The sequence below is a fragment of the Procambarus clarkii genome, chromosome 2 (genome assembly GCF_040958095.1).
Source record: "Procambarus clarkii isolate CNS0578487 chromosome 2, FALCON_Pclarkii_2.0, whole genome shotgun sequence".
NCBI lineage: Eukaryota > Metazoa > Arthropoda > Malacostraca > Decapoda > Cambaridae > Procambarus > Procambarus clarkii.
The window spans coordinates 42,884,891-42,956,979 of NC_091151.1; the positions used below are offsets into that span (position 1 = coordinate 42,884,891).

A 72,089-nucleotide genomic window follows, 5' to 3' on the forward strand; every position below is an offset into this window, starting at 1 on the left:
TCTTGTTGTTAAGAAAAGACATTACAGTAGCTCCGTGTTTTTCTGATTTCCAATATCCATCGTCACCTGCTTTAAATTTGCAGCCGCACTCCAATGGTTTGCAGAACAATAACAAGAACAAAATCTAATCTATACAGCTCCCTTAACCCCTAAAGTAACCGATGGCGCTTGGTTAGTGGGATCATGCAGAATTGATGTTATAATTCCTCAAAATCGTGTAATGAGATAGCACTGAGTGATTTGGCCTGCTAAATCGCACGAATTGAATTAAAACAAGTTCTCAAAGAGTGCTTGACAAGTCGAGGTACGTATGACATGAACCTTTATCAGCTCTCGTAAGCTTGGCATGCTGTTGTGTACATGACATCAACATAGGACCTGTATATATGACATCAACAGAGGACCTGTATACATGACATCAACAGAGGACTTGTATACATCAGGTCCTCTGTCAAACGTCATCCTGGGATACTTCCCTCTAGGAGGCATGGCTACTGAACCTACCAGCTATCTGCCTACTCATAGCATTCGTAATTATCACAGATTAGAATCTTGATAAGGGGAAACAAAGCAAAATTATAATCTTTGATAGAAGCAAAACAGAACGCCCTCTATAAATGTTGATAGAGGCCAATTGAATTACAAACTATCAATGTTATTGGATAGAAGGCAAAAATAACAGTTTATCACTGTTATATTAAAGCCACTGTGAAGGCTGACTATCACTGTTGCTTTATTGCAGCCCATAGAAACATTATTTATCACCTTTGTTGCTTTTAATTACCAGATCATTTTATTTGGATAACAACAAATTCATGCTTTCATTCGGGTTTATAAATGTCATATTCATAATTTACGGATTAGGTCCAGTAATTATACTAATGTTACATGGTACACCCATTACGTGTTTATTGTGTTCGCTGACATGATAATCAGTGCATGCAATCTATTGCAGTACTAATGAAATTAGCAGGAGGGAATGACATGCGTATGAATTTTTATATGGAGCTCTAGCCGGAGGTTTGTTGTTGTTGTTGTAGGGTTAGGGGTAGCTACAACACCGGGCTGAGCTTTGTTGCTGTTGTAGGGATAGGGGTAGCTACAACACAGAGTCGACCTTTGTTGTTCCTGTAGGGTTAGGGGTAGCTACAGCACCAGGCCGCCCTTTAAAGTGGAATGACTCGTGTGTTGGTATAGCAACATGCCCTCTCAACTAATAGGTTGCGATTTTCACGTTATCTTAAAAAAAATGCATTTATAAATGCAACGTAGTAAGAGCAATAGTAGCTAACAAATATGTACGTTTTCTATGCATCGGACTCGATAGGTTAGGGAGTGGGGGTGGCATGCGTTTGTGGGCAGGCTGAAACGCTGAATACTCTTTAATGAGGCAAATCAAAAGCACAGACACAGTAAGGAACCTCATACATCAAGACAAATATATAATTTATATATATATATATATATATATATATATATATATATATATATATATATATATATATATATATATATATATATATATAATTTATTATCAGTTTGTCGTATGCATTGCGTTAAACGATTTATTTCCCACTTTTAACCCGTTCTACCAGAGGGGCGGTTCTATGATTAACTGCTTAATTAAACGATTAGAAAGTAATTAGAGCCCATAATTGAATGTAATCAGGCGAAGTATTTTCGATTTTCACTTTTTATGTAGAGAGAGCGTTAAAAGAAAGCCGCGAATATTTTTTTAAATACAAAGTAATTTTCTGCGGAACAGGTAATGTATTGAAGGTCAGACAAAAATAAATTATTGAAAAATATATATTACATACATAAAATTATACATTCATTCGTACATAAACATGCGTGCGTGTTTGTATTACTGAAAATTGTTGTCCTAGAACAACAATTCATAAAAAGTATTTTTTCTATATTTTCTTATACTCTTTCACTGGTGAAGAAAGTTGACAATTATTTCTACAAATCTTAATTTGCAATTTAATTGGGCCTCATAAGTGTTATTGAAGGACACACGTTACGCTGATGTACTCCTCAGCATCTTCGGAGACAAAGAGGAGGTCGAAGATAAATACAGTAGAGGGTTCTGGGTAATCTTGGCCTCATTGGTCGCCTTAGACAGCAGGTCTAAATTGACGGTTCTGCCTCTGACTTTTAGATTCTGAGATGATCCGTGATGCGAGCCGGCTATTGATACTTGGTCAACTTGCTTGATAGCAAGTACTTGCGCTATGTCTTATTTCTTATTGTCGCCTAATCTGACGAGTATTTGTGTTGCTGATCAGAATATCGCTGGTGCTGGTGGTTTGACTGAGAGTAGCAATTATATGATCTCTGAGGGATCACAATTTTTTTTTAATGAAGCTGATTTCAGTTCGTTATTACTCACCGTTCTATAATAAAACACATCTTTCCTCTTGTTGTGGTTTGATAAATACATTCTTATTTACTAATATTTATGAAAAATATGAATAAATATTAGCTATTATATAGTAAAATATAGTTACTAACAAGCAACTATTATTATTATTATTAGTATTATTATTATTATTATTATTATTATTATTATTATTATTATTTACTAAGTATCAAATTGAAAATGCCAAAGTCGCAGGTTCACGCCCACCTCACAGCCCAAGTGGGTTTTCTCTCATTGACATACATCAAGTTAGTGTGATTTCTGTGTGATTATTATTAGTAAAATTTTATTCCCCAGTACAACCATGTCACGATGAAAACAAATTGACAGTCGCCATAAATGCACACAAGTTGCAACTGCAGGGAGGAGGGGGGGGGGGAGTTTGCTGTGTTGCAGCTTCATTGATTACAGCTCGTGTCTGGCTCAGCCGCAAAGTTGGCTGTCCAACTTTGTCTGTGAACAACTTCCATGTCTGTGATCAACTTTTCCCTAACTCAAACTACCTCTGACATTACACGTGTTCCTGGCATTAATCACGAGGGCTTAGAAGGTCAGTTGGAAAAGCTTGCTTCTTTCGGTTCATTCCTGATCGTTCTTTCAAGCATTTTGAGACATGATTTTTTTTTACATGATTTAATTCGAAGATTTAGTAAATATGTATATGCATTTAAGAGCTAGTGTTTAATCTATCGAAGCTATTTATCTCTCAATATTCCTACTTTGAGAGGGACTACACTATTATTGATATGCAGTAGGCATCTACCAGTCTCAGGAGACTATGCAGGTGCGCTCTGGCTGTCGGTCTGGAGTGGCCTCTCCAGGGCGCAGAGCCAGGGTAGGTTGATATGGAGGAGAAGCTGTTACCCATGCAGCGTTACGAAGTGCATTACATATCAAACACAATCAGCTATCGACAGCCAGCTAGCACTTCACTTTGAGAGGAACATCCAACTACACTTTAAAAACTTAATGACTAACTCATCGGTGGGTTATCGTTAGGTTAGTGAATTACTCCCTAATCTGCTACTAGTTTGGACCTCTTTATACATGCAAACTGTCGTTAGCCAGTTCGATACTGTGTTCGTTGGATGGTTGTGCTCCTTATACCCTTTCGTTAGTAACTCTTCCAATCATCAGTCGTTTCCTATATCCCTTGTTTATTACATTAGTCTACTAGTTATAACTATCGAGTGTCCTATCCCCCCCTCATTTATTTAACTTATCATCATTTCCCCCATTTGAATGTTCCGAATGGCGTTTCTCAACCCATTTGCATGTATCCCATATCATCCCATAATCTCATTCGCAGGCGATAAGTCACAATAACGTGGCTAAAGTAAGTTGATCAGACCACACACTAGAAGGTGAAGGGGACGACGACGTTTCGGTCCGTCCTGGACCACAATCGACTTGAGAATAGTCCAGGACGGACCGAAACGTCGTCGTCCCTTCACCTTCTAGTGTGTGGTCTGGTCAACTAATCCCATTCATTTGTATCCCATTTATCATTCCTTAACCCATTAATACGAAATTCGTATTACTCCTTAACCCATTAGAGTGTATCCCATATCACCCCTTTGCCTATTTTATTTTATTTTTTCTAAAATTGTCCTATTACTCGCTGTCTTAATCACCAAGTTATCTGTTAATTGGTGTTCAATACCGTCCCTCCAATTGTTCATTCTTTGCTGTAATTGATTGTTTGTTGTTCATTTTTTACGTTCTGAGTCTCTGGTTTGTTTTGTTATGTTCTTCTCTGTACTAGATGGTTAGTACATCCAATTTTGATGTCTGAGTTTCCAACGGCCAAAATATGATGTACTGTGAATCATGGATGGGCTCTCCCGTTTTCTGTGGGTCTTAGGTTAGGTTCGGGTATTTTAGTTCATCATTTGTGTGACGTTGTCAACGCTCGAGAAGACGGACTGTTAGCTGTAGTCTGTCAGTCAAATCTTCAGTTCTTCCAGCAAATTCGTTCGCCCATCAATCGTCTTCGAAATTCGTCAATCCAATTATCAATTTCTCGGCATTTTGCAATTTGTTGGAAAGTTCACTAATCCCCGTACTAATCAGCTCGTTCATCCATCCGTCAACTGTCACGTTGGTCTAACAATCAACCCATTCATCAATCAATTTGCCCGTCTATTAGTCCGGCCTGTCCATCCATCAACTCATCTCGTCAATCACCGCTTGCCGCTCCCGTCACAGTTTGAGCGAGGCTCCACCAGTTGACATTTCCTGCTTGGATAATTTGTGATGCAAATTCCCTGGGAATAATCGATGACCGGCTTACACGCATCAGCGGGCCTCGCCGCGTGACTAAAAAACACGAGGTAATGAAATTATAACCAGAGTCTAGGCAAAACGACGCCAGCTGTTCTGCTTATAACAACAGTTTAAGAAATCCAACAAAGCACATACGTTATGCATCAAATATTTATTTCAGGGTTGTGGGGGTGATGGTGGAATGAGGGTGGGGGAAGAGAGAGATGGGGTTAGTTACTGATGGGTGAGATATTTAAAGATACTGAAAGAGTTCCTCTTCTCGGTAGCATTGTGAGGTGGTCCTCAAGCCAAGGTTTTGTTGTAGAGGACATCATATAGTCAGCTGTCAAGGGGGGCCTGACAGCTGAGTGGACAGCGCTCGGGGTTCGTAGTCCTAAGATTCCGAGTTCGATCCCCAGTGGAGGGAGAAACAAATGGGCAGAGTTTCTTTCCCCTGTTCACCTTGCAGAAAATAGGTACCTGGGAGTTAGACAGCTGCTACGGGCTGCTTCCTGGGGATGTGTTTTGAGGTTCTAAACGTGTGTTGGACATGTATATGAGTGGGATTGGGTGGTTATTGAAAGGAGCTGCCTCGTATGGGCCAATAGGCCTTCTGCAGTTACCTTTATTCTTATGTTCTTCTTATGTAACAGAAAGGAGGCCTGGTCGAGGACCGGGCCGCGGGAACGCAAAGCCCTGAAATCATCTCAAGATAATCTTCTGGAGATCGTAAGTTGTTTCGTAAATGTAGACCAGGCCGCTATGATTGACATAAGAGGTACAGGGCTCGTAAGTACACACGAAATGAGCTCTTAATTTATTAATTCCTCCGATAGCTATTTTAGTGCAAGGAATAATTGCGTCAATACTTGTAGCGTGTCTGAATACGAGACACGAACGGCCGAATATCAGACACGAACGGTCGAATACGAGACACGAACTGTCGAATATAATACATGAACTGTCGAATACGAGACACGAACGGTCGAATACGATACATGAACGGTCGAATACGAGACACGAACGGTCGAATACGATACACGAACGGTCAAATACGATACACGAACGGTCGAATACGATACACGAACGGTCGAATATAATACATGAACGGTCGAATACAAGACATGAACGGTAGAATTCAAGACATGAACGGTCGAATACGATACCACAGATGGATCAGTAGACCAGCAGGGGCAAGAAACCAGAGCTGCAGATAAAGCAGGAAACTCTGTAAATAGTTGGAGGCTCTCAAATGGGTGTTCGACTTTACAAACAGAGATGCTAGCCATTCAAAAGGCTTTGGAACATGCTCTTGCTGAACACCGACAACATGTTATCATCCATACAGATTCGAGAACCGCCATTGAAACCTTGCAACGAGAACACATATGTGATAACATCCATCTGATCACAAATGTCATATCATTCATGCAAATACTCAAACGACAAGGCCGACGGGTACTTATCAACTGGGTGCCAAGTCATGTGGGAATAATAGGAAATGACATTGCAGACGAAGCTGCAAAACTTGCTACTAAGAGGAGAAATGTAGACATTTACATACCACAGAGTCTATCACAGATTAAGAAAGTAATTAGAAACAGAGCAATGCAAAAGATGTACAGTGACCACAACACAGCAGTTGTAACATCAGGATCTGCGGGTTGGTACAAGAATTCAACCAACTATGAACAACTTAGTTTGATGAAAGGGAACAGTAGAGCAACAGAAGTGCATTTACATCGCATCAGGCTTGGATACCCATGTGCATGGGAAATAGGCTTACAGGTTCCGGAAGATGAGAGGAAATGTCAGCACTGTGGAGAAATGCCCGACAGACCACTGGAACATTATCTAACACAGTGCACAGTTACAAACCCATTAAGATTTCAACTTAGATTCAACAGAGCAGAAGAAGTTGTTAAACACATATGGCAAAATCTTACTGAAGCGGCCATACGAGTCATAAATACTCATACTCCGCCCAAGTAAAACAGAAACAAGCAACACTTAGTGGGCCAGCCAGAGGCTTAGGGCCCGCGCAGGAATATCCCTGCAAAAAAAAAATAAAAAAATAATACGAAACACGAACGGTCGAATACAAGACACGAACGATCGAATACAAGACACGAACGGTCGAATACAAGACACGAACGGTCGAATACAAGACACGGACGGTCGAATACGAAATTTCTAACGGCAGAATAAAAGACGGAACCGACGAAAACGAGCTATTATCGACGGGATACGAGATACTAACGAACAAGTACGAGACACGAAAGGACGAATACGATATACTAACGACCGAATACAAGGCACGAATGGTCGAATACGATACACTAACGACCGAATACAAGGCACGAACGGACGAATACGATACATAAACAGTGTAATACGTCTTTTCAAACAATTTGAACTCAAACATACCAAAAAATATATATTTCTGGAAACCACAAAAATTATATAGTTTTTCTTTTCCAATATTACGAGTTTCTCAGCTCAGCATGAGGGCGTCGATGGTCGGTTCTCCAGTCTTGCTAGAGTTAGCAAGGAATATACACTGAGAGGTGTACCCAGCTTCTCTCTGTGTATATACACCGAGAGATGTATTTTGCTTTCCTGTGTGTATATACACTGAGAGGTGTATTTTGTTTATCTATGTGTATATACACTGAGAGATGTACCCTGCTTTTCGGTGAATATACACTGAGAGGTGTACCCTGCTTCTTGGTGTATATACACTGAGAGGTGAATCTTGCTTCTCAGTGTGTATATACACTGAGAGGTGTACCCTGCTTCTCGGTGTATATATACACTAAGAGGTGTATCTTGCTTCTCAGTGTGTATATACACTGAGAGGTGTACCCTGCCTCTCGGTGTATATATACACTAAGAGGTGTATCTTGCTTCTCAGTGTGTATATACACTGAGAGGTGTACCCTGCTTCTGGGTGTATATACACCCACTGTTTACTGCAGTCGGGGACTATGCCCAGAGCTGTAATATACTTGCTGGTTGGTCAGAAAGCACTTGTGGTAGCCTTAATAACCTCCAGAGGTTTGGGTCTTAATCCCAACACCATCCTGAAGGCAGGATTGAGAAGAGAGACCTCTCTGCTTTACGTTCCTTGTCTTATATACCTGTAGTTCTTGGCACAAATAAGAATGGATCTGCTCAAATGCATGAATAAAAATGTCATGTTTAGTTATTTACCTGTTCTTTCGGCATCCATGTTAAAAACAGCCAAAAATAAACAATAATTAAAATGTTCTTTCAATTTTTCTATTTAGTACCACTCCAGCTGTACCACACCAGCTGTATCACTCCAGCTGTACCACACCAGCTGTACCACACCAGCTGTATCACTCCAGCTGTACCACGCCAGCTGTATCACTCCAGCTGTACCACACCAGCTGTATCACTGCAGCTGTACCACACCAGCTGTATCACTCCAGCTGTACCACACCAGCTGTATCACTGCAGCTGTACCACACCAGCTGTATCACTGCAGCTGTACCACACCAGCTGTATCACTCCAGCTGTACCACACCAGCTGTATCACTCCAGCTGTACCACACCAGCTGTATCACTGCAGCTGTACCACACCAGCTGTATCACTCCAGCTGTACCACACCAGCTGTACCACTCCAGCTGTACCACTCTCAGCTGTACCACTCCAGCTGTACCACTCCAGCTGTACCACTCTCAGCAGTACCACACCAGCTGTACCACTCCAGCAGTACCACTCCAGCTGTACCACTCCAGCTGTACCACTCCAGCTGTACCACTCTCAGCTGTACCACTCCAGCTGTACAACTCCAGCTGTACCACTCTCAGCAGTACCACACCAGCTGTACCACTCCAGCAGTACCACTCCAGCTGTACCACTCTCAGCTGTACCACTCCAGCTGTACAACTCCAGCTGTACCACTCTCAGCAGTACCACACCAGCTGTACCACTCCAGCAGTACCACTCCAGCTGTACCACTCCAGCTGTACCACTCCAGCTGTACCACTCCAGCTGTACCACTCTCAGCTGTACCACTCCAGCTGTACAACTCCAGCTGTACCACTCTCAGCAGTACCACACCAGCTGTACCACTCCAGCAGTACCACTCCAGCTGTACCACACCAGCAGTACCACTCCAGCTGTACCACACCCAGCTGTACCACTCCAGCTGTACCACTCCAGCTGTACCACACCAGCTGTACCACACCAGTTAGCGTTGAGAAATCACCCACTCTCAGCAAGAGTCCTACACAGGGCTGCATATACACAGAGAGGCGTTGCCTGCTTCTCGGGGAACATACACTGAAAATTGAATTGTTGCTAGTTTATTGTGCACCCCATACTCATCCTGTATGGAGAGTTCACGCCAGGTATCAGCTGAGAAAGTCACCACCATACACTCCAAGGACGAGCTAGGTCAGGCATCAGAAGGATGCAGATGTTAATCTTCTTGTTTGAGAAGCTGTTCACTTGAGACAGTTAATAAGCAAGTCCCAGCTGTGTCTGGGTACAAGTGACAGGATGAACAACCCAGCGGGTTTTCTTCCTTTTGGGGATTGTTGTACATGCTGGTATGGCGGTGTGTCCACTCACAAGATGAGTAGCGCTGCCCAATAAACTCGCCCCTCGGGGCCAGATTTAAATTTAAGGATGACATAGACTGAAGGACATGACATAGAAGGATAAGGTCAGTCATCCTAGGAGCGGGGGTCAGACCAGACATTGAAATCATGTATGTAACATCTTACAAATTTCATTTCGTGACTAGCGACGCCTCGACTAACACATACTTCCGAGATGGGGCTAGAGACATCATTCTGTGCTGATGAGGGGAAACGAGGATGCCAGTGAGAGGAAATGTAATTAGTCGAGGTAGTGCAGCATCCATCATCTCTCTCTCTCTCCGGCATGAAGCATCATCCCCCAGTCTTATCTCCCCCGTCTCTCTAATCTCCCATCACGTAAACACAACACAGTGAGAACACTCATGCACAACAACAACACCTCCCCCCTACTACTACTACACAGCAACACCCCCCCCCCCCATTGCAGAATGACATCACCCCCATCCAAACAACGACTTTATTAGTACTAACACGACAACACTCCCAAACAAGACGACGCCCAAACAACACCCCCCCCCCCTTCTCACACGCTACACAGCACCACCCCGGAATAAAGCCTAAACCACAACCCCCGTCAACCACCCCACTACAGCACCCCCATTCCCCCCACCCCACAACAGAGGCTTTAGGTTCGCTTCTCACTACATTACCTCCCCCCTTTCCCCCCCCCCCCTCAAACTGGCCCACCGCCTCGCCTAAAACCTACAACCCCCCTCATCCACACTCCCCCATCACTCATCTCAACCCCCGTAAACCTACACACATATCTCTTACACCATCCCCCCCCCCTCACTTCTCTCAATCCCTCATAATTTCACACTCGTATCGACACGTGTTGCAACTATCACTGCTAATCTGTCGTTAATGTGAAGGGCCAATGAGTTGCAATGAAGGTGGAACTCATCTGCAGAATACCATGGACGCTTAATGTTCACTCACACATGGGCATCCAATCGCGTATATCATGAATGTTCGTGTGTTTGGTGTTCACAACATTTCTTATAGCATCCTAACCCAGTCTACTCAGGCGCCATACTGATTGGCTTCAGCACACCAATTATGGAACAGAAAGGAATTGTTGAGAAAGCAATTATGACGAGAAAGCCAGTCAGATTGTGCAGCACATGCACTGGACGTGAGGGAAAGGGAGCTGGGATATTAGGACTGAGTGAGTGAATGGTATCCAATCACTTGGTTCATTCAATATATACTTTAATCTAGAGTCTCGCGTCATCTTGTTATTACTACTCAGGTCGTCCAGTGTTCTTCTGTGTTCATCACCAGCCTGTGACTTCATCACTCTGTTGACACAATATCACCCATCTACTCGCCCATCCTACAGCAAGTGAAGTTGAAACTAAATGCATTCCTATGCTCCTATAATATTCCTATGATCTTCAATCTCTCAGTTTAAATACTCTCTCACTATTAGTACCTTTGTTCGTTCTATTGGAGTGTATTGGATTACTAAACACCAAACTGTTACAGTACATGCACGGCCTGCTCATGCTTAATGCTGGCAACTAATGCTGTAACCACCCTATTCAGCCTCAAAATTAAACCTTAACATTACATATCTTGTCACAGAGCACTGTCGTCATTCAGTAATTCCACCCTATGATCTGATATTGCCTTCAGAAATCAGTATGACTGCCGGACCACATAATTACTGAGTATGGTGCCCAATTGCTGCCACGTAACACCTAAGTACACTTAGTTCTCAGAATCGTTAATGCTTTCATGTAAGTGGGAATAAAACTGATAAATTCAGACTCCGGTATAAGGTATACCGGTATAAGCTGACGAGGCGTTTGACATGCCATCTTCAATCTGGTGCCCCTAGGAATCACATGAGACAAGCCCATGACATTACTCTAACAAGAGAAATGTTGAACAAGAATACTTGCATAATAGACAAAACCCAAGATTCAAGAAGATTACAAATTCTTGAGGCAATTCACATAAGAATAGAGCGACCTACCATGAACACCCAAATCACGGAACTTTTTACTCTACCCACCATGAGAGTAAGGACAAGACAAGAACATATCGATGCCAACACAGAAGACAATGTCCAACATAACAGGCCAATTACACTGGATTAATCTTTGTGTTTAGATAGGAGATGCCTCGTATGGGCCAATAAGCCTTCTGCAGCCCCTATGTTTATCCCTTATGTATCCCCCCATGTTTTCACCTTCATTGTATTATCACCTGACCTAATGCGGGTATAAAATCAACTAGTATTGTAAGATCTGTTCACTTGAGAATGAACCATGGAGGTTCGAAACGTCGTGCAAATTATACAAATAAGTGTAATACACTCTATAGTAAATCACTTCTTTTCTTCACCTTAAAAGTTCAAAAATGAGTTTTGGAGAACTCCTATTTCAATTAAGCCCTGATGCTAAGAAAATAGTTAGAGGGATAGAAGCCCTAAACCAGAAAATAATAAATACAGAATATGCGGCCATATTCAATGAAACATGTTTGAAAGAAAACCTGCTGCTAGTATACACCAATATATATATATATATATATATATATATATATATATATATATATATATATATATATATATATATATATATATATATATATATATATATATATATATATATCTAGTAGTACCTAGTAGCCAGAACACACTTCTCAGCCTACTATGCAAGGCCCGATTTGCCTAATAAGCCAAGTTTTCATGAATTAATTGTTTTTTTTGACTACCTAACCTAACCTAACCTAACTTTTTCGGGTACCTAACCGAACCTAACCTATAAAGATAGGTTAGGTTAGGTTGGGTAGGGTTGGTTAGGTTCGGTCATATATCTACGTTAATTTTAAATCCAATAAAAAAAAAATTGACTTCATACATAATGAAATGGGTAGCTTTGTCATTTCATAAGAAAAAAATTGAGAAAATATAATAATTCAGGAAAACTTGGCTTATTAGGCAAATCGGGCCTTGCATAGTAGGCCGAGAAGTGCGTTCTGGCTACTAGGTACGACATATATATATATATATATATATATATATATATATATATATATATATATATATATATATATATATATATATATATATATGCTATGATTTAAACAGCTTTCATTTTTCATTTTATACCTGCATTTTGGTGAGGTGATATGTTACAACAGTTTTAGGATGAGCTGAACAAAACTTTCAACACAGGATAGAACACGAAACAATGGGTATTGAAGTTAAGAAAGGAAGTAATTGCAGAGGGCCTATTGGCCCATATTTCTTGATGCTTCTATATTGGAGCGGAGTCTTGAAGTGGGTAGAATATAGTTGTGCATTAATTGGCTGTTGATTGCTGGTGTTGACTTCTTGATGTGTAGTGCCTCGCAGATGTCAAGCCGCCTGCTATCGCTGTATCTATCGATGATTTCTGTGTTGTTTGCTAAGATTTCTAATATATATATATATATATATATATATATATATATATATATATATATATATATATATATATATATATATATATATATATTTATGAGAGAGAGAGAGATTTGCCACTGGAAATAAGATTAAAGAGAAGAGGTAAGATCGTGTAAAGTCGTGATGCGAGCTGATCACAGCGTCAGGTTAACCAGACATTGTATATTAAACCTTGTATATGACGGATTCCGCTAGTACAATCGGGTACGTTCTCGACTCAAAATCGCGAATTCTGAATTCAAATCCAGGACGGGATAGAAATGGTTGAGCGCGCTTCCTATCACCTAATGTGACTGTTCACCTAAATAAATCAGTAATTCGACCTTAGGTGGGGGGCCTCGATATAAGCCAAAATGTACTAGATATATGTAAACTGGCTGCGTGTCCCCCAACACAATGAATTACATGATTTTTGCCCGGAATAATGTGGATGATGTGAGTTATCATAGGGGGCATAGTTACGTTCAGTGGAGAACCTGTATCCAAATGAGTTAGTTCCCAGGCGTGAGGACCTGACAACAGTGATGGCACAGGCGTCACAACTCTGGGACGAAGAGACAGGGTTGTACGTCCATAACCATTTGGAACACAAAATTAGCAACAATCAGTCCATACTGGTGTTTGCTTGCATATATATAACACCTTGGACACCTGTTCTCTCTCTCCCTTCTGGGTGTTGACTGCTGAAGCTGTAGCTATGTCTCTGTTGACTGCTGGAATTGCAGCTGTTTGTCTGTTGACCGCTGCCGCCGTGTGTCTGTTGACTGCTGGAGCTGCGGCCGTGTCTCTGTTGACTGCTAGCAGCTGCAGCCGTGTCTTTGTTGACTGCTGACCGTCACCTGGTGTCTCTGTGTCAGCAGCGTCAGCATGTTCTTCAGAAGTATTGCATTACAATGAAATTTGTATGTCCATAAAACTATCACTAGTTCCGTCAGCGATTGGAACAGCATGGGCCAATAGGCTCTCTGCTGTTTCCTGTGTTCTTATGCTCATTTGTTATGTAGATTTGTTGCAATTGCAACAACAAACGTCATGATGGAATTTTTTTCTCTATTTTTTCCTGTTCGTACCAACAAATTCCTGGAATTTAGTATTAAATTCAGATAAAATTTTCTTACAGGCTTTTATGGAACCATCTGCAGTAATTCTCTGTTTATATATATATATATATATATATATATATATATATATATATATATATATATATATATATATATATATATATATATATATATATATATATATGTCGTACCTAATAGCCAGAACTCACTTTTCAGCCTACTATGCAAGGCCTGATTTGCCTAATAAGCCAAGTTTTCATGAATTAATTGTTTTTCGACTACCTAACCTACCTAACCTAACCTAACTTTTTCGGCTACCTAACCTAACCTAACCTATAAACATAGGTTAGGTTAGGTTAGGTAGGGTTGGTTAGGTTCGGTCATATATCTACGTTAATTTTACCTCAAATAAAAAAAAATTGACCTCATACATAATGAAATGGGTAGCTTTATCTTTTCATAAGAAAAAAAATAGAGAAAATATATTAATTCAGGAAAACTTGGCTTATTAGGCAAATCGGGCCTTGCATAGTAGGCTGAAAAGTGCGTTCTGGCTACTAGGTACGACATATATATATATATATATATATATATATATATATATATATATATATATATATGTCGTACCTAGTAGCCAGAACTCACTTCTCAGCCTACTATGCAAGGCCCGATTTGCCTAATAAGCCAAGTTTTCATAAATTAATGTTTTTTCGTCTACCTAACCTACCTAACCTAACCTAACCTAGCTTTTTTGGCTACCTAACCTAACCTTACCTATATATATAGGTTAGGTTAGGTTAGGTAGGGTTGATTAGGTTCGGTCATTTATCTACGTTAATTTTAACTCCAATAAAAAAAAATTGACCTCATACATAGTGAAAAGGGTAGCTTTATCATTTCATAAGAAAAAAATTATAGTAAATATATTAATTCAGGAAAACTTGGCTTATTAGGCAAATCGGGCCTTGAATAGTAGGCTGAGAAGTGAGTTCTGGCTACTAGGTACGACATATATATATATATATATATATATATATATGTCGTACCTAGTAGCCAGAACTCACTTCTCAGCCTACTATTCAAGGCCCGATTTGCCTAATAAGCCAAGTTTTCCTGAATTAATATATTTACTATAATTTTTTTCTTATGAAATGATAAAGCTGCCCTTTTCTCTATGTATGAGGTCAATTTTTATTTATTGGAGTTAAAATTAACGAAGATATATGACCGAACCTAACCAACCCTACCTAACCTAACCTAACCTATATTTATAGGTAAGGTTAGGTTAGGTAGCCAAAAAAAGCTAGGTTAGGTTAGGTTAGGTAGGTTAGGTAGACGAAAAAACATTAATTCAGGAAAACTTGGCTTATTAGGCAAATCGGGCCTTGAATAGTAGGCTGAGAAGTGCGTTCTGGCTATTAGGTACGACATATATATATATATATATATATATATATATATATATGTCGTACCTAATAGCCAGAACTCACTTCTCAGCCTACTATGCAAGGGCTAATTTGCCTAATAAGCCAAGTTTTCGTGAATTAATGTTTTTTCGACTACCTAACCTACCTAACCTAACCTAACCTAACTTTTTCGGCTACCTAACCTAACCTAACCTATAAAGATAGGTTAGGTTAGATTACGTAGGGTTGGTTAGGTTCGGTCATATATGTACGTTAATTTTAACTCCAATAAAAAAAAATTGACCTCATACATAATGAAATGGGTAGCTTTATCATATCATAAGAAAAAAATTAGAGAAAATATATTAATTCAGGAAAACTTGGCTTATTAGGCAAATTTGGCCTTGCATAGTAGGCTGAGAAGTGCGTTCTGGCTACTAGGTACGACATATATATATATATATATATATATATATATATATATATATATATATATATATATATATATATATATTGTACCTAGTAGCCAGAACGCAATACTTAGTCTACTATGCAAGGCCCAATTAGCTTAATAAGCCAAGTTTTTCTGAATTTATATATTTTTCTAATTTTTTTCTTATGTAATGTTAAAGTTATCCGTTTCACTATGCATGAGTTATTTTATTTAATTTGAATTAGAACTATTGTAGTGACCGAACCTAACCAACCCAACCTAACCTAGCCTAACCTAACCTAACCTAACCTAAACTAAACTAAACTAACATAACTAAGTCAATAATTTATATTCCTAATATAATAATAATATTTCAAATAAACCAAATGGAAAGAAATTTTTGAAATAACAAAAATCACTCAGCCTATTAGGCAAATCGGGCCTTGCACAGTAGGCCGAGAAGTGCGTTCTGGCTACTAGGTACGACATATATATATATATATATATATATATATATATATATATATATATATATATATATATATATATATATATATATATATATATATACCAAACTTCAATGAATACCCGCACGGTAATATTTCAGTTATTAATGTTTTTTGTGTGTAAATATCTGCCAGTGTTATAATGTTAAGCTGAACCTTGCTAGAGCCCCTAACTCAAAGCTATATTAAAGCACGAGAGAGAATTTTTAATCAGGATTCGCAAGTAGCTGGAGGCAAGGTTACATAACAGCGGGGTAAAATAGCTTCTTTTTTTTCATTCTGGGGTAAATTATGAAACAATTTTCTTTTAGAGCACGTGATTAAAAGCCGGGTTTGTTTACATACTTCAGGTGCCGGGGTAACCTGACCAAGTAATTCATTAGTTATGTCGAAGATGCTTAGTACTGAACCTCTTCTTGCCTAGTGTTGGGCGGGTTGTCGAACCGTGTCGGAAATGTACAGGGCCTTTGGACATGAACTATGTCTGTGGTACTAACAACAGAGTCCATACTACCTGGTATCATGTTTCTTAAGCTCATGTTGAAGATGAAGAGGTAAGATAGGTGTGAGAAGAAAGAGCCAAGCTGTATGACTACATAGCACTTGGATATATATATATTATATATACTATATATATTATATATAGCACTTGGATATATATATATATATATATATATAATATATTGGGACAGGAAGCTGAGAGCGGATTGAAAGAATTTGTCACCATCCTCTTCGACCATGGAGGATCGAACACCATCCCGCCTGGACAGAAGAGGTTGCTCCATCACTCAGTCCAAGTAGTCACGGTGAAAGTGATGCCGATCGTAATTTTCTCAAGTCAATTAATACTACTATTATGGGAGAGTAAATACATGGTTTTGGCTGTTCACTCCCAAGGACATTACGTAAATCTGACACACACGCCATACATGCTCTCACCTGGATTTATTGACAGTGATGAACTGGAATTGTTAAGCGTCAGCTCTGAAGCCCCGGCCTTTTGACCACTAGTAGTTTTTCATATTTGCAGTGTGTGTGTGTGTGTGTGTGTGTGTGTGTGTGTGTGTGTGTGTGTGTGTTTGTGTGTTTCCTTGTAATATACTCCACTGGCTGCCCCTACTGTAAATCAAGAGTTCTTCCTCACAGCATTATGGCACCAATCATGGCATCTTCTGGCATCCTTGTGGCTCATCTGCTTGTCTGGCTCCATACATGTCACTTTATGTTTTTTCTTATCAAGATTCTGTCTTTTTCCTAGTAAACAAAATCCATAAGTAATATGTACATCACTTTTCTTCTGGTGATATTAAATTTCTTTCTCACACACATTCAGTCCAACCACTTGGGCTGGACAAAAGAACGACAGTCTTGCTTCATGCAGGTCGGCGTTTAATCCCCAACCGTCCAAGTGGTTGGGCACCATTCCTTCCCCGTCCCATCCCATATCCTGACCCCTTTCAAAGTTTTATATAGTCGTAATGGATTAGCGCTTTCCCCCGATAATTCCCTTCCCTCTCTCTCAGTCTCTCCACATAGCTCAGGTCTCTCTGTACAGAATGATGCCTTGTAGCAAGATTTTTCATTTTTCTGTTCTGCTTATAAAGATGCGAGCTACAGGTTCGTACTGCATTCACAGACACAGACTGGACATATGAATACAGTCTTGATAGCATCCTTGTGCGTATATATACGTAACTGTTAGCGGAAATTTCCACTACGAAAATGAGATGAAAACGTTCGAAATGTTCATTTCATTTTTCTAGTCGATGATTACGCATAACGGAATCACGTGTTTGTGGTGATTATTCTTGCATACGTATTTGTAAATGTAAATATGAGTGCTCGTATTGCTTGAGAGAACAATGGTACACAAAAATATTCCATTAGTTACGTTCACGGCGACATTTGTCTCCATTAGACACACACTCTCCCTCTTGTTATAATCACTCACTCTTCACTATCAACGGAGCTCTTCTTCATCTGCTGATGCTCTCGTTTATCTCTGCACGATGTCCTCTCCTTCTTATCTACTTTACGTTATTGCACCTCTCATCAGCTTCCCTCTTCCTTGCTTCCCCCTTTTCATCACGTTTGACTTCATGTTGTAATTCATACAGCTGGTCCACCTATTGAGCAGTTTCGTCTTTATAGCTCAGTGTAACCAAGTCTTACTCTGTTCAGATTTTTATACGAACATTGGGGGTGTTCATCTCTGTTTGGGAACTAACCGGTTACCAAGATCTAAGTGTTAGTACTTTCCTAACAACAGCACTTACCTAACATCAGCACTTTCCTAACATCAGCACTTACCTAACAACAGCACTTACCTAACATCAGCACTTTCCTAACATCAGCACTTTCCTAACATCAGCACTTACCTAACATCAGCACTTTCCTAACATCAGCACTTACCTAACATCAGCACTTTCCTAACATCAGCACTTACCTAACAACAGCACTTACCTAACATCAGCACTTTCCTAACATCAGCACTTACCTAACAACAGCACTTACCTAACATCAGCACTTTCCTAACATCAGCACTTACCTAACATCAGCACTTTCCTAACATCAGCACTTACCTAACATCAGCACTTTCCTAACATCAGCACTTACCTAACAACAGCACTTACCTAACATCAGCACTTTCCTAACATCAGCACTTACCTAACATCAGCACTTTCCTAACATCAGCACTTACCTAACATCAGCACTTTCCTAACATCAGCACTTACCTAACAGCAGCACTTACCTAACATCAGCACTTTCCTAACATCAGCACTTACCTAACAACAGCACTTACCTAACAACAACACTTACCTAACAGTGTCTACAGGGAAAATGAGATCTAGCTCTTTATATCCCGTTTACTAGCCTTGTTGTTCCTGCTGCATTTCAGTATAACTATTTTAAAGTTCAAATTCTATGTCGAACTATATTCACTCCCAAATCTTTGTCTGATTCCTGTAGTTACCTTTCCCTTATGATTTTGATGCCTTCTGGTCTCCTCTCTACTTTTTCCATCTTCATTACTTTACACTTTTTCGGATTGAATTCCAGCAACCACATGTTTCACCCTTCCTGGTAGTTTCAACTTCTTGCTGTCCTCTGTTCTTGTATTCTTCATTAGCTTTGCGTTATCTCATCAACATGTGACTCGATACCCATCTGTCGTAGGGTATCGAATCTCTTGTTATTGCCCTCCAGTATGAAACTTCCTCTCTGTTTGACTCTCTGTTTTCGGTCCTTAAGGTATTCCCTTACCCAGTTCAGTGTCCCTCCTTCCCTTCCCCATCACAGCCTGTCTCTCCATCTTGTACATCAATCTCTCAAGAGAAACAATGTCAAATGCTTTGAGGAGATCTAGGAAAATACAGTCCACCCAGCCTTCTTTGTCTTGTCTTAATTTAGTCACCCCTGTCATAAAACTCGACCACGCTTGTCAGACACGACTTTCCCTTTTCTAAAGTCATGCTATGGTACACTAGGTACAATATGGTACACTATAGTACACTAGGTACACTAGGTACACTATGGTACACTAGGTACACTATAGTACACTAGGTACACTAGGTACACTAGGTACACTAGGTACACTATGGTACACTATGGTACACTAGGTACACTTGGTACACTATGGTACACTAGGTACACTATGGTACACTAGATTTGCGTTATGTAACTAATTTGTCGTTTCTATGCCATGACATGATGGTTACTTGATTTCACTTCTTGAATATTAATAATATTAAGGAGAAAATATGTTTTTCATTCTCACCCCCTTCCCCCCCTCCTCCCACCTTCTCTACCTTCACATATTAAAGTTCCTTTCAGCTACAAAATCTTTTCTACCTCTTCTCTCACTCCTATCATTTCTCCTAACCTTTTGCCTCAATAACCCAACTTTCCTCCTCTCTTTTCCAACATTTCTTTCTCATTATCAGCCTCAGTTCCTCATCCTCTTTAATGCTTTACTTTTTCCTATTATTATTTCCTCGTCTTGCCCCGCTTTCAATTTCTCTCTTTTTTATCCTCTCTGCTCTCTTCTCTACTCCCTCCCTTTTATCACTCTTCCTACGTCTCTTCCACCTCCTGCCTCTCCCATCCTCTCCTTCTCACCATGTCTTTCCACACCCCCCCCCCCCAACTCTCTCTTCACCCTCCTAAACATTCTTCTCCTACAACAGGTTCTTGGCGACCTGTCTCTCTGTCATTTTCCCGTCTACCCGTGCCTCAAATGGGAGCTCTATGAACGATCAGTCTTGATCGTTTCCCGTCACTTAAGTATATTTGTGGAAAAATTTCGTTACCTCAGCTTCAGGGAGGAACATCTCAGAATATCTAGAACCCGCCTCTATTGGTCACCAAACTGTGTCCTGCTGATATCTGTGTCTTTGGATTGATATCTTAATATGCATATTGAGGACTAATTTTTTTAAGCGATATTCTTCGAAAGGTTCACGTGTTGATACCTGGTTGATACCTGGTTGATTGGGTTCTGTGAGTTCTTCTACTCCCCAAGCCCGGCCCGAGGCCAAGCTTGACTTGTGAGAGTTTGGTCCACTAGGCTGTTGCTTGGAGCGGCCCGCAGGCCCATATACCCACCACAGCCCGGTTGGTCAGGCACTCCTTGGAGGAGTTGCTTTTGACATTGTTATCATCTAATTTAAGTACGATGTGTTACCATGTTCGGTTACTAGGCGAATGGGATATTTTGTTTTCAGAATTCTTAGTATAGTGCCAAGCGATTTACCATTCTATAGCAGTGTGGATTTAAATTTGTAATGTTCCTCTGACATCTCTATTTAAGAAGTTATATCTTGCTGTCTTGAGACACAGACGGGTCACAGACTCCTCCTGTAGACATGATGGAGAAGAACGATAGACCTCGGAGCTAATGTGCAAGATTGTATTAATGTATAGGAACACGACAAGGGTCGTGGGTCAAAACGACAAAGGTCAAGGGTCCAGATGACTAGTGTCAAGGGTGAAGCCGACCCATTTTGGTGGCAGGCAGAGTCCAGTTTAGACAATACTCTAAAGGAGAAGAAAAGGAGGCGCTATCCCCTATCCTCACGTCAACAGGTATGTGATAAAACTGAAGGATTCAGTACGTAAGTGATAGACATAGTCCATAATGATATCTTATCGATTGCAAGCAGGAGCTGGTGGGGAATAGGCTTGAAATTATCAGTACTTGGCATAGGCATGATGAAAGGACGTTGAGATATCAGGACGGAGTGAAGGAATAGTCCCCAACCACTTTGACCATCATGGATCAGACGACAAGAAGTGAGCCCGTCGCTGGTACTGACCCAGTGGAGGTCAAGGTGTATATTCCGCTCCGGTGACCTCTTCCTTACCTCTTGGCATCGTTATAATATCGTCGCTGCCTGACCGTGAGCTCTGAAGTAGAAGACGCGATTTACACCCTGAGGTATTTCTTGTGTTTTTGTGTAAGTTGTTCTGGCTGTGTTCCTAAGAATGTTGCGTTATTGGGTCCACCAACGAATTACTTGAGCGGTTTTGGTCTTGAGTTCCCCTCTTCGCTGGGGTCCGTTGGTCCTCTGGTAACTTGAGTCTTCGTTTGTTTCAGTGATAAGGTTGTGCCAAAGTTAATTCAATGCGCTTCATATTGTTGCATGAGAAACATTATGAATCGGGGAAAGATAATTGGGGGAAAGATAATTAGCATGTAGTGGTAGTAAATATTCTTCACTGAATTGGTTATCAATGGTTTTCCAGCGAAAAGATAGCAAGACAATCAGGGAATATATGCCTCAGTCAATAACGGAGACGCTTCTGAAAAAAAGGTATTTTAATAGGTATGTAATTCCGTAATTAGACTTATACGATGGGATTATCCGCATTAGATTTTGAATTTGATTGTATCTAATATCGACATGGGTTTTCCTCCCCCGTATCAGCGTGTTCAAATACCAAGTGAATAGCATTATTTATTAATGTTGTTATGTATTGCATGTCGGTCAGACTTTCATTATTATAAAGAAATGGTGCCAAAATTATGTATATTTATCTTTTATATACGTATAGTGACAGACAGGCACACAGACATAGAGTGACAGACAGGCACACAGACATAGAGTGATAGACAGGTACACAGACATAGAGTGACAGACAGGCACACAGACATAGTGACAGACAGGCACACAGACATAGAGTGACAGACAGGCACACAGACATAGAGTGACAGACAGGCACACAGACATAGAGTGATAGACAGGTACACAGACATAGTGACAGACAAGCACACAGACATAGAGTGACAGACAGGCACACAGACATAGTGACAGACAGGCACACAGACATAGTGACACACAGGCACACAGACATAGTAACAGACAGGCACACAGACATAGTGACAGACAAGCACACAGACATAGAGTGACAGACAGGCACACAGACATAGTGACAGACAGGCACACAGACATAGTGACACACAGGCACACAGACATAGAGTGACAGACAAGCACACAGACATAGAGTGATAGACAGGTACACAGACATAGAGTGACAGACAGGCACACAGACATAGTGACAGACAGGCACACAGACATAGAATGACAGACAGGCACACAGACATAGTGACACACAGGCACACAGACATAGAGTGACAGACAGGCACACAGACATAGAGTGACAGACAAGCCCACAGACATAGAGTGGCAGACAAGCACACAGACATAGAGTGACAGACAAGCACACAGACATAGAGTGACTGACAGGCACACAGACATAAAGTAACAGACAAGCACACAGACATAGAGTGACAGACAGGCACACAGACATAGAGTGACAGACAAGCCCACAGACATAGAGTGGCAGACAAGCACACAGACATAGAGTGACAGAGAAGCACACAGACATAGAGTGACAGACAGGCATACAGACATAGAGTGACAGACAGGTACACAGACATAGAGTGACAGACAAGCACACAGACATAGAGTGACAGACAAGCACACAGGCATAGAGTGACAGACAGGCCCACAGACATAGAGTGACAGACAAGCACACAGACATAGAGTGACAGAGAAGCACACAGACATAGAGTGACAGACAAGCACACAGACATAGAGTGACAGACAAGCACACAGACATAGAGTGACAGACAAGCACACAGACATAGAGTGACAGACAAGCACACAGACATAGAGTGACAGACAAGCACACAGACATAGAGTGACAGACAAGCACACAGACATAGAGTGACAGACAGGCATACAGACATAGAGTGACAGACAGGTACACAGACATAGAGTGACAGACAAGCACACAGACATAAAGTAACAGACAAGCACACAGACATAGAGTGACAGACAAGCACACAGACATAAAGTAACAGACAAGCACACAGACATAGAGTGACAGACAGGCATACAGACATAGAGTGACAGACAGGTACACAGACATAGAGTGACAGACAAGCACACAGACATAAAGTAACAGACAAGCACACAGACATAGAGTGACAGACAAGCACACAGACATAAAGTAACAGACAAGCACACAGACATAGAGTGACAGACAGGGCCACAGACATAGAGTGACAGACAGGCACACAGACATAACACCATAAAAATATGGAACAACGGAAAAAAATTCCTCTCGTGTAAAACTAATAATATCACTATCGCTTGACAGACTAATTAACGACTATCAATGAACCCATTTTTTTTTACCTTTTTCCTACATAAAATTTATCATATATCTCTGGTAGGAAAACATTATTTTCCGTGGGTATTAAGAGCGGGTAAACAACGCGTTGCTGTCATTAGTAACCTAGAGATTAATCACCCACTTCGGAAGACAAGAACAGCTTAGGAATGATGATATATGATCAGAATTTGGGGGAAATTAGACAAATTATATTTTGACGAAAATTAAGTATATTGAATCTTTAAAACAGAACGGGATAATTAAACAAAAAATATGCTTTTTGTTTAATTGCACCAGAGGTAGTACCCACATATATATATATATATATATATATATATATATATACATATATATATATATATATATATATATATATATATATATATATATATATATATATATATATATATATATATATAAAATATGCAAACAAGCTTGAATGGTCCCCAAGCATATATGCGACTAAAAACTTCACACCCGACGCCTGACAGCTGGGTGGACGGCGCATGGGGTTCGTAGTCCTGAGGTTCCGGGTTTGCTCCCCGGTGGAGGCGGAGACAAATGAGCAAAGTGTTTCTTTCACCCTGATGGCCCTGTTCCCTAGCAGTAAATAGGTACCTGGGAGTTAGACTGCTGCTACGGGCTGATTTTGGGAGTGGAGGCCTGGTCGAGGACCGGGCCGCGGGGACACTAAGCCCCGAAATCGTCTCAAGGTAAACCTCTCAAGATAACCCCATAAGTGACTCGAACCCAGACAGCCAGGAGCACAATGCAACTGGTGTACATGGTACCTTAACCACTCAACCATCTGTGACCGTACAAAAGACGATGGTAGCCGAGGCTATTTCCCCACGATCCCGACGGCACTTGGTGGAAATCTTGGGCATAGTTATTTCATCAAATCTTCGGGGTCGGTGGGGAAATAGCCTTGACTACCATCGTCTTTGTACGGGCACGGATGGTCGAGTGGTTAAGGTACCATGTTCACCAGTTGCATTTTGCTCCTGGCTGTCCGGGTTCGAGTGACTTCTGGGGTGTGGATTTTTCAATCATATATATGTAAATCATTTTCACTCATTGGAGTGATTTGAACCAGCGTTCTGGTGATTCCCAATCACCAGGATCTCCAATCAAATTCAGCAGAATTCCGTGTTTACGAATTTTGTACCATCGTGGCCGAGTCGGTTAAGGCAAGTGTCTGGGAGTTACCAGAACGTTGATCGCGACGATCACGTAACAGAACTTGTAAACTGCTGAGTGAATACTGACTAGATCCCCCCCCCCCCTGGACCCCGATCGAGGCAAGAGGCACAGCATCTTAAGTGAACAGCATCTCACCAGCTCGTGTGTTCACCAGCTCGTGCGTTCAGCTGGCGTGTTCACCAGCTCGTGTGTTCACCAGCTGGCGTGTTCACCAGCTGGCGTGTTCACCAGCTGGCGTGTTCACCAGCTGGCGTGTTCACCAGCTCGTGTGTTCACCAGCTGGCGTGTTCACCAGCTGGCGTGTTCACCAGCTGGCGTGTTCACCAGCTCGGGTGTTCACCAGCTCGTGTGTTCACCAGCTCGTGTGTTCACCAGCTCGGGTGTTCACCAGCTCGTGTGTTCACCAGCTGGCGTGTTCACCAGCTGGCGTGTTCACCAGCTCGGGTGTTCACCAGCTCGTGTGTTCACCAGCTCGGGTGTTCACCAGCTCGTGTGTTCACCAGCTGGTGTGTTCACCAGCTCGCGTGTTCACCAGCTCGTGTGTTCACCAGCTGGCGTGTTCACCAGCTGGCGTGTTCACCAGCTGGCGTGTTCACCAGCTCGGGTGTTCACCAGCTCGTGTGTTCACCAGCTCGGGTGTTCACCAGCTTGCGTGTTCACCAGCTGTGGCGTGTTCACCAGCTGGCGTGTTCACCAGCTCGGGTGTTCACCAGCTCAAGTGTTCACCAGCTCGGGTGTTCACCAGCTGGCGTGTTCACCAGCTGGCGTGTTCACTCCCTTAAGCTGTAATTTGCGATAAGCGGAGCCCTCCTTCAGTTAAGAGCCTTCACCTCTCTCGCCATTACGCCGCGAGAGACCAATTTTATCAACATAATCTCACCCTAAATGTTGTGGTACGTATGAACGCTCGAGGCGGTCTGGTGGCATTGGTGTGCACCATGCCTCTAGTGTTCACTCTTGTGTTCACTCTTGTGTTCACTCTTGTGTTCACTCTTGTGTTCACTCTTGTGTTTACTCTAGTGTTCACTCTAGTGTTCACTCTTGTGTTCACTCTTGTGTTCACTCTAGTGTTTACTCTAGTGTTTACTCTAGTGTTTACTCTAGTGTTCACTCTTGTGTTCACTCTTGTGTTCACTCTTGTGTTCATTCTAGTGTTCACTCTAGCGTTCACTTTACCCTAGTGTTCGGTCTCCTGACGTGGCAGCTTCAATGTCGCTGTCACCCAGCTTTGCTTATGCAAATTCTCAGCTCCCTGAGCTTAATCCTCTTAGCCTGTCAGTCACGATCCTTCACCGGAGGACGAATAATCCCTACACAAGAGTAACTAGATATTGCAAGCCACCTCGCATACAAATCATAGTTGATATTATAAACAGATTTTTATATTTGATTCATTACTTATTACGTTCGATTTTTTTTTCGAACAGTTTGGTGTGTTGGGTCTTTGGATCTCTGTTAGGGTTGTTAAGTTGACCACAATAGTTTACTGACCGATCAGAAGGATATTTTAGTCCTGGGTTAAAGTAAACTTAGTGTGTATACACCGATAAGCTGGGTGTATAAGCCTCTCGGTGTATCAGCCTGTCCTCAAGGTTTGTTCATTCCATGCGGCGACCAACCCCACAGCCGCATTGTGTATATAGTGTATATTTAAGCGCATGTTAGGCTAGTTTAGGTGTTTAGATTAGGTGTTGCATCTGTTGTGTGTGAGAGATGCGGTTTTCTTTCACAAACAAGGAGTTTGGTGACTACATGAGCATATAGCCTTTGTTGATGAATTAGGGCTGATATTTCTTGTCTCGAAAAGTGCTTCCCTTAAATCCGCTGTCCGATGCTCTTCTCACGGAATGTTTCACCGACATTTACCCGTCCTCATAATCAAAGCCTAAATGCCCCTTAATCCAGCCGCTAAACCCCTTCTTTACGAAAGCAAAACGCTTAACACACCGATCACAACAGATGACGCTCAAACTTTCCTCGAACAGTGACTCTCTGGTGACCTCTCAATCCCACCTCACTAAATGCTTCATTCACGTATTGGAAACACACATAATTCGCCAGTAAAGCTGAAACCCCCACCTAACCCAACCTTTGCCTAACTATACACAAAATCCAAATATATAATAACGTAAATTTATATCTGAGAAAACCTCGACTTTTAAAACACAATAGGTTGATGTTGATGGATGCGTGTGTGGAGTCGTCCACTACTGAGACAAGCCTAACCTGAGGACAGGTTGCTGTGCAAGAACCGGTTACAGTCTCAAACAGAGGAAGTGACTGATGGGGATTGCTATAGTAGCACTCATCTCTTGACTATTGTGCTCACTGAGTGACCGGTCGTAGGAGTTGCAAACACGTGAAATAGGTCAGAGCAAAAAGTGGTTGAAAACTCGTCTCACAATTTTACAAATAAATATGATAATGTAGCGAAAGGTCTCCATTGTTGTTTAAGATTCGCTACTTGGAACAAAAATTTCAAGCAGCACGGGATATGGTGAGCCTGTAGTGGACTTACCTGGCACAGGAGCGGGGCGATGAGTCTGGTCTCCATTGTCGGGGACATAGGAGGTATCGGGATCCCACTCCACTCAAAGCTTTCCGCTGTCACCTCTCCAGCTGCTGGGCAGACTCAACGGTGTTTAACCAAAGGATCAAGTTAAGCATATGATCCACTGCTCCAATAGCATGGGGAAGTACTTTAAACTACTAAACAAACAAATTACGGAGCCCAGGAGCTATAGGGCATTTATAGGTGAGAATATCTACAGACATTCTTCCTCTCTCTCAGATGCGTATTGCGTCAGTGTATCTGCATGCGAACAACCCTGACGCAAGCATAATGAGTCAAAGTGTAAGAGCAACTCGTAAGTAAATTAAAAATAGTTTACAGACGTTCTTTTACAAGGCAGGTTGAATGTATCCTGAATACGAGAACACACATAATTTTAACAAATGTGATCCATCATGAAAACACAGATATAGCAGGCAAATTAACGTGTAACAAGGATGAATCTGAACTAGACCAAGAAATCCCCATCCCTCTTGTTAAGACTATATTGCTTCAAACACTCTCGTCTGATAGAAGAGAAATTAATGGCTGCCAATGGCCTGAAAAGACCAGTATAAAAACTATGACTTGTTTAGTTCTAAAATATATTTATATGGGCAGCACAAAACGTCCACCAGACTGTGCGACACAGTGGTTGCCAGGATCAGGTTGGGTTATCGCGGGTTATCAGCCATGAACGCACTGCATCAATCTCTTTCTGTCGCATCTTGCTTCCAAATACCAATTACATACCCTCTCACTCCCCCACCAATCTCTCTAGCACATCCTACACCCCAAATCCCCACCACATACCCATTCCTCTAATCAATATCAATGTGAATGGGAACACACCCTATTCCCAAATCTCAGCAACATGGTCTCTTCTCTCAAAACCTTTTGTCAAATCTTCCGTTTTAATCCACATCCACACTCTTATCCACGCCTCCCATCCCACCCTCCACACACATTGCTTAAACTCAAGAATTTCGATATGCACATTTACCTTCGAATAAATCCATCCAAACACCACAGGAAGGGGGAACAACAGCTAGCAAACAGCTCACGAAATGTACTATTGAGCCCGGAAAAAAAAATTGCGCGGGGGAAGATTCCATTGTTTACTCTGTCGACAAAACCAGAGAGGCATCTGTGCTTGTCTTAAACGGCCGCGGAATTCGATAACACACTGCGTCTCGACACAGTACATGCAGTCTCTCTCTCGTTTACAGTACTCACACCTCTAATTATGAACTTGTATGCGTCAAGAACATTTATTGAGATAGTGTGTTGAAGAGTTGTCTCATTTTATTGAGACAATAAAATGCCTCAAAGGGATAGAGTTGCTTAGGCTATTTCAACCCTCCTTTGTATGCATCATATATGCTGTTCTCTAGTTCCAGTTCACATACATCGTTAATAATTCACATTAAACAGTTCCGAATTGAAGATCCTATATCTAATATTTTGTCTCGTCCACGGATCATTCTGAATACTCGAGGAATTTGTATGTGATATTAAGCATTACAATAACAAAAAACAGCTGAGAAACAATCGATAACAACTATATTGAGGCGTTCGTTTCTCTGTTCGCCTTTCCATATCAGACTTTTCTAAAACCCTATTGAGAATATAGTCTTAAACACCTATTGTCGTGGCCACATAAAGAAATAATTCTGATTATGAAAGTTTTCTGAATAAAGTTCATCAGCATTAAAAGATAGCGTTATGGAGAGAAGGACGGATAGCTAAACACAAGTTTGCAATCATAACAGGAAAAAGAAGAATGAAAGAATGTTTCACAGAAAGACAAAGTGCGAGAGAGAGAGAGAGAGAGAGAGAGAGAGACAGACAGACAGACAGACAGACAGACAGACAGACAGACAGACAGACAGACAGACAGACAGACAGACAGACAGACAGACAGACAGACAGAGAGACAGAGACCGAGACCGAGACCGAGACCGAGACCGAGACCGAGACCGACCGACCTACCTCAGACACTGCCGGATAGATTTATAAATTCAAAATGCTCTATTATTACAGATTTATTACAACGACTACGAAACTAATGAACTTATAGACTGCCAGTTTCCATAGCATAAAATAAAACCAATCAACACAAAACACTTTATCACGTAAAATACAAAATAAAATTTTCCTGGAGTATATACCAGGAAAAATATATAATATTTAGTATAATATATATGTCGTACCTAGTAGCCAGAACGCACTTCTCAGCCTACTATGCAAGGCCCGATTTGCCTAATAAGCCAAGTTTTCATGAATTAATGTTTTTTCGACTACCTAACCTACCTAACCTAACCTAACTTTTTTGGCTACCTAACCGAACCTAACCTATAAAGATAGGTTAGGTTAGGTTAGGTAGGGTTGGTTAGGTTTGGTCATATATCTACGTTAATTTTAACTCCAATAAAAAAATCGACCTCATACATAATGAAATGGGTAGCTTTATCATTTCATGAGAAAAAAATTAGAGAAAATATAGTAATTCAGAAAAACTTGGCTTATTAGGCAAATCGGGCCTTGCATAGTAGGCTGAGAAGTGCGTTCTGGCTACTAGGTACGATATATATATATATATATATATATATATATATATATATATATATATATATATATATATATATATATATATATATATATATGTCGTACCTAATAGCCAGAACGCACTTCTCAGCCTACTATTCAAGGCCCGATTTGCCTAATAAGCCAAGTTTTCATGAATTAATGTTTTTTCGTCTACCTAACCTACCTAACCTAACCTAGCTTTTTTTGGCTACCTAACCTAACCTTACCTATAAATATAGGTTAGGTTAGGTTAGGTAGGGTTGGTTAGGTTCGGTCATATAACTACGTTAATTTTAACTCCAATAAAAAAAAATTGACCTCATACATAGAGAAAAGGGTTGCTTTATCATTTCATAAGAAAAAAATTATAGTAAATATATTAATTCAGGAAAACTTGGCTTATTAGGCAAATTGGGCCTTGAATAGTAGGCTGAGAAGTGAGTTCTGGCTACTAGGTACGACATATATATATATATATATATATATATATATATATATATATATATATATATATATATATATATATATATATATATATATATATATATACAGGCGATGAGTCACAATAACGTGGCTGAAGTATGTTGACCAGACCACACACTAGAAATTGAAGAGACGACGACGTTTCGGTCCGTTTCGGTCCGTATATATATATATATGTGTGTATATCACGAAAATAAACACGTGATTAAGAATGTGACAATGTCAGACCACGGAGGAAAAATGAAACAGGAAATTTCCTTAAGTACTTTCGTATATTAAATACATCTTCAGAAGGTCACCTTAAATACACCTTCTGAAGATGTATTTAATATACGAAAGTACTTAAGGAAATTTCCTGTTTCATTTTTCCTCCGTGGTCTGACATTGTCATATATATATATATATATATATATATATATATATATATATATATATATATATATATATATATATATATATATATATATATATATATATATATATATAATATGTGTATGTGTAAATATATACATACTAACACACCTCCTTGGTATTGGTTGTGCTAGTGTCCCAACATAAACACAAACAGGGAAAGACAATGGAGTTTATGCCACTGCTTGGGTTACACTGTTGGAGGCACTCTATCAGATTGGCTTTGCATTTCATACTGGGCTTCCATCCACCTTGATAATATCCAAGTTGATTGGGCCTTTAAATCTTCTCGCATATGTGGTATGTTATGCTTTCTAGATTTAAAAGGTGAAGATACACGCTTGCTTAAATGATTATGAGAAATCCGTTACTTAAAGTTGGAGCTTTGATAATCAAATCTCGGAAATACGCACTCAAACTTACACGCGCACTCACACACACACACACACACACACACACACACACACACACACACACACACACACACACACACACACACACACACACACACACACACACACATATATCCAGAACATCTCTTATGGTGTATAAGGAGGAGGACTGGAATCCGGAGCGTAGGCAGGTGGAGGCTGGTATTCTTCAGCAAGGGGCACATGCATAGGTCCAGGAAGGTAGTCCATCGTGGCGTTACTGCTGCTTGCAGTCGCTAGAGGAGCTAACTCGCCTGGTTGCATCAATCCGTAGCTCACCAATATGGTTCTAGCTTGAGGTGGTTGGCATGGTTCACCTCGATAAGTGGCTGGCTGACCCGGAAAAGCTGAAGCTGGTTGAGCCGGATAGAAGGCTTCCTGAGCTGGATGGCCTGTTGGTTGTCCCGGAAAGGAGGTTTGCTGAGCTGGGTAAGAGGCTTGTTGAACTGGATAGGAGGCTTGTTGAACTGAACATGAAGACTGCTGAACTGGATAGGAGTTTGACTGGTGCAGATTTGAACTCATGACTCTTTCCGGGCTGTCTACAACTTGTTGGCAGTAATTTCTATACTTCCAACGTGCATAGATACACACGGTGATGCACGATAACACAATGATTACTGCAAGAGAAAACAAAATATTCATTATTTTTTTTAAAGTATTTGCTTTTGTGTAAACCAATTAAGTAAACAATGTACATACACTAGGACATAAACAAGGAGTTTTTAACTCAGTAATTTCGAAAATCCGTGAATAATTAGACAAAGAAATTGCTGAACTCAAATTAACTGATATAGCACCATGCCAGGGTACAGCATATCCAACAGTTCCTGGATATCGTTCTGGATTAGAGGAACTATAGCTATGCTAAAAATATATTATAGTAGCCAATATACTTACTGCCAGACGTCAGGAGTATAATGTCGACAATCTGCACCCCGTCAAAGCCTTTTTCGGAGTTAAACCGCAAATTTGAGATATGTCTGAATATGCCGACAGCTATGGTGCCCAAGAAGATGAGGAGTATGCCAAACATACCCAGGAAGACCACCATGGGGAATGTCAGTACCATACAGCCAATCTGTCGGGGAAATATGTGATATTAAGACCATTTAGAAAATATTTTTGATGTTACGATCATTCATTGGGGAAATATGTGGTATGAAAACCAGTTTTTGGGAAAATATGTGGAATTAAGACATTTACTTGGAAAACATATTAACTTAAAACCATCTATTGGGAAACTATTTGGAACAACGACCATTTATTGGCAAAATATTTGGAACAACGACCATTTATTGGGAAAATATTTGGAATAACGACGATATATTGGGGAACTATTTGGAACAAAGACCATTTATTGGAAAAAGTTGTAGAATATAAACAATTATCGAGACAACTGATCACGTGACTGCTTCAAATTAATTTACAGCATATTTTTTATGCTGATCAACGTTTTCCCTTTCAGTTCCCACAACATGGTTTTGGAAAAAGGTAGTTGGAGCTTTTGCATCTTTTGTTGTTTCAAGCAGTCTAGAACCTTGAAAAAAGTTTTGGTGCCTTAGTTACGTGGATGCATGCTGCTGTCCTTCACAGGTGTCCATCAGTATTTGGAGAATTGTTGGACATTTGGAAACGAAGCTCTTTCTCTTCTGTGTGTTTGGCTATAGTGAGGCTCTTCCTAATTAATTTTATTGGGTCTGGGTCAGTAAAATTAAAGTGTGTAAAGTGTTTGTATGTGTGCGTGTGTATTATAACGGGGATACTACTTCTAGTGCATTTGTAGCGACCCTCGACCTCGAAGAAGACGACATGCAGCATCCAGGGAGCCACGTGTGGGCACCCCCTCATTCACATATTGTCTTCTACTACCTCTTACATTTTTGGTGTATTGTCATTTTATTTTATCTAAGACTTCATTGCACAAAAAGAGTTACAACATTGGTGACATGCAGGGTACAAGGCTACTTGTCACAGGCTGTCGAGTACCTCCAGCTCCTCAGATGGCGGGCAGGAACCATGGATGCAATGAGCATGTCCTCTCTGGATATATATATATATATATATATATATATATATATATATATATATATATATATATATATATATATATATATATATATATATATATATAATATGTAATGCTTACACATATACTTTAGGCTTATATCGAGGTCCCATCCTGATCCTAGGTCGAACTCCGGCATAACCCTGGTTGATACCTGGTTGATGGGGTTCTGGGAGTTCTTCTACTCCCCAAGCCCGGCCCGAGGCCAGGCTCGACTTGTGAGAGTTTGGTCCACCAGGCTGTTGCTTGGAGCGGCCCGCAGGCCCACATACCCACCACAGCCCGGTTGGTCCGGCACTCCTTGGAGGAATAAATCTAGTTTCCTCTTGAAAATGTCCACGGTTGTTCCGGCAATATTTCTTATGCTTGCTGGGAGGACGTTGAACAACCGCGGACCTCTGATGTTTATACAGTGTTCTCTGATTGTGCCTATGGCACCTCTGCTCTTCATTGGTTCTATTCTACATTTTCTTCCATGTCGTTCACTCCAGTACGTTGTTATTTTACTGTGTAGATTTGGTACTTGGCCCTCCAGTATCTTCCAGGTGTATATTATTTGATATCTCTCTCGTCTTCTTTCTAGTGAGTACATTTGGAGGGCTTTGAGACGATCCCAATAATTTAGGTGCTTTATTGCATCTATGCGTGCCGTATATGTTCTCTGTATTCCCTCTATTTCAGCAATCTCTCCTGCTCTGAAGGGGGAAGTGAGTACTGAGCAGTACTCAAGACGTGACAACACAAGTGACTTGAAGAGTACAACCATTGTGATGGGATCCCTTGATTTGAAAGTTCTCGTAATCCATCCTATCATTTTTCTGGCTGTCGCAATATTTGCTTGGTTATGCTCCTTAAACGTTAGGTCGACAGACATTATTATTCCCAAATTCTTTACATGCTGTTTTCCTACTCCAGGATGCAACCCTGTAACAGATGATTAAGTCCTGGGTACCAATTTATTGCTGGGTTCAACAGAGGCATTGGGTGATAGGAAACGAGCCCAACCATTTCTGTCTCGATCCTAACCCGAGATTCCCGACTGTAAGTAGAGAACGAACCCAACTACACTACCGAGACCCACTTTTAAAAGGCTCTACACCATTCCTTTCCTCCGTCCAATCCCAAATCCTCATCCTAATATCAATTCCACGTGTTATTTAGCCGTAAGGATTAGCGCTCTCGGTTAATAATTTCCGTCCCCGAGACCTCCCCCCCCCATGTGTTTCTGTCACTGTTTCTCTGTCTTCCTATGTACTCACCTAGTTGTACTTGCGGGGGTTGAGCTCTGGCGCTTTGGCCCCGCCTCTCAACTGTCAATCAATCAATTTATTTATTTATTTATTTCCTCACACACACACACACACACACACACACACACACACACACACACACACACACACACACACACACACACACACACACACACACACACACATGCACGCACGCACACACGCACGCACACACGCACGCACACACGCACGCACGCACACACACACACACACACACACACACACACACACACACACACACACACACACACACACACACACACACACACACACACACACACACACAGGAAGCAGCCCGTAGCAGCCGTTTAGCTCTCAGGTACCTATTTACTGCTAGGCGAACAGGTACATCAAAATGAAAGAAACTTTGCCCATTTGTTTCCGCCTCTGCCGGGGATCGAACCCGGACCCATAGGACTATGAATCCCGAGCGCTGTCCACTCAGCCGTCAGGCCTCCTATGTCTGCTTGTATCTATGTGTGTCCGAAGATGATTATGCGTGAGGTGCCGGCTGCGAGCCCAATGACAAAGCATACACATTTCCACTCTCGTTAGATTAACGACCTGGGGCCAGATTCACGAAAGCAGTTACGCAAACACTTACGAACCTGTACATCTTTTCTCAATCTTTGGCAGCTTTGTTTACAATTATTAAACAGTTAATGAGCTAGGAAGCACCAAGAGGCTGTTTATAACAATAACAACAGTTGAATGGGAAGTTTTGATGCTTGTAAACTGTTAAATAAATGTAACCAAAGCCGTTGAAGATTGAGGAAAGATGTACACGTTCGTAAGTGCTTTCGTGAATCTGTGGTTCTCACTAGCTTCACATGGATGAGGAAGTGGTGAAAGTAAGGCAGTCGGTAATCGATGGTGAAGGTGGTGAATGGTAGAGATGATGACGAAGGGAAAGTGGTGACTGATATAGAGGTGAAAGTGGTGATGCAGAACCCTGCGGAGGATTTCAGGGCTCAAAGTCCCCGCGGCCCGGTCCCCAACCAGGCCTCCTGACAGGGGACGATGGTGAAAGGTTGGGAGGCTGGTGAATGGTAGGGGGAAGCACGTGAGGTAGAGGAGATGTGGTGAAGGAGAGGTAAAGACGTGAAGGTCATGGAAGGTGGTAATTGAGAGGGAAGTTGATGAAGGATCAGAGAGGTAGTGGTGGTGGGGCGGGACCATGAAAAATAGCGAAGGTGTTGAGGAGTCCAGATAGAGGTGAAGATGCGAGGGTTATGAAAGGTAAGGAAGGGGCGAAGGAGAAGGAAGGTGTGTAGAGGTAATCTATCTTTAAGGGTAAAGGGAAGGAAAGGGAAGGGGTGATAAAGGTTACAGTAATGAAGAAAATGTGTAGGGAAGATGGTGGCAGAGATAAAGATAGTGAGTAGTGAAGATGGTTACAATGCTGATGATAGTGTCTTGAAGAGGGTTACAGTGAAGATGTGGCCTCCGTCTCCCAAGCAATATATATATATATATATATGAATATATATATGAATATATATATATATATATATGTATATATATATATATATATATATATATATATATATATATATATATATATATATATATATATATATATATATATATATATATATATATATGTTTTCATGAACACTATAAATATGAACTATGAACTAAGCATTAAAGAAGAAGTGGAAAGGCATCAAGGCGAGCTCTGTTGTGAATGAACTCAGCCTGTTTGCCAAGCTGAAGTTGAACACATGAACAGCAATGCTAACTTTTAAAAGTGGAAGATAAACGCCGAGTAGATTAATCCCAGCTAGGAGGATTTTTCTCAATCATCTCTTCAGAGATTAAGCACTAATACGTCTTAAGTCAGGCATTCCTCTGCTCTAATTAAATTTTATTTGCAGGCTAAGTTTATGGAAAGATTCAAACCTTTTTCAAAATAAATAAGTCTTTTCAATTTTACTTTTGAGTTTAATATTTTTTTTGTCTAAAAGTGTATAGAGAAATTCGACATTTTAAATCAACATTAGATATAATTAATATCAATTTGCGAAGGTTGAAGTATGGTTACTTTGGGCTAGGCTACTTCAACTTTGCAGGATGAATAATAGGGGGAACGGAACTGTCATAGGCGGGTCGGTGATGGCCACATTTACTCCACTATGATGTGGTCTGCTCTCATTGCGACCTCATTTATATATATACTGGTGCAATTAAACAAAAAACTATTTTTATTCTTCTCATGCGGAAGATGAGAACCGAGAACTAATTTCCTTATTTTAAGCATTCTGGATTTTTAGCATCGCGTAGCTATTTTCTTTTACACAGTACGCCCCTTCGAATAGTCTAGGGTAGCTGCACAAATGCACATGTACTGAAATGTGTTAATAAACAAAAAAAAATTGAATATTGGTTAAGGCTGAGAAATAAGTTTTATGGACTGGGCCAGCCAACGTACACTGATTTGTGGGGATGAAACACTTAAATTTGCAAACTTTTGGGGTCGACCCAGGAACTGGCAGGTACCTCATCTAGTAAATATATGTGTGTGTGTGTATGTGTGTGTAAATCACGAAAATTAACACGTGATGAAAAATGTGACAGTGTCAGACTACTAAAGAAAGAATGAAACAGGAATTTCCTTAAGTACTTTCAATTTGTCTAGGTCATCTTGTAGCCTCATACTATCTTCTTCTGTCTTAATCCTCCTCATAATTTTTGCATCATCAGCAAACAATGAGAGGAACGAGTCTATTCCCTCTTGGAGATCATTTTACATATATCAGAAACAGTATAGGTCCAAGGACTGATTCCAGTGGAACTTTACTGGTGACGCCTTGCCACTCCGAGGCCTCGCCACCTCACAGTGATTCGCTGTCTTCTGTTGCTTAGGTACTCCCTTATCCAGTTTAGTACATTCCCTTTCACTCCTGCCTGCATCTCCAGCTTGTGCACTAGTCTCTTATGTGGTACTGTGTCAAAGGCTTTCTGATAATCCAAAAATATGCAGTCTGCCTGCCCCTCTCTTTCTTGCCAGACTTTTTATGCCTGGTCATAGAATTAAATTAATCCTGTGAGTCATGATTTGCCATGCCTGAACCCATGCTGATGTTGTGTTAAAAGTTCTTTCGCTTCAGATGGTCTTAATCCACTGGTCTTAATGGTCCACTAGCTTTTTTCGCACAATCTTCTCCATCATCTTGCATGGTATACAAGTTTGGGACACTGGTCTGTAGTTCAGTGCCTCCTTTCTGTAACCCTTCTTGAATGTCGAGACTACATTAGCCATCTTCAATTTTTTTGGCAGTTCCTCTGTTACCAGTGATTTGTTGTATACCATGGAGAGGGGCAGGTACAGAGCTTCTGCTCCATCTTATAGTATTCATGGTGAGATTGTCAAGATTCCATCCGGGCCAATAGCCTGTGTCACATCCAAATCTAGCAGATGCTTCCTCACCTCCCCACTGGTAATCTCAAAATCCTCTAGTGTTTTCTGGTTAGATATTCCCTCTCTCATCTTAGGTACTTCTCCTTGCTCTACTGTGAATGCCAATTGGAATTTCTTATTGAGTTTCTCGCACACTTCCTTATCATTTGTCATTACCTTTGCTTACTATGTCATTTTCATATTGTCCTTCTGTCTCTCTTTTCTCACCCTGACATATTCATTCCTGGCACTCTGGTATCTTTCTCTGCTCTCTAGTGTCCTGTTATTTCTATGGTATCTCCACACTCTTGTACTTTGCTAGCTCTTGTTGCTCTGCTAGCCTACATCTCTGATAAAACCATGGGTTTCTAGTCTGCATTTCGGTTTTTTCCTTTTTGACTGGAACGAACCAGTCTGCTGCCTCCTTGCACTTCTGCGTGATGTAGTCCATCATGTCTTGAGCCGTCTTTCCTCTGAGCTCTGTTTCCTAAGATATTCTTGTTAGGAATTTTCTTATCTCCTCATAGTTTCCCTTTCGGAATGCCTGCCTTTTGTTTTCTTGTCCCTTCCTTCAGTATATTAACCCTACTTCGACCAAATACTCAAACATCAGTACACTGTAATCACTCATTCCCACGGGGCCTTCCAAAGCTATTGCCCTTATGTCGGAGTCGTTCAGAGTGAAGACTAGGTTGAGTCTCGCTGGTTCATCGTCTTGTGGGTTCCCTGACATGCTGGCCTAAAAGGTTTCTCGTCGCCACTTCCAACAGTTTAGTTGGTGTGTGTGTGTGTGTGTGTGTGTGTGTGTGTGTGTGTGTGTGTGTGTGTGTGTGTGTGTGTGTGTGTGCGTGTGTGTGTGCGTGTTTATGTGCCTGGGCGGGCTCGTGTGTGGTGCATAAGCCTTTTGAAATAATATGTTATAAACACAATAAAACCCACAGCAAAACAAACACACAGTAAAACCAGCACACACACACACACACACACACACACACACACACACACACACACGCACACACACACGCGCACACACACACACACACACACACACACACACACACACACACACACACACACACACAGTGTGACAGCACAACAAACACAGCCACAGAGAACACTTGGCACGGAGGGCAGAACCTAATATGACCTCCCGTGACCTTGAACAGGTACAGCACCTGGACGCCCTGGCGGAAGTAATCTGGTGTGGCCTTCTCGATGAAACCGAACCTCCGCGTTCGTACCACCATCACTGCCGTCCCCCCCGGGTAGTTTCCTGCAAGAACAAACAAAAACACAAAATTGGAGTGATATTGTAAACATCAATGGACGCTTCTGCACCTTGATTAAAATATGTTTATATATGTTAAAACTTGCTTGATACGCTAAGGCTTCAGTACACCTCGCAAAATACAAAAGAATATCCATGTGCGGAAGGTAATACGAAGCCTCTCCATCGTGTTTTCGTGATCAATGCAGGCGAATATGTCGTAGACATATCTGCAGTCAGGAGGTATGGCACATACATTCACTAATTCACCATCTGGAATCGTCAAAATATAGAAAAGAAACACCATTATTATAGCTGTCCCCAGTCACCCTAGAGAGCTAAGCGCACGAAGAAATCATTATTCACAAGATTGTCCCCCATCGATAAACACCGAAATGAATTTGATCTAGAAGTATAATCGATGAAGATTAAGCCATTCAAGAGGCGGCACGGGCATGAATAGCCCGTAATCTAGTAGAAAGATTCCCATCGGGTTATACGACTTCTGCTTCACGTGACCTTGTAAATTGGCATTTACAACGACTAAGGGTTCATCATACCCAAGGACATGAGGTGGGAGTGGTTGACCCATGCCCGTATAGGTCGAATTCTGACATGTAATTTTAGTATGCTTATAATACCAGTACCGGACATGTATTGTTGATGTCACGTTCTTGACCAAATGTTGACATAAAATAGAGAGACGAAGTGATCCAGTTTTTCTTCACCCTTAAGTTGGTAGTACATTTACAGTACAATAAATGTACTGTAAATCCCAATGAGATCTTTTACAGTACAGTAAATGTACATATACACAAATTTACGTAAAATGGAAAATATTCCATTTTTTGGGCAATTGTAATAATGCTTTGCTCCAGTTCCATGTGAATTGATGAAAACCTGCTCCAAAATACAGTTACTTGGTTGCATATTTTACTACTTACGAAGCTTTGTATCAAAACAAACTGAAAGTGTGAAACTACAGAAACAAATACGAAAGGGAGAGAGAGAGAAGGTGTCATGTGAAACATACGCTTAATACATAGTGTACGTATCCTGGGTCGACTGGATACATACACTATGTACCGCGCCTGGAGCGACCCAGGCTCCCAACAGTTACTTACATGCCCCCCAACCTTTTGAGCTTGACCTGTTCTGCAGTATAAGAATGTTGATACATGCAGGCGATGAATCACAATAACGTGGCTGAAGTATGTTGACCAGATCACACACACTAGAAAGTGAAGGGACGATGACGTTTAGGCCTGTCCTGAACCATTCACAATCGACTTGAGAATGGTCCAGGACGGACCGAAACGTCGTCGTCCCTTCAGTGTGTGGTCTGATCAACAGTGTTGATTTATATATATATATATATATATATATATATATATATATATATATATATATATATATATATATATATATATATATATATATATATATATGTGTGTGTGTGTGTGTGTGTGTGTGTGTGTGTGCTTTGACAAAGGTAGAGCCGTAAATCATTGCATCACAAGGCTTGTGAATACTGCCCAGGGAGAAGCTGTTCCCTGCCATTTGTTACTTAAATTTCAATAATGCGTCCGGGGCGTGAATTATTTTGTCATAACCCTGTCAGACGTGATGTATGTTGCTCTAGTTATTGTTTACCTTATTCGAGATGAATGATGAGGGGGAAGTTCACACACGCAAACACACACACACACACACACACACACATTCATTCCGGGGCCGGCCGACCGAGCGGACAGCACGCTAGGCACGTGATCCTGTGGTCCCGGATTCGATCCCGGGTGCCGGCGAGAAGCAATGGGCAGAGTTTCTTTCACCCTATGCCCCTGTTACCTAGCAGTAAATAGGTACCTGGGAGTTAGTCAGCTGTCACGGGCTGCTTCCTGGTGTGTGTGTGTGTGTGTGAAAAAGTAGATGTAGTAGTTAGAAACGGTTGATTGACAGTTGAGAGGCGGGCCGAAAGAGCAGAGCTCAACCCCCGCAAGCACAACTAGGTGAATACACACACACACACACACACACACACACACACACACACACACACACACACACACACACACACACACACACACACACACACACACACACACAACTTGGTAAGTACATGTACCCACATGCACGCTAACAAACAAAAAAGCACAAGCACGCATGTACATACATGTGCTCACCCACATACTTAATCCCTCATATATACACTTGTGTAGACACAACACCAACTGCTTAACATAGAAAATAACAAATTCTCAGACAAAGAAATACATATACACTTAAAATAAGCTGAACACAGCACAGCATATGAGACGAAGCAGCATCTCGTCATTATCACTGAACTGGCAGAGGGCCCAAACAATGCAACTAGCCAAGCTCTGCAACACATCACTGAACACAGGCTAGTTAACAAACAGTTTGGAAACGGTGTCACAAGAATATTCTTAGATGGAAGTATTAAGAAAGCTTTGAATTACAAGTCAGTATAACTTATATGCATACACTGCATGGTGAAGAAGAAAACCTTCAATGGGTATTGAGAGTCTCTCGGTCTAGATTAGGTTATGTGAAACACTTCTAGAGACGCCTCCTTCCTCTCTCTACAAGGGGGAACGGGTCTAAGTATAATCATTCAGCCTGGCACTAGGTCCACTAATTCCTATCAGTTACACACACACTTGGATGTAAAAGTACTAGATATACTACACTCTAGGCCACAAACATCAGTCCAGACGCATTGCTAGTGTCGGATGCTCAGTCTCCAATGGGCTGTTGGCTCTCTGCACCCTGTCTGAGTGAGCAAACACAAGCACTTCTCTACCTTGTGCTCCCCTCTCTCCAGCTGCTATTGCTGCTGCCTCGCCTAGACACCGATCCTCAACGCCTCAGTACACTGTTGCAATTGTATTGCAACCGCTTGCAACTTGCGTCAATTACTGGATGCTGCTACACACCCCCCACATCACAACTCATCTTCCCGTCATCAGGTGTCGTTTTTTCTTTCTTCTGCCATCGACTAAAATTATAATTCTGCTGTCTAACGTTTCCTCTCTTAAAGGTCTTATACACAGTAATCTAAGAACCAATTAAATTTAGCATTTATATGGCTTGTAATTCTTAAGAAATAACTGAGGTCAAACTTGAGTTTCCTTTCACCATTTTTAAGGCACCACAAATGGAAAACTCAAGACTGACAGGGACACCCAGAACATGATATAACCAGCATCAAATGGCATATACGTCCTGTAGAAAGAAAATTCAACGCTTCAGGCTATCTCGCATTCAGTGTTGCCACAGTATCTCCAGCAGACGAAAATACTGGGATGGGGAGCGGGGTGGTGGAAGGGATGGGAGGGGGGACAGGAAGGGATGGAGAGGGAACTGTGTATAAGTGCTTTGTGATCCTTTAGTAAAAATATCGTCAAGGGAGACTAGGATCCGGAATAGCTCGCTTTGTTGACATCTAACCTGGAGGGTCATTTCAGTTCGTGACTACCTGAGGGTATTACCAGGTATAACTAGTCACTAGTATAGTATAACTATAGTATAAAACTAGTATAACTAGTTTTTTTTTAATCTTCCTCGTCGTCCATGTGCAGATTAACCTCCAAGAAAGTATATAGTGACAGCAGACACAATATATCATAATGTAGAGGTCATTACAAAACCTCAGTACAAAAGATCAGTACAAAAGATCAGTACAAAAGATCAGTACAAAACCAAACTTAGAACCAGATACATGGACTCCGCTGGTCCAAAGGCTCATCTTACCCAGGTAAGGGGAGATATTACGTGTCTTGAATCTTCTAAAGAATCATTTGTACGTCTCTCACTCTTCAACATCCACACTCGCACACACACACACACACACACACACACACACACACACACACACACACACACACACACACACACACACACACACACACACACACACACACACACACGCGCGCACACACACACACACACACACACACACACACACACACACACACACACACACACACACACACACACACACCTCGTAGGGGCCTCGTAGCCTGGTGGATAGCGCGCAGGACTCGTAATTCTGTGGCGCGGGTTCGATTCCCGCACGAGGCAGAAACAAATGGGCAAAGTTTCTTTCACCCTAAGTGCCCCTGTTACCTAGCAGTAAATAGGTACCTGGGAGCTAGTCAGCTGTCACGGGCTGCTTCCTGGTGTGTGTATGTGTGTGTGTGTGTGTGTGTGTGGTGTGAGAAAAAAAAAAAAAAAAAAAAAAAAAAGTAGTTAGTAAACAGTTGATTGACAGTTGAGACGCTGGCCGAAAGAGCAAAGCTCATCCCCCGCAAAAACACAACTAGTAAACACAACTAGTAAACACACACACACACACACACACACACACACACACATTAGAAAGAACTTTTTCAGTGTCAGAGTAGTTAGTAAATGGAATGCACTAGGAAGTGATGTGGTGGAGGCTGACTCCATACACAGTTTCAAATGTAGATATGATAGAGCCCAGTAAGCTCAGGAATCTGTACACCAGTTGATTGAAGGTTGAGAGGCGGGACCAAAGAGCCAGAGCTCAACCCCCGCAAGCACAATTAGGTGAGTACACACAGACACACACACACACACACACACACACACACACACACACACACACACACACACACACACACACACACACACACACACACACACACACAAGAAAGTGTGTGTGTGGTGTGGGAAAAAAAGTAGTTAGTAAACAGGTAATTGACAGTTGAGAGGCGGGCCGAAAGAGCAAAGCTCAACCCCCGCAAACACAACTAGGTGAATACAACTAGGTGAATACAACTAGGTGAATACGCGCACACACACACACACACACACACACACACGCGCGCGCGCGCTCAGGGTAGTTAATAAATGGAATGCACTAGGAAGTGATGTGGTGGAGGCTGACTCCATACACAGTTTCAAATGTAGAGATGATAGAGCCCAGTAGGCTCAAGAGCCTGTAAAGCAGTTGAGTGACAGTCGAGAGGCGGCACCAAAGAGCCGAAGCTCAACCCTGGCAAGTACAACTAGGTGAGTACACACACACAAACTCTCACGCACGCATCCACACATCCGGTATTGCCTCTCAGCCCCTAGCTGTCTATCAGCCCCTAGCTGTCTATCAGCCCCTAGCTGTCTATCAGCCCCTAGCTGTCTATCAGCTCCTAGCTGCCTATCAGCCCCTAGCTGTCTATCAGCCCCTAAATGTCTATTAACCCTTAACTGCCTATTAGCCTCCCTGTGCCTCTCAGCCCTTTAAGCTTAAATCTTTACCTTTAAGCCCCTAGCTGCCTATCAGCCCTTATCTGCTTCTCAGCCCTTCCCGGCCTATCAGAACCTCGCTGTCCCTCAGCTCCTGTCTCACCCAACCACTTGGGCTGGACGGTAGAGCGACGGTCTTGCTTCATGCAGGTCAGCGTTCAATCCCCGACCGTCCAAGAGGTTGGGCACCATTCCTATCCCCCCCCCCCTATTCCATCCCAAATCCTTATCCTGACCCCTCCCCAGTGCTATATAGTCGTAGTGGCTTGGCGATCTCTCCAGCTAGATCCCTTCCATTCCTCTCTCTCTCGATCTATCTCGGTTTCTCGGCCTCTCGTGAAAGTTTTGCCTCAAATCCGTCTCTGCCTCACAAACCTCTCTCTACCTCTTGCTTCCAAACTCTTTCATACCTCACACTGATTCATCACAGTACTGCATCCATCTCTTGCAACCTACATCGGCAGAAACATATTTAATAGACTGGAGTGCTCTGAGAATTCTGGGGAAGCAGAGAGTTGAAGAAGTGCCTTAAAGAATGGTACACCAATGCTGATGGACTTACAAACAAAGCAGGGGAAATAAAAGAAAGGTTCAGTGAAAAAGAACCTGATTTAATTTGCAGATGTGGAAGCAAAAATGTATATGATATGATTTCAGATTCAATATTTCCAGTGGGACACCAAATAAAGTTGAAAGAAACAAACACACAGAGGGAGGAGTTGCACTCCGAGTAAAACGAAAGTGGAAATTTGAGGAACAAGAAGATTGAAATAAAAACAAATAATACACAGGCTTTATCACTGGGGCTCTGACAACAGATGAAACAATAGATATTGGTCGCGAGGAGGTTATAGAGGCAAACGCCATACATAATGTAAAATCTAGATATGACACGGAAATATGTCTGTAGTCATTGCATTAGACAGCGGGCGGCTAGAAAGATTGGTAACCAAGAGCTGAAGTCCGAACTTGCTGGCAAAATAGGTAAGTACACACACACACACACACACACACACACACACACACACACACACACACACACACACACACACACACACACACACACACACAAACACACACACACACACACACACACACACAAACAGAAGAAGGAAGACAGAAGAGTTAGGGGGGACATGAATGAGCCACAGAGATATTAGAAAGAACTTTTTTAGTGTCAGAGTGGTTGACAAATGGAATGCATTAGGAAGTGATGTGGTGGAGGCTGACTCCATACACAGTTTCAAGTGTAGATATGACAGCCCGATAGGCTCATGAATCTGTACACCTGTTGATTGACGGTTGAGAGGCGGGACCAAAGAGCCAGAGCTCAACCCCCGCAAACACAACTAGGTGAGTACAACTAGGTGAGTACACACACACACACACACCGCCTCCGCCGCAGAGGTGAAATCAAATGAACAGAGTTTCTTTCACCCTGATGCTCCTGCTCACCTAACAGTCAATAGGTACCTGGGAGATAGACAGCTTCTACGGCTGCTTCCTGGAGGTGTATGGGTGTGTGTGTGTGTACTTACCTAGTTGTGCTGGTAACTTGGACCACGAAAATAGCACATGAACACCTTTCAGAAAATAGGGCAATTTTCTTTTGAATTTCTAAACAGTACGAAACACTTAACGACCCCCTGGAACATTGAACAATTCCTGAAACACTGAACAACTCTAGGAACGCTGAACAACTCTAGGAACACTGAACAACTCTAGGAACACTGAACAACTCTAGGAACACTGAACAACTCTAGGAACACTGAACAACTCTAGGAACACTGAACAACTCTAGGAACACTGAACAACTCTAGGAACACTGAACAACTCTAGGAACACTGAACAACTCTAGGAACACTGAACAACTCTAGGAACACTGAACAACTCAAGGAACACTGAACAACTCTAGGAACACTGAACAACTCTAGGAACACTGAACAACTCTAGGAACACTGAACAACTCTAGGAACACTGAACAACTCTAGGAACACTGAACAACTCTAGGAACACTGAACAACTCTAGGAACACTGAACAACTCTAGGAACACTGAACAACTCTAGGAACACTGAACAACTCTAGGAACACTGAACAACTCTAGGAACACTGAACAACTCTAGGAACACTGAACAACTCTAGGAACACTGAACAACTCTAGGAACACTGAACAACTCTAGGAACACTGAACAACTCTAGGAACACTGAACAACTCTAGGAACAATGAACAAAAACAATAAATGAGCACCTCAATATCAAGACCATAGAGGAACACTGTATAATAATGGCAAACACTGATGTAACATAATGCAGAAAAAAAACAGAGAAAACAATTGAATCGAAAGCAGAAAACACAGAGTGTAATCTCCTCGGAGGAGTTTCTAAACACATGGGCTCTACAAATGAAGTTCTGAGCCCCGGGACAAACACCGGGACAAACACCGGGACAAACACCGGGACAAACCTACACTATTTGCATACACACAAAACTTATGATCCGGGCTGTTTTACAAACTGTGAATGGGTATTAAAGTATTACTCAGGAAATAGCAACAAAAAAACTTGTTTTTCTTTATAGTTAGCAAATATAACTATTCCCAGATTTAAGGCCTAAGGATGCCAGCCTCATTTTATACAAACAAACAATTTTTTTGAACAACAAAAAAACAATTTTTTTGGTTGTTTATACACATCATCTTATACTTGTCCACTGTAAGGCGCTGACAGGCTCATGCAACCCATTCTCCTGTTTAGATAGTAGTTTTTGTAACTATGTGCACCATAGTACAAAGATTGACTTATTATATAATTAAAAATCAGAATTAGGTACTGTCCAAAGAAAATTAAGCTAAAAAACAAACTTAAATATTTATAGGCTTAGTATAGCATACATATGCACTATATTAGGCCTAGGAAGGTTAGGTTAGGTTAGTTTAATTAGTCTTTGCAACATAAATTGAAAATCTTTTTTACGGTTTGTCCAAATTCAATAGTATTGATTTCTACTTTGTAGTTGCGTTGTACGTCGGTATATGTACTATGATCCTCATCGTGACTATAAGTTCTACCAAAACAGGAGGATGAGGCTACTGATTGAGGTCACCTTAGGCCATCTACTTCCCATTCTCTCAGGATGCGGCCCACAACAGTTCCCTGACTCCAGGGTACATATATAAGTGCCCTAACGCCTCAATTCTCCCTCTTATGTACTGTGGTTAGATTATAATGAAGCTCGTTCGTTGTAGCCGACGTTTATTAAACTACCTTTAACCATTTCATAATATTTATCTACACTATAAACCTTCACTGGTGAGTATAGGCCTCTGGGTATAGGCCTGTGAGTATAAGCCTCTGGGTATAGGCCTGTGAGTATAAGCCTCTGGGTATAGGCCTGTGAGTATAAGTCTCTGGGTATAGGCCTGTGAGTATAGACCTCTGGGTATAGGCCTGTGAGTATAGACCTTTGGGTATAGGCCTGTGAGTATAGGCCTCTGGGTATAGGCCTGTGAGTATAGGCCTGTGAGTATAGACCTCTGGGTATAGGCCTGTGAGTATAAGCCTCTGGGTATAGGCCTGTGAGTATAGGCCTCTGGGTATAGGCCTGTGAGTATAGACCTCTGGGTATAGGCCTGTGAGTATAGACCTCTGGGCATAGGCCTGTGAGTATAGACCTCTGGGCATAGGCCTGTGAGTATAGACCTCTGGGTATAGACCTGTGAGTATAGACCTCTGGGCATAGGCCTGTGAGTATAGGCCTCTGGGTATAGACTTGTGAGTATAATCCTCTTGAGTATACAAGCAGCCTTTAGCCTTTTCCTGTGTATTAATTATATGTAGATGCAGCCGTTCTCTTGATTTGCCCCAATGTACAAAGTACAAAGTCCTAACCAATAAGGTACCAACCCAAGCAACCCCTCCGACCTAACTTACCCTAACCTAACCTAACCTACCCTACCCTACCCTACCCTACCCTAACCTACCCTACCCTACCCTAACCTAACCTACCCTACCCTAACCTACCCTACCCTAACCTAACCTACCCTACCCTAACCTACCCTAACCTAACCTAACCAAACTTAACCTAACCTACCCAACCCTACCCTAACATATCTTAACCGACTCTAACTTAACCTAAGCTACCAACTAATAGAAAACGTGTATATTTGTGAGCCACTAGTTTTCATAGTACCTTGTAATTTGTACGTTGGGGATGATAATGTACACAATGATACGTATCAATTGAGAGAATGAGTTGATGGATGATTGATGAATACACTAGCGAGTGAGTGATTGGTGGTTTCAGCTGGGTGTAGTCTGTGGATGTAGTGCATGGAAGTAGCGTATGGATGTGACGTATGGATGTAGTGTGTGGATGTCCTGTATGGATGTAGTGCATGGATGAAGCTTGTGGATGTGACGTATGGATGTGACGTATGGATGTGGTGTGTGGATATAGTGTGTGGATGTAGTGTGGATGTGACGGATGAGTCACAAACGCGCTGAGGAGTGTATAAGTAAAATTATCCAGCCGCTAATTAATGTGTTGACAGCTTGTGACTGCCGACAATTAGGCTAATTAACATGATGAGAGCAATGTTTTTGTTTGTGAGCATATTAGGCCTAAGCCAGACATACACACACTCATCCTGACATGGAGACACAGGCAGGCATACACATCCGGATAGACATATATACATCACACACACACGCACACACACACACACACACACACACACACACACACACACACACACACACACACACACACACACACACACACACACACACACACACACGCACACACACACACACAGGTACCAATGACCGGGTAAACAAGGATGAACTATTCAACACTGGTGGGACGCGAACAAGGGGACACAGGTGGAAGCTGAGTACCCAAATGAGCCACAGAGACGTTAGAAAGAACTTTTTCAGTGTCAGAGTAGTTAGTAAATGGAATGCATTAGGAAGTGATGTGGTGGAGGCTGACTCCATACACAGTTTCAAATGTAGATATGATAGAGCCCAATAGGCTCAGGAATCTGTACACCAGTTGATTGACGGTTGAGAGGCGGGACCAAAGAGCCAGAGCTCAACCCCCGCAAGCACAATTAGGTGAGTACAATTAGGTGAGTACACACACACACACACACATACACACACACACACACACACACACACACACACACACACACACACACACACACACACACACACACTCACACACACACACATAGCTCGGGGGGACATGATCACCACACACAAAATTTTCAGGGGAATTGACAGGGTTGATAAGGACAGACACGGGAGGTACTCGGACAGGAGGACACAGGTGGAAGCCGAGTATCCAGATGAGCCCCAGAAATATTAGAAAGAACTTTTTCAGTGACAGAGTAGTTAATAAATAGAATGTATTAAGCAGTGATACGGTGGAGGCTGACTCCATACACAGTCTCAGATGTAGATATGATAAAGATTCAATAAGCTCAGGAACCTGTACACCAGTAGATTGACAGTGGAGAGGCGGGACCAAAGAGCCGAAGCTCAACCGCAGGAAGCACAGCATGGTGAGGTGAGTTCACACACACATAGAGACTATGAGGGACTGAAGAGCTAAGCCTACCTGGGTTAGGGCTGTTGTAAGAATAGGTTGGGATGGGTAAGGTGGTGGTGAAGGGTAGGGTGGGATGGGTAAGGTAGTAGTGAAACCTTAAGCCAAGATGTTCGGGGTTGATGCTTCCCTAACAGCACTTCCCTAACAGTGACTACGAGGATGCTAGGTCTAGGTCCCTGTGTCCTGCCCTCTCGCTAGCCTTATTGAACGTATGGTAACATTGAACTCTCTGGCCTTAAAGCTGTGAACGGGGTGGCTTCCTCAGCAGCTTTCAGCCCCTTCCATTGTGAACTACCCGTATAGGAGCAAACTATTTCTCCGACTAATTTGTGTATCCAAAGTTTTTACATATTTCCTGCTTGCTCTAAATTTAAAGAAGCTATCCCTTGTCTATCTTGTCGTTTCCCATCGGTATCTTATATGTAGTGATCATATTCAATTGCTCTTTCCTCCAAGATTGCGAAATGTAGTTCCCCTTTAACCTTTCCTCTCTCTTTTAAAGTTGGTTTTGTGCTTCGCGAGTTGAGGATTCTAGTGTGGTTAGATGAGGAGGATTGGGGCCGTGTTATTGACGATTAGAATGGGTTTGGGTGTGCAAGTAAGGATTAGGAGTAGTGTTAGTGTGTAGTGCAGGGGCCAATTGCTGACAGAAAAGGGATTGGATTGACGAGAAATGGTCGAATTGATGGGGCTAAAAGTGCTGATTGATGCGGGAGAGGGAGGATATATAGATTGATGTTAGGTATAGAGACGAGAATTAGGCAGGAGTAGTTAATAGTTAAGATTGGGTGTTGAAGGAGGGCTTGGAAAGAAAGCAAGGACAGAGGCGACATAAACAGATGTTGTGATTTCGGATTAAGGAGGTGAGAATGATTTATTTTATGGGTGTTACGTGAAAGGGAGAAAATTTGAGCTGGTGTGGGTGTAGAAGTAGTTGAGACAAGGTGTAGAGTCACTGAGATGGGTGTAGAGTCAGCTGTGATGGGTGTAACGGTAGCTGAGACAGGGTGCAGAGTCAGCTAAGATGGGTGTCGTTGCTGAGGAGGAAAGAGTATACAGTGTAAACATTAACGAATATTAACCAAATAACAGCAAGCCACTCAGTCCCTGAGTTTAGTTAATATATTTTGCACCCCATACCCATCTTGTGGGCGGTAGTGGAAAGGGTTACAGAGGCACATGATGGGCTCAGAGACTGAACCCCACAATTCATTTAGCTAAGCAAGTTACAATCTTGATGAACTAGTTACAAAATTCAATGCACATCGTCACATCAACAGTGGGCTCGAGATCGACCACATGTACAGTTTCTAAATTAAGCAACTGACATATGTGGAGAGCTAGTGTCACAATTGATATGTTTGTCCTGTACACCGCCCCCCATCCAGTGGGCAGCGGTGGATAGGTTACAATCACTTATAGTCACTACTTACAGTTAGCAAACTGGGGATATTTAGCTAAGATTTCTGGTAGTAGGTCATTCTGAATGAATTATTTACACATCTCTTGAACATTTGCTATAGAATTGTCTCTGAAATCACGTATCTTTTCGCATTCCATCACATAGTGACGGAGGGTGTGCGAATAATTTTGTTGACACAGTTTACATTTGGTCAGGTCTACGTCAGCAGATAATGAGAATTCCCAGAGATACTTGTAACCGAGTCTAAGCCGAGCAGTAGTAATATTTAGAAGTCTGCTGATTTTATTGGATGATCGATCCATAGATGTGTGGCTCTTCTTGCATGATAGAATGATGATAGAGGGAATTACTGGTGTCGATTTCACTTTGCCTCAGATGTACAAGATTATGTTGAAGTTCTTGGTGTACTATTGCTCTCAGACTGCTTATGGATAATCCAGGTTATATTCAATTTCTCCTTTAAATGCAGATTCCTTGGCTAACTCATCAGCTCATTCGGAGCTGATCATCATGCATTCGGAAGCCAACATGAGATGGAATCCATATGGTTACCTTGCGATGATTTCAGGGCTCAACGTCCCAGCGGCCCTGTCCTCGATCAGGCCTCCAAATGGAGGCCTGGTCATGAAATGGACTCTGTTGCAATCATTAATAATTTTGTTGTATTTGTGTCTAGCATCAGACACGAGCATGCTACAGTTGTAATTGTATATGTCAGTTCCTGACATATACAATTACGCCTCAACGGCCACTAAACAAATCCCTGTGGCGAGGCTCAAACACATTCGAGGGGCAAAAACAATTGTTTTAAATTGTTACAAAAACAAAACAAAATCAAAACCACCTCCAACCACCGCTGTAACACATAAACTGGCAGTTAACACACACATTAGTTCACTTACCGCTGCTATACATCTTGCTACAGTTTCCTTGGAGCTGGAGACAGGCGAAGACGATACTTGGCGCCAGGTAGAGAGCCTCGATCCGGTCTGTTTACTTAGGTGACGTCACGGGGCGGAGCTTGATGACGGGAGAACGTTCCCCGGATGCCGTCGCTGACTGCTTCGTCTATTAAAATATATATAAATATATATACATTTATATATGTGTTTATATATGTAAATACTGCTGTTCTATTTGATTATTTCGAAGTGATGTCACTTGAATGTTTATTTGTAGGCGGTGATGAGGAGAAAATAAGATGGGAGAAGTTTGTAAAATGTTCAGGAAAGTAGGCAACCTCCCCTACACAGCGCCACCACAACCAGGCCACCTCCAGAACAACACCACCAACACTGAGCTCATTTTCTGCGCTAACTTGCTACTTTTCAGCATACAATTTGCAGGATTTGTTGCCCCTTTCTCCCCCCCTGACAGTCTATATAGCACTGCTTTCGTTAAACGCCCCGCACATCACACAGCACCAGGACGAACACAAGGGGATGCAGGGAGGAGCGACGCCAGCCTCGTTCTCTGCTTAGTTCCGCTAACTAGCGTGCGGGTGGAGGCTGGTAAGGAGGATTGCCACACACCACTAGCGGTACTACTCCACTCATACATGCATATACTAAATAATAATTCATATGTATTCGTGGACAGGCAGCCAGTGTGTATATACATGCTAGGCTTTTATCGAGGTCCTCCCCGACCTTCAGGGTCGAATTACTGACCCTTCTCAGGATGCCACCCAGCAACAAGCTGACTAACTATATGGAACATGTTTACTGCTAGGTGAACAGAACAACCAGGGGGCAGATTCACGAAAGCACTTACGCAAGCACTTACGAACCTGTACATCTTTTCTCAATCTTTGGCGGCTTTGTTTCCAATTAATAAACAGGTAATGAGCTCCGAAGCACCAGGAGGCTGTTTATAACAATAACAACAGTTGATTGGGAAGTTTTCATGCTTGTAAACTGTTTAATAAATGTAACCAAAGGCATCAAAGATCGAGGAAAGATGTACACGTTCGTAAGTGCTTGCGTAAGTGCTTTCGTGAATCTGGCCCCAGGTCTTTAAATAGGATGAAAACCCATTGAGTTGTTAATACTGTCACTTGTACCTAAAGGCAGCTGTGACTTTTAGTTTTATTTATTTATTTTTGTATCTATACAAGAGTTCTTACATTCTATAGTACAGCCATTGGCAAGCATAGCGTTTCGGGCAAGTCCTTAATGCAAATTTTTCCCTGGAATACGACCCGCCAAATTGTTTAACAACCAGGCACCCCATTCACAGCTGGGTGAACAGAGCTACAGTTAAGGGTTGGCACCCAGTCAATCCTCCCTGGCCAGGATACGAACCCAATCCAAAACGCTCGCGAAGCGCCGGGCGAGTATGATTTAATTGTCTCAAGTGAACAGACTATTAAACAAATGATTAATATAATACAACCTTCAAGTTTATGCTTTCTTGCGGGTGAAAAGTGGGGAAACCTACTGAGAACAGCATCTATATATTGAACAAATAGAGCTTAACTCAAACAATGTGGAGCTCATTATACAGGACTGGACATGGCTCATTGCTCTTAGATGAAAGACAATCTCTTAGGTAGCAGTGCAGACGATGTCCCTCACCCATGTTTCAAATTGGGCAACTTCACTGCTCAGCTGACGTTTCCATCCCGAATCTCCACGGGTCCTTGCAACCAAGATGGATTCTTGCAATTACGGAATCCATCAGCCTCCACCTCTCTTTCGCCTCCTATGAATATTGTTTTTGGCTGCGAGTGCTTTGAACCAGCATACAAATTCTTTCACTTGTATTCTTCTATCCTCCTTTCCTCAGCTACCTTGTGATGGTGATATTTGATGATGCTCCATGATTTGTAAAAGGGTCTTGGGGCTGAAGTATTCAATATGGTATTTTATAGCGTCCTCGACAGCCAGCTCATCTGCTCCCTCAGTCCACAGATACTAACATGACAGCTGAGGCCACAGGAACTTGATCCTCCTTCCCTGGTTCGATGGTATTTTCACCATTCTCTTGGGATATGAGTCCAGTTCACTACCTTGAGTAGCTTCCGGGGAGCAACAGCCCCTCGGCCCGGTCTCCGACACTAGCAAAGGTAGAGTGTGACTATAGCTTCTAATATGCATGCATTTTCTTCTTGAGATCTTATTATCTTGAGATGATTTCGGAACTTAGTGTCCCCGCGGCCCGGTCCTCGATCAGGCCTCCCTTTTGTTACACCGCCCCCCCCCAAGAAGCAGCCTGTAGCAGCTGTCTAACTCCCAGGTACCTATTTACTGCTAGGTAACAAGGGTTTCAGGGTGAAAGAACTCTGCGCCACTTGTAGGCCTCCATCGGGGATCAAACCCGGAACCTCAGGACTACGAATCCGAAGCGCTGTCCACTCAGCTGTCAGGCCCCTGCAGCATGAATAAAGTAGTTACAAAGTTCGAGGTATCTCATGCCATTTGGTTTAGTAGCATTGAATACCGAGTATAACACAGTGTAGAGCTGCAGAACCAAATAAGATTTCAACTAAGACTCAACAGAGAAGAAGCTGTTAAACACATTGGAGCATAATCTTACTGAAGCGAAAGTACGAGTCATAAATACTCACACTCCGCCATTATTTAGGCGGAGAATGAGTAACAGAAATTATATGACAGAAACTAGTAAAACTCAGTGGACCAGTCAGAAGCTTAGGGCCCGCGCAGGAATATCCAGCAAAAAAAAAAAAAAAAAAAAATGACCGAGTAAATTATTTATAAAGAGTTGATGATGTCCTAGCTCTTCTTGACTGAGTTTACAAGTGGCTCTTCTTGACTGAGTTTACAAGTGGCTCTTCTTGACTGAGTTTACAAGTGGCTCTTCTTGACTGAGTTTACAAGTGGCTCTTCTTGACTGAGTTTACAAGTGGCTCTTCTTGACTGAGTTTACAAGTGGCTCTTCTTGACTGAGTTTACAAGTGGCTCTTCTTGACTGAGTTTACAAGTGGCTCTTCTTGACTGAGTTTACACGTGGCTCTTCTTTGCTGAGTTTACACGTAGCTCTTCTTGACTGAGTTTACACGTGGCTCTCTTTGACTGAGTTTACAAGTGACTCTTCTTGACTGAGTTTACAAGTGGCTCTTCTTGGCTGAGTTTACAAGTGGCTCTTCTTGACTGAGTTTACAAGTGGTTCTTTTTTATTGAGTTTACAAGTATTGTGTTCGGCTGTTGAGAGGATCAATTTACTCGCCATAGGTAACGACAACACAATTCCTAATTCTGGCATCACTCTGTATCGCCAACTCTTAAACTGTAGATGTTTTGTGGTGTTCGTTCAAAACTATCTCAGTTCTAAACATATCATAGCTCTTTATAATAGTTTTCTGCCTTTTGGATAACTAAATCAAGATATTAAATTGAAAAACGAGAGCAACAGCGGTAAAAAAATAAAAAGAAAAAATATATATATATTCTTTTTAAATATTCAGCGAAGCATTTTCTATAATGATAGTGTTTCATATGGAACTGCAATAATAATAATAATGATAATAATAATAATATTATTATTATAATATAAATGATGGTAATTAATGATTTTAAATGCACACAATTTAATACAACAATTGTTTATGATGACTAATTGACTAATAGGTGTAATTGTTTTTGTGCTGGTCACAGTGAGAGGTTACAGAAGCACCCAAATGGGCCCAGGAACGGAATAGCAAAATTACTTTAGTTAAGCAAAGTTCAGTAATGATGTTCTGGTTACGAATTTTTTGTAAACATAGACATGAACAGTTTATTTAAAATTGATCAAACTGATATCGCTGTCACCCCCCCCCCCAAGAACCTATAATCGAAAGAGTGAGAATTTCGATTAGATTCCGAAAAGATAGTTTAAACATTAACTAAAGATAGTGGAATTATATTATTCCGGAACACATATCCATCCCGTGGATGAGCAGCAATGTTTCAGTGTCATGCAGTGGGTGCAGGTGCCCTAATTTAAATATACATATACATGGGTTGATATTCAGATATACATGGGTTGACCAGACCACACACTAGAAGTTGAAGGGACGACGTCGTTTCGGTCCGTCCTGGACTATTCTCCCAATCGACTTGAGAATGGTCCAGGACGGACCGAAACGTCGTCGTCCCTTCAACTTCTAGTGTGTGGTCTGGTCAACATACTTCAGCCACGTTATTGTGACTCATCGCCTGCATATACATGGGTTGGTACAAAAAGTGCTTAAAGGTTATGGATCTCTTGAAAAACACGACAATGGGAAACATTGATAAATGTCACAGACAGGTTCGATCTCTGTTGCAAGTCAAACATTTCTTCGAATACGTCTGAAGTTGGACTAGTGCACAAGACGCAACAGGCATTCCCCCTCTGAATCGCAACACTGCGGCGCTGGAACAAGAAACTTTTTGCTCTCTGATCTTTTGTAGCGCTGATCAATTTGTTCCCCAATTCCTTCAGGAACTTCAATGCACCTTTCCCCCACGAACCGAGGGTCTCCGAGCCGATCGGAACAAAGCTGTAGCAGTGTGCCAGACCTCTGTATTTGATAATTTTCTGCGATTCCCTGAAAGAATCAGCACCACCCCCTTCACGTGTGCTGTAGTGGAGGTAGGTACTGGCCAGTGTGGCAGCGCACGTGTAGTCCCACACCACTTGCTTACCATCCTTCCAAGGAAGCTAGGTGACCCCATCTGAGCGCTTCTGAGGGTCATTAGGTCCTCAGGAATGTGTGTGTGTGTGTGTGTGTGTGTGTATATATATATATATATATATGTGTGTGTGTGTGTGTGTGTGTGTGTGTGTGTGTGTGTGTGTGTGTGTGTGTGTGTGTGTGTGTGTGTGTGTGTGTGTGTAAAGGATGAAGGATGGTAAGCAAAAGGTTTGGGCCTACATGCGCTTCCACATTGGGGGTCCAGTCACGACTTAACTAGCTCACTTGTTTCATAAACAAAGATGAACTATATTTTAGTTACTCAAATCCAGTATTCCTTTGTTCCAGGGACGTTCTTCATTGTATATTTGTTCGGGAGACATTAGACTATAATCTATTGTTTATTTGTTCCAGTAGCGGGATTTTACCATTATATATGTTTCTTTGTTCCAGGAACGCGACTGGGCAGTTTCGTAGTGTTTATTAGTTTCAGGGACGTGACACGAACGTTCTCTAGAGTATATTTGTTAGAAGGTTGCGAGACAATATTGCCTATTACCTGTACATATCTGTTGCAATGAAATTGTGGTCGGTATCTGTAGCAAAACAGAGAAACACAAGAGCGACACATTATTACACCGCTTGACCTTATACATGTTCACTACACGTGCGAGATTACGTTACTGGTAAAATTCTATGGTGGTGTGAGAGAGAGAGAGAGAGAGAGAGAGAGAGAGAGACAGACAGACAGACAGACAGACAGACAGACAGACAGACAGACAGACAGACAGACAGACAGACAGACAGAAAGACAAAGAGAGAGAGAGAGAGAGAGAGAGAGAGAGAGAGAGAGAGAGAGAGAGAGAGAGAGAGAGAGAGAGAGAGAGACAGACAGACAGAGACAGAGACAGAGAGAGAGAGAGAGAGAGGATGGAAAAAAACTCAAATTTGTCCATGCATTTTTATCATATTCAAAAACAAAACAAAAAAATACACCCAACATCTACCCGTGCTCTCCAAGGCAATTCTGGGTCATGACAGCAGGGATTTGCGGAAAGTGATCCAGTCTGTAGGGTCATTATCAAGTCCAGTTGGCGACAGCAGGAAACCTTCCCCCCCTCATCCCTGCGTCCCGAGGTTATTGAAGGTGGTTTGTTTAATGATGCAAATGTTGGGTCGGATTCAACAGGATTTCAACGTTGACCTTGTTCTGCCCTGAAGCCGGAAGCTGTTGCAGCTGGCGGTGAGTCCGGGCATGTGTGTGTGTGTGTGTGGTTCCGGTTCAGCTGTGTTCATCTAATTGTGTGCTTGCTGAGGCGAGTGTCAGCTCCTGGGTCCTGCTTTATTACTGGTCAATCTTATAATAAAATTGCGCTAAACACACTGCAATATATATATATATATATATATATATATATATATATATATATATATATATATATATATATATATATATGTCGTACCTAGTAGCCAGAACGCACTTCTATGCCTACTATGCAAGGCCCAATTTGCCTAATAAGCCAAGTTTTCATGAATTAATTGTTTTTCGACTACCTAACCTACCTAACCTAACCTAACCTAACTTTTTCGGCTAGCTAACCTAACCTAACCTATAAAGATAGGTTAGGTTAGGTTAGGTAGGGTTGGTTAGGTTCGGTCATATATCTACGTTATTTTTAACTCCAATAAAAAAAAATTGAACTCATACGTAATGAAATGGGTAGCTTTATCATTTCATAAGAAAAAAATTAGAGAAAATATATTAATTCAGGAAAACTTGGCTTATTAGGCAAATCGGGCCTTGCATAGTAGGCCGAGAAGTGCGTTCTGGCTACTAGGTACGACATATATATATATATATATATATATATATATATATATATATATATATATATATAATAATTTGTGTGTGTGTGTGTAAATCAAGAAGAATAACATCGTGATGAACAATGTGACAGTCTAAGATCACGAAGGAAGGATTAAGACAGGAATTTCCTTAAGTACTTTCGTATGTAATAATACATCTTCAGAAGGATGGATTTACAGTTCAAGCGTTGTACGGCTCTGTGTCTGCATGTCTGTCTCCTCACACTGTCTCTTTCTGTCTATGAATCTATCTATCGTTACCAATTGACTGAATTATCATCCATAGACAGGGAAATCTATCCATGGAGATAACTCTGAACATTCTTTTTTTTTCATCACAAGTGGTTAAAGAAGCTGCCCCCCCCCCCCTCCCACCCAAACCACAGTCTCCATACGAGGCGATTAAAATCTGCGGTAATTTATTTCTGTCTGGCTAAACTATTGTATCTAACTACCCGCTGTATTATGTGATCTAGTTTTGATTCCTGTTATTAAGCTTTGCCATAGTCAGGGGGTGAGTCGACCCCCCTCCCCCTTCTCCAACTACGTTGCCCATGATGCATCCCACTACAGTTGGCTAACTCCTAGGGAACCTGTTTACTGTTAGGTGAACAGAGGCATAAAGGAGAAATGAATCGTGTCCAACCGTCTCTATTCCGTCCGGGGATCAAACTCGGGGATATTCGGTTGCGAGCCGAGGACGTAGACTACTGAGCTACAGGACATTTTTCTTCTAATAATTAGGTGGTCTTTATTTGCTTAATGAAAACTCTGAAGTTTCTTGAATGTTTTACAGAAAGTTTCCTTACGAGAGATGAGAAGTTCAGAGCACCCAGTTATTACTTGTTCCTTAATCTTCGTCTGTGTCTTCTCACATACTTGTACTCACCTGCATATACTCACCAACATGTACTCATCTGCATGTACTCATCACGTTGTACTCACTTGCATTTACTCACCATCATGCCCTCATCTAGATGCGCGTACAGGGTCGAGCTTCAGGCCATTTGGCTGGGGTAATGTAGTGACTCACTTCCTCTGGCTTACCTTATCATATTTTGCCTTCGAAACTATACGTATTGACACTACCCTCCTGCACCCTAGCTCTGCCCCCCCCTCCCCCCCTGCCATGCCCTCCTCCTCCCCTTCACTCCCCGCCCCCTCCCCCCCTGCAATGCCCTCCTCCTCCCCTTCACTCTCCGCCCCCTCCACCCCTGCCATGCCCTCCTCCTCCCCTTCACTCTCCGCCCCCTCCACCCCTGCCATGCCCTCCTCCTCCCCTTCACTCCCCGCCCCCTCCACCCCTGCCATGCCCTCCTCCTCCCCTTCACTCTCCGCCCCCTCCACCCCTGCCATGCCCTCCTCCTCCCCCCACTCACTCCCCGCCCCCTCCCCCCCCCAGCCATGCCCTCCCCCTCCCCACCTAGTCGACCTCTTCATCTTTAAAACTCGTATTCAGTTACCTTTCACCTCGAAAAGTTATTTATTTCTGACAGGAGTTCATCTCTCACCTCCATGTGGCTCAGTTACGTTACCAATTCCCAGTCCGTTATTTGTTTTTTATTACTTTCCATTCTGACTGTTGGGGCTTTGTCTATTTTGCCAAATTATTCTGAGAATTTTGTATGCTGCAAACATGTCTCCATCATCCATATTTTGCTATTTTTTCACCTCCAGTGTAGAAAGGTCTATTTTCTGACGCTTTCACTGAAACTCACGATTATCAGTTCCAGAATAAATCGTATTTCATGTCTCAAATCTTTCTGAAATATTGATAATTTTAGTGATATTTTCTTCAAGTGAGAAGTACCGGAAATGTTAAATAAATATCCGAACTTCGCTTAAAGTAGGCAGTGTATGTATATGATTGTTAGTGTTCTACTTCCGCCCATTGTCAAAGTGTTGGGTGCACGGTAAGTGTAACCAGCTCACATCAAATCCAGATTGCTTGGTTTAGAAACTAATGTGGCTCAGTTCTTGAACCCATTGTGCTTTAAAAAACTATAAATATGTTGGTTGGGTGTGTGGTCGACTATCGCCCAAGGGGTGGGTATGGGGTGCATAATAAAGAAACACGATCAAAGGAGGGTTTCAAGCCAGACCTGCGTACTCAATAATGGATCACGAGAGGGTTATATTCAGTCATCTGAATTATTTGTATATGTTCATAAAAGATTTTTCGGATATTTAGCAGTTCTTCACATAGTGTGGACGTTACCAATAAGACTCCAGCATCAAGCTTGAAGTTATCTCAGCACCTTGGTGCTGAGATTTATCACAGAGCTCTGTTATCTGTGTTGTTGGCTCCGAATGTGTGTGTGTGTGTGTCTCTCTCTCTCTCTCTCTCTCTCTCTCTCTCTCTCTCTCTCTCTCTCTCTCTCTCTCTCTCTCTCTCTCTCTCTCTCTCTCTCTCTCTCTCTCTCTCTCTGTCTCTCTCTCTCTCTCTCTCTCTGTCTCTCTCTCTGTCTCTCTCTCTGTCTCTCTCTCTGTCTCTCTCTCTCTCTCTCTGTCTCTCTCTCTCTCTCTCTCTCTCTCTCTCTCTCTCTCTCTCTCTCTCTCTCTCTCTTTGTTTTTCCATGGACTGAGTAAGTGAGGTATGGCATGTAATGAAGGAGGGATGGATCAAGTGAGGGAGAGGAGCGGTCTAGGTACTTATACTTACCAATACGTACTAACCAGTGACTACAGAAAAGTGAGGTCTAACTCATTCAGCGGCGCCTACCAGCTGGTTGGACACCGTTCTCTACTGTGTCCACCTCTCCCAGCTGCTATCTTGTCCTCATGTGTCCCAAGTGATATGATAACACCACTGGCAGAGCGTTTTCTCCTACACGCTCCCATTCTCGTTGTCGTCATTGTTTTAGATTCAGCTACACAGAAGAAAAAGTTCCATGTAGCACGGGCTATGGTGAGCTCGTAAGTAGAGGCTCTTTGAGGCCATTATCTGTACCAATGGCTGATAGTAGAGATCTGGGAACGGATGGGTTCTTCATGGTGGATTTCAGTCCTGGAGGGCTGGCCGTATTAGTTATGGAGCTGGTGGGTTACCTGGGTACCTGGTTGTTGGGGTTCTGGGAGTTCTACTCTCCAAGCCCGGCCCGAGACCAGGCTTGACTTGTGAGAGTTTGGTCCACTAGGCTTTTGCTTGCAGCGGCCCGCAGGCCCATATATCCACCATAGATCGGTTGGTCCGGCACTCCCTGGAGAAAATGGTCTAGTTTTCTCTTGACGATGTCCACGGTTGTTACGGCAATATTTCTTATACTTGCTGGGAGGATGTTGAACAACCGTGGACCTCTGATGTTTATACAGTGTTCTCTGATTGTGCCTATGGTACCCCTGCTCTTCGCTGGTTAGTGTTGACCTCTAGGTCTTATGTTTTTTCTTTGGCTGAGCCGTGCTGTCGTTGGAGTTTGGTAAGGTGGCCTCCATGAGGAAGTCATGTATCGAGTAGGTGTCTTATTTGTGCAGCGGCAGTGGAGCTCCTACTAAGATTACCTCGTCTGAGGAGTCCGTAACATCCGTAGTTGGTAGTTTTGTCTTTCGTCTCGCAGCCTGAGATAGGCTCAGGTGTCGTGGATTAGTGGTAGAAACTATTTCAGGAGCGTTGGTGGTGCTGTTAATATTTGAAGAGAGCACGTCTGCTAGCGCGTCTGCTGAGATGGTGATGGTAGGAGTGTTGGGAGCTGGAGAGGGAAGTGTCTCTGTGCCGCCCGGGTCTCGGGTGGTTCTGGAGTCCTCGTTGAGTTCGACCTTGTAGTCTTCCTGGTGGTAGTCTCTGGAGTGGTAGTGGAGGCAGTGAGACTCGCATCCGGAACTATGATGAGGTCCAGGCCATTGGTTAAGTACAGCGCATTGAGTTCCTTGAAGAATCGTTGATTGTGTGGTCCAGCAAGCCTCTCCGCTAGTCGGATAAGACCAGGGATAATGCCTGCACGTGATGCACGGGACTGTGAGGGTGCTGGTTGGTCCTTAGGTCCCCAGTGTGGAGGGCGGGTGATGTGTTGGGAGGAGCCACTGTTTGGTAAGACTGGTACGGTCGTAGTCTGCATCTGCCTTATACAAGAGAGGCTCGGGAACTGGTCAGGTCCAAGGTCTACGGTCCCGGCGACTTGCCTCTGGATGGTCGGCGGCGTGATGGTCTTCTCTTTAATCTTCTTCAGCTCCTCCTTCCTTTTTGTGCAGAGGAAGGAGGTGGCGGCGTGCTGTTCTCCACCATTTCTTGGTGGTGGCGGTACAGTCCTTTTGAGTACCGGAGCATGAGCTGCACTTAGCCATTTGTGCTTGTTGGAGAAGTGCTCATAGCTGAAGCTCCTGTAGCATTGTCTCACGTTGTAGACCTTCTCCATGATGACCTGGTTTGGGGAGGTGATTCAAAAGCGCTTGAGACCGTTCTTCACTGCTTCCTGGACCTGTTCCGTTGTCTGGAAAGTCATCTTCATCGTGGGTCGAGTGGGTCGTTAGTCTTGATGAGTAGAGTTGTCGTCGCTCTCAGAGTAGAGTTTTCTTCCTTCACTTGCCGCACTCTGGTGTCGGGCGCCTCACCCGCTAACCAGCACTTCAGCCTGTTCATAAATATCGTTTACCCGGGAGTGATTTGTCTGGGAGGAACTGTTGAGGTGTTCGCCTCCAGCAGCGGGACCAGACGTTCCTGATCCAGGATCTTCTGAAGGTCCGCTTTTGTCGCCACAATTACCGTGGACCTCGTTACCATGCATATGGACGTCAACTGGTCCCACTGATGTTGTCTTGTCAATGGTTATCTTGAGGTTACCTTGAGATGATTTCGGGGCTTAGTGTCCCCGCGGCCCGGTCCTCGACCAGGCCTCCTTTTTGTTACACATTTCCAGGAAGCAGCCTGTAGCAGGTGTCTTACTCTCAGGAACCTATTTCACTGCTAAGCGAACAAGAGCATCTGGGTGAAAGAAACTCTGTTCATTTGTTTCAGCATCCACCGGGGATCAAACCCGGAACCTTAGGACTATGAATGCCGAGCGCTGTTAACTCAGCCGTCAGGCTCCCTTGGCTGGTGGGGCCCCCATTGGCCCCAGAAATGACTGCTGCAATTTCGCACTCAGAGCGCTTGTAGGCTCCGAGAAGTCGCAATTTCACTTTGTATGTCATGTTCTCTGGCAATGGCCCGGCTTGTCAGAAGAACTTGGAGTGTAGAGTAGTTTGCCGGCAGCTGTGTGGGAACACAGTTCGCCAGCAAGAGAGGTGTCCCACTCAGATTGATGAAGAGTAAGCCACCCAAGAGGTGCCACGGGCATGAGTAGCCCGTGAGTCCCTCTCTCTACCGACCCTGGTTATCTACTCTCCGGAGCTCCGTCAAACCATTCCCCCACCCTTCTATGAGCCTTCCCTACCCCCCTCACCTTCACTCTCCTCCTCTATGACACACTCTCTCTTCAGTCCCCCCCCCCTCTCCTCCTCCTCCTCCTCCTCGTCTACTGACCCTGCAGTATGCTTATTAGTATGCCAAGGGCGTTCCTTCCCACTCTCTTGCATGTGACTGTTGGTGTCTTGCCCTTGAGGCACACACTCCTCTCTCTCTCTCTCTCTCTCTCTCTCTCTCTCTCTCTCTCTCTCTCTCTCTCTCTCTCTCTCTCTCTCTCTCTCTCTCTCTCTCTCTCTCTTGCTCTTTCTCTCTTTCTCTCTTGCTCTTTCTCTCTCTCTCTCTCTCTCTCTCTCTCTCTCTCTCTCTCTCTCTCTCTCTCTCTCTCTCTCTCTCTCTCTCTCTCTCTCTCTCTCTCTCTCTCTCTCTCTCTCTCTCTCTCTCTCTCTCTCTCTCTCTCTCTCTCTCTCTCTCTCTCTCTCTCTCTCTCTCTCTCTCTCTCTCTCTCTCTCTCTCTCTCTCTCTCTCTCTCTCTCTCTCTCTCTCTCTCTCTCTCTCTCTCTCTCTCTCTCTCTCTCTCTCTCTCTCTCTCTCTCTCTCTCTCTCTCTCTCTCTCTCTCTCTCTCTCTCTCTCTCTCTCTCTCTCTCTCTCTCTCTCTCTCTCTCTCTCTCTCTCTCTCTCTCTCTCTCTCTCTCTCTCTCTCTCTCTCTCTCTCTCTCTCTCTCTCTCTCTCTCTCTCTCTCTCTCTCTCTCTCTCTCTCTCTCTCTCTCTCTCTCTCTCTCTCTCTCTCTCTCTCTCTCTCTCTCTCTCTCTCTCTCTCTCTCTCTCTCTCTCTCTCTCTCTCTCTCTCTCTCTCTCTCTCTATCTCTCTCTCTCTCTCTCTCTCTCTCTCTCTCTCTCTCTCTCTCTCTATCTCTCTCTCTCTCTCTCTCTCTCTCTCTCTCTCTCTCTCTCTCTCTCTCTCTCTTTCTCTTTCTCTTTCTCTCTCTCTCTCTCTTTCTCTCTGCGGAAAATCTGAGAGAAAATTGGAAAATATGCGGAAAAACCACAGAAAAATGGGAAAGAGAGATGAACGTTTCGGCCGATCAAAGCCGTTGTCTACACCAGACTGGCTAAGAGAAACAAAGGGAGGGTACAGGCCCACAACTAGAACCTGACCACCCATCCCCAGGGAAAGAATTATCCAGAAATAGGTATAGATTAGCTTAGAATAGTCAGAAGGATTAAGCGGTCAGAGAATAAGCCTGAAAGATAAAACCTCCCTGAACACACACAATATATGATTATAATATGGTTATGAGACATTGTAACTCTCCCTGTCATAGTTTTTTCTTACACTGTTATGCAATATTGTAACTTAAAACTGGGTCAAGTTTGTACATACCAGTACTAGCATTGAGAAGATTTGGGCACTGACTGATTAGGGCAGACTCAATCAAATTCCATTCCACGAAACCACTGCAATTGGAAATGTTTTTCGCTTCAGCCTACTTAATAGTGAGATCACACAAACTCGTGTGTAGATACAATGCACCAGACGTTTGAGCAGTTCTAATACTATAAGCATGTTGGGACAAATGCAATTGTAAGGATTTTCCTGTTTGTCCAAGGTGCACAGACTCACAATCATTGCAGGGAATTGAATAAACCGAACCTGCTGTTCCAGGGGAGTTTTTTTTTTATTAAATTGGGCTTGATCGTACTATTAATGAACACCGACAGGGACACGTCTTGATCCGCAGCAGCTCCTTATTGCAGTTGCTCTCCTCCTTGCTGCCCCTATCCACACTGTTCATAGGTGTATTGGTACACCTATGTACACTGTTCATTACAGTATACTGTTCACTGCAAGGCAGATGCAGACAAATAAGGATTGCATGGCCAGCACGGTGGAAAATCAAGCGTTTGACACCACGACGAAATCAATGACATCTTTAAGAGTAGCCTTGCCTCTGCTCAGTGTCCAGCAGAGAGAGAGCCACGTAATCTATTGAACCGTAACTCTGTTAGCTTTGCTGGCTGACCATATGGAATCACACGTACTGTGTCCTTGGAAGAATTGCAGACAGTTGGCGTGGGACTAAACTTGAGTATTCACCCGCGCAGCCACATACATCATCCTCTCTGTCTAACAAGCAGGAGCCACGGCGACACACAGAAAGAGACAAGTCATCCAAATACAGAGAAATAGATCACCAGTACAACTTCCTTCCAGGAGGATCTGAGACCCTGGGCCCATGGGGAAAGAGTGCAAGAAGATTTCTTAAGGATCTTTGTTCCAGGCTCATTGGAACTACAAGAGACCCTAGAGCAGCAAGTATTCTCTTCCAGCGCCTCTGTGTTGCGATCCAAAGGGGGAATGCTCGCTGCATCCTCGGTTCCTGCCCGGAGTCGGAGGAATTCGAGGAAATCTACAGCCTCTAGGAAACAAACTTCCCTTTATTTTCCCTTTATTTTCTCTTAATGCTCACTTTTTACAACCAATCAGATATGTAAATGTGTAACCCTTGTATAATAAAAACAAATATATATTGTATGTTCTGTGGCCTAAACCTAGACTAGATGAAATATTGACCTCAAAACCCGGATGCACTCGGGCATGAGGTTGAATTAGTTGCTAAATACCCCCCCCCCCAAACTTGTTGTTTGTGTTGTGATGGTACAGAGGTACAACACTCAGCTCTGTGGTGTGATGGTACAGAGGTACAGCACTCAGCTCTGTGGTGTGATGGTACAGAGGTACAGCACTCAGCTCTGTGGTGTGATGGTACAGAGGTACAGCACTCAGCTCTGTGGTGTGATGGTACAGAGGTACAGCACTCAGCTCTGTGGTGTGATGGTACAGAGGTACAGCACTCAGCTCTGTGGTGTGATGGTACAGAGGTACAGCACTCAGCTCTGTGGTGTGATGGTACAGTTGTACAACACTCAGCTCTGTGGCGTGATAGTACAGAGGTACAGCACTCAGCTCTGTGGCGTGATGGTACAGAGGTACAGCACTCAGCTCTGTGGCGTGATGGTACAGTTGTACAGCACTCAGCTCTGTGGTGTGATGGTACAGTTGAACAACACTCAGCTCTGTGGTGTGATGGTACAGTTGAACAACACTCAGCTCTGTGGCGTGATGGTACAGTTGAACAACACTCAGCTCTGTGGCGTGATGGTACAGTGGTGCAGCACTCAGCTCTGTGGCGTGATGGTACAGAGGTACAACACTCAGCTCTGTGGCGTGATGGTACAGAGGTACAACACTCAGCTCTGTGGTGTGATGGTACAGAGGTACAACACTCAGCTCTGTGGCGTGATGGTACAGAGGTACAACACTCAGCTCTGTGGTGTGATGGTACAGAGGTACAACACTCAGCTCTGTGGCGTGATGGTACAGTGGTACAACACTCAGCTCTGTGGCGTGATGGTACAGTTGTACAACACTCAGCTCTGTGGCGTGATGGTACAGTGGTGCAGCACTCAGCTCTGTGGCGTGATGGTACAGTGGTGCAGCACTCAGCTCTGTGGCGTGATGGTACAGTGGTACAGCACTCAGCTCTGTGGCGTGATGGTACAGTGGTGCAGCACTCAGCTCTGTGGCGTGATGGTACAGTGGTACAGCACTCAGCTCTGTGGCGTGATGGTACAGTGGTGCAGCACTCAGCTCTGTGGCGTGATGGTACAGTGGTACAGCACTCAGCTCTGTGGCGTGATGGTACAGTGGTGCAGCACTCAGCTCTATGGCATAGTGATACAGTGGTATAGAGCTCTATAAACCATGTACAGATAACATAACGCGAGAGGCATCAGACCTGATAACATAACGCGAGAGGCATCAGACCTGATAACATAACGCGAGAGGCATCAGACCTGATAACATAACGCGAGAGGCATCAGACCTGATAACATAACGCGAGAGGCATCAGACCTGATAACATAACGCGAGAGGCATCAGACCTGATAACATAACGCGAGAGGCATCAGACCTGATAACATAACGCGAGAGGCATCAGACCTGATAACATAACGCGAGAGGCATCAGACCTGATAACATAACGCGAGAGGCATCAGACCTGATAACATAACGCGAGAGGCATCAGACCTGACAACATAACGCGAGAGGCATCAGACCTGACAACATAACGCGAGAGGCATCAGACCTGATAACATAACGCGAGAGGCATCAGACCTGATAACATAACGCGAGAGGCATCAGACCTGATAACATAACGCGAGAGGCATCAGACCTGATAACATAACGCGAGAGGCATCAGACCTGATAACATAACGCGAGAGGCATCAGACCTGATAACATAACGCGAGAGGCATCAGACCTGACACTGGGGGACAATACAGCGTCAACTTAATATTTCATGTATATCTGTAATTTAGTGTTCTAAACTCTATATAAATTACCCTGTTTACGACTTATATCACAAAAACAAAGTAATTAGTGTTTTTTTCAATTATTTATTTTCATTCTGTAATTCCTTGCTTTATAATTCAGTCAATAGAAAGGTTACATTTTATTAAATGAGTAAATAATGCAAAAAGAGATTCGAACTTATGTACGGATTTTGATCGTATATTTTCTGTTCGATGTTTTTAGTTTTTTTACTAGTTTTTGCATATATAATTTTTTGAAAGCTTTACAACGGATTTGCCACACATACTCATTCGAGTTATTAATAAAATTAATGAAATTTAACTTATAATTTGATGATTATAATTTTGGTTGCACAAAATATATTAAATCATAAGTCACTAGATTATTAGATAAAACATTTAGTAAATCATCAGTATCTACTCCTTTCATGAATAAAGGAGTAGCCAGTTGTGAAATACATTTTAAAACGCATTTTGTTAATTTTACCAACACAACGTTACTCTATAGAGAGAATCAGGATTTTTCCCTCCAAAACAGAGTTTAGAATTTGGATTAGCCATTAAAAGCAAGATTGATGCTCCGCCCACAGAGCTCTCACTCTGCCCAACCATTAACGCTAATGGTTCCATATAAACCTCCATTGGTCCTGCCACAGGTGAAGTTTTCGTCGAATGGATATTCGAATCATATTTTAAATGGAGATTTCGTATATGTATAATTGAGCCTCTACTCTTCAGACCGAATTACTTGCCAAAGTTCTTGCACTCACACACTTACAAACTGTTGCATTATTTACTAATGACTGTCTCATTAGCAGTCACATAGCCAATAACAGTCAATTAGCAGTCACACAGCCAATTAGCAGGCACACAGCCAATTAGCAGGCACACAGCAAATTAGCAGGCACACAGCCAATTAGCAGGCACACAGCCAATTATTGTACCTATTTGCCATCAAGGATTGCATTCAGGTCATGACATAACTTTGATTGCAATCAAGTCATGACATAACTTTAACATGTTTGTGTCTGAATCAAAACTCATGTATACAAAGAAAAGAAAATCATTTATGGTCGACTTTATTCAATATTAGCCTCTGAATGCCGCACAGATTGTATAACAGCAGCATATTCCTTTAAAAAGAGAGTTGATTATTACCTATCTACTCTTCCTGTTCTATTAACCATTATTGTACAATGAAAGGAGGCCTTTAATGATATATGAATCATATAATAAGATCAGCAGACTTATAGATGTTACTACTGATAGGATTAAGCTTGGCTAAAAGTATCTTAGGCAGTTTGCACTATTTGCTGATGTAAATCTTGCCATATGTAAACCTTGTGAGGAAAACTAGTATTTTCACTCTGCAGTTGAGAGTGGAAACCCCGTGATGACACAATACTCAAAATCCCGGCCCATATTACCCAAGTTTACCTTTTTTTGGTTGATATTATCCACAGTCTTTAAGCACTCACTGCCTGGATGTTTCTGTCTTGCTTGCCTTCTGACCGTGTTCTGCAACAATATGATTCTCTGAATGAAAAGTCTTCGACACCCTAAATGCCCCTGTTACCTAGCAGTAAATAGGTACCTGGGAGTTAGTCAGCTGTCACGGGCTGCTTCCTGGGCGTGGAGGCCTGGTCGAGGACCGGGCCGCGGGGACACTAAAAGCCCGAAATCATCTCAAGATATAACCTGACACATTTCACCCCGAGAGATTACTAGTTCACTGAACGAAGAAGCAGGTTGGAATAATTTTAATTAAATAAAAATATCCGTTGTCGGGACACGAAGCCCGAGTATATATGAACTTTAGGCTTGTATCTAAGTCACCCCCTCTTATCCCCCCCCCCCCCTTGCCGAAAGTTAAACTACTGAATTTCCCTACGATGCAGCCTCTACAGCAATTACCTAACTCCCGGTTACCTATGAACTCCTAGGTGAACGTAGGAATTATGTTAAAGGAAAAGTGTCCAACCATTTCTGTCCCGAAAAAAAACAATCAACCTAGGTAATCCTTGATTGTGAGTCAAGAACTAAACCTATTTTCCTAAAAGAAGGTTCTCCAGAGGATGAGGGAGTACCTAAGCGACGGAAGACAGAGTGTCACAAAGTTCACAAAGTAGAAAAATATGAGTGTTTGAGAGAGATATCATCACTGGAGTCCACAGGAATCAGTACTCTAGCCTATCCTTCTCTTGGAAGATGTAAATGATCTTCTAATGGTCTTAGATAACTTCCCGTCAATGCTTGATGATGATTCATAAATAACCAGAAGGGAATCATAAATAATGATTCGTAACTTCTGGAGGCAAGTAGCAAACAACTATAAGAAACTGAAGATGAGTGCCGCAAGGCGGACCCAAACAGCAGAAATACTACCCCAGTAAGCCGAGTTAGATACAGCTTGGGTCAAACTTTTATCTTGAGGTTATCTTGAGGTTATCTTGAAGTTATATTGAGCTTATCTTGAGATTATCTTGAGGTTATCTTGAGATGATTTTCGGGGCTTAGCGTCCCCGCGGCCCGGTCCTCGACCAGGCCTCCTTTTTGTTACACCCCCCCCCCCCCCCAAGAAGCAGCCCGTAGCCGCTATCTAGCTCCCAGGTACCTATTTACTGCTAGGTGAACAGGAGGCATCAGGATGAAAGAAACTCTGCCCATTTGTTTCCGCCTCCACCGGAGATCGAACCCGGAACCTTAGGACAACGAATCCCGAGCACTGTCCACTCAGCCGTCAGGCCCAAGGTCAGGCTGCTGTATTGTTGTAATTTGATCGCAAATTTGAGGCACGCAAAAAACAGTAATTTACCACAAATGTATATTGCTTAGCTTAAAAAAAATACAATCCAGTTCTTGAACCCTTATGTGATTGTAACCTTTCCTACAATCGCCCACTGAATGGGTATCGTATCCATAAAAAAAAACAATAAAACCAAAGGAAAAACATGCGTTTATAAGCGAACTTATACAAAACAGAATTTAAATAATCCCAATAG

The 72,089-nt window shown here is 42.5% G+C and overlaps 1 protein-coding gene across 1 annotated transcript; it reads right to left on the minus strand.

The window, feature by feature from the left end:
• Positions 1-31,172: 31,172 nt before the first annotated feature.
• LOC123762287 (uncharacterized) lies at positions 31,173-53,371 on the minus strand. The gene is made up of 4 exons (XM_045748714.2): positions 52,793-53,371; positions 39,469-39,566; positions 32,437-32,617; positions 31,173-32,156 (listed from the first exon to the last, which is right to left on the minus strand). Exons 1-4 carry the CDS (start codon positions 52,803-52,805, stop codon positions 31,645-31,647), a joined length of 804 nt encoding a protein of 267 aa, XP_045604670.2. The 5' UTR covers positions 52,806-53,371; the 3' UTR covers positions 31,173-31,644.
• Positions 53,372-72,089: the final 18,718 nt, after the last annotated feature.

What these genes read in the sequence shown, in the direction of transcription:
- LOC123762287 (XM_045748714.2), bottom strand. An exon ending in ACTTCCGCCAGGGCGTCCAG is followed by an intron (nt 32,618 to 39,468) that starts GTGCTGTACCTG and finishes TTTCCCCGACAG; the next exon opens with ATTGGCTGTATGGTACTGAC. An exon ending in TATACTCCTGACGTCTGGCA is followed by an intron (nt 32,157 to 32,436) that starts GTAAGTATATTG and finishes TTTCTCTTGCAG; the next exon opens with TAATCATTGTGTTATCGTGC.